The sequence below is a fragment of the Raphanus sativus genome, chromosome 3 (assembly GCF_000801105.2).
Source record: "Raphanus sativus cultivar WK10039 chromosome 3, ASM80110v3, whole genome shotgun sequence".
NCBI lineage: Eukaryota > Viridiplantae > Streptophyta > Magnoliopsida > Brassicales > Brassicaceae > Raphanus > Raphanus sativus.
Window position 1 is genome coordinate 18634110 of NC_079513.1, and position 66729 is coordinate 18700838.

The 66729-nt window shown below is 35.0% G+C and overlaps 15 protein-coding genes, 1 non-coding gene and 1 pseudogene across 16 annotated transcripts in view; 8 read left to right on the plus strand and 9 right to left on the minus strand.

The window, feature by feature from the left end:
- Window positions 1–5516, plus strand: part of LOC108848000 (myosin-10-like) — a 9883-nt gene extending 4367 nt beyond the window's left edge. The window contains 22 exon segments of the mRNA XM_057004800.1: window positions 92–269; window positions 361–773; window positions 837–935; window positions 1017–1229; window positions 1340–1492; window positions 1618–1767; window positions 1861–2022; window positions 2107–2309; window positions 2417–2534; window positions 2622–2642; window positions 2725–2802; window positions 2886–3056; window positions 3154–3306; window positions 3403–3579; window positions 3674–4021; window positions 4100–4170; window positions 4252–4348; window positions 4429–4485; window positions 4586–4642; window positions 4757–4840; window positions 4942–5018; window positions 5106–5516. Of these exon segments, the coding sequence (XP_056860780.1) occupies window positions 92–269; window positions 361–773; window positions 837–935; window positions 1017–1229; window positions 1340–1492; window positions 1618–1767; window positions 1861–2022; window positions 2107–2309; window positions 2417–2534; window positions 2622–2642; window positions 2725–2802; window positions 2886–3056; window positions 3154–3306; window positions 3403–3579; window positions 3674–4021; window positions 4100–4170; window positions 4252–4348; window positions 4429–4485; window positions 4586–4642; window positions 4757–4840; window positions 4942–5018; window positions 5106–5220 (3195 nt within the window). The 3' untranslated portion in view covers window positions 5221–5516.
- Window positions 5517–5671: 155 nt separating this feature from the next.
- On the minus strand, window positions 5672–6998 carry LOC108845949 (NADH dehydrogenase [ubiquinone] 1 alpha subcomplex subunit 13-B). Its single transcript, XM_018619154.2, has 3 exons — window positions 6712–6998; window positions 6076–6147; window positions 5672–5989 (listed from the first exon to the last, which is right to left on the minus strand). The coding sequence occupies exons 1-3, from the start codon at window positions 6924–6926 to the stop codon at window positions 5845–5847; spliced, it is 432 nt and encodes a 143-aa protein (XP_018474656.1). The 5' UTR covers window positions 6927–6998; the 3' UTR covers window positions 5672–5844.
- A 159-nt stretch (window positions 6999–7157) lies between these two features.
- LOC108844474 (chaperonin CPN60, mitochondrial) lies at window positions 7158–10772 on the plus strand. Its single transcript, XM_018617738.2, has 16 exons — window positions 7158–7288; window positions 7390–7414; window positions 7507–7638; window positions 7897–8056; window positions 8153–8424; window positions 8514–8618; window positions 8703–8789; window positions 8888–8977; window positions 9093–9173; window positions 9273–9341; window positions 9428–9505; window positions 9577–9672; window positions 9769–9972; window positions 10044–10149; window positions 10239–10317; window positions 10403–10772. Exons 1-16 carry the CDS (start codon window positions 7251–7253, stop codon window positions 10533–10535), a joined length of 1755 nt encoding a protein of 584 aa, XP_018473240.1. The 5' UTR covers window positions 7158–7250; the 3' UTR covers window positions 10536–10772.
- A 1483-nt stretch (window positions 10773–12255) lies between these two features.
- LOC108846291 (putative F-box protein At2g33200) lies at window positions 12256–13544 on the minus strand. Its single transcript, XM_018619514.2, has one exon. The coding sequence runs from the start codon at window positions 13500–13502 to the stop codon at window positions 12417–12419; it is 1086 nt and encodes a 361-aa protein (XP_018475016.1). The 5' UTR covers window positions 13503–13544; the 3' UTR covers window positions 12256–12416.
- Window positions 13545–13715: 171 nt separating this feature from the next.
- LOC130510057 (chaperonin CPN60, mitochondrial-like) lies at window positions 13716–17326 on the plus strand. Its single transcript, XM_057006405.1, has 14 exons — window positions 13716–13724; window positions 13844–13847; window positions 14707–14978; window positions 15068–15172; window positions 15257–15343; window positions 15442–15531; window positions 15647–15727; window positions 15827–15895; window positions 15982–16059; window positions 16131–16226; window positions 16323–16526; window positions 16598–16703; window positions 16793–16871; window positions 16957–17326. The coding sequence occupies exons 1-14, from the start codon at window positions 13716–13718 to the stop codon at window positions 17087–17089; spliced, it is 1413 nt and encodes a 470-aa protein (XP_056862385.1). The 3' UTR covers window positions 17090–17326.
- Window positions 17327–18809: 1483 nt separating this feature from the next.
- Window positions 18810–20098, minus strand: LOC130509138 (putative F-box protein At2g33200). The gene has a single exon (XM_057004801.1). The coding sequence runs from the start codon at window positions 20054–20056 to the stop codon at window positions 18971–18973; it is 1086 nt and encodes a 361-aa protein (XP_056860781.1). The 5' UTR covers window positions 20057–20098; the 3' UTR covers window positions 18810–18970.
- A 2884-nt stretch (window positions 20099–22982) lies between these two features.
- LOC108846942 (putative F-box protein At4g22180) lies at window positions 22983–24140 on the minus strand. Its single transcript, XM_018620123.2, has one exon. It carries the CDS (start codon window positions 24137–24139, stop codon window positions 23057–23059), a length of 1083 nt encoding a protein of 360 aa, XP_018475625.1. The 5' UTR covers window position 24140; the 3' UTR covers window positions 22983–23056.
- A 423-nt stretch (window positions 24141–24563) lies between these two features.
- LOC108846575 (exopolygalacturonase-like) lies at window positions 24564–26179 on the minus strand. Its single transcript, XM_018619796.2, has 2 exons — window positions 25421–26179; window positions 24564–25185 (listed from the first exon to the last, which is right to left on the minus strand). Exons 1-2 carry the CDS (start codon window positions 26152–26154, stop codon window positions 24696–24698), a joined length of 1224 nt encoding a protein of 407 aa, XP_018475298.1. The 5' UTR covers window positions 26155–26179; the 3' UTR covers window positions 24564–24695.
- Window positions 26180–28195: 2016 nt separating this feature from the next.
- Window positions 28196–29854, minus strand: LOC108846627 (probable FBD-associated F-box protein At1g32375; annotated as a pseudogene).
- A 1380-nt stretch (window positions 29855–31234) lies between these two features.
- On the plus strand, window positions 31235–32603 carry LOC130509140 (very-long-chain aldehyde decarbonylase CER1-like). Its single transcript, XM_057004803.1, has 4 exons — window positions 31235–31613; window positions 31720–31827; window positions 31915–32115; window positions 32298–32603. The coding sequence occupies exons 1-4, from the start codon at window positions 31479–31481 to the stop codon at window positions 32397–32399; spliced, it is 546 nt and encodes a 181-aa protein (XP_056860783.1). The 5' UTR covers window positions 31235–31478; the 3' UTR covers window positions 32400–32603.
- A 230-nt stretch (window positions 32604–32833) lies between these two features.
- LOC108844080 (3-ketoacyl-CoA thiolase 2, peroxisomal) lies at window positions 32834–36053 on the plus strand. Its single transcript, XM_018617282.2, has 14 exons — window positions 32834–33018; window positions 33382–33458; window positions 33564–33648; window positions 33735–33861; window positions 33952–34050; window positions 34127–34194; window positions 34283–34390; window positions 34484–34561; window positions 34655–34787; window positions 34889–34985; window positions 35075–35198; window positions 35298–35406; window positions 35525–35608; window positions 35708–36053. Exons 1-14 carry the CDS (start codon window positions 32923–32925, stop codon window positions 35815–35817), a joined length of 1395 nt encoding a protein of 464 aa, XP_018472784.1. The 5' UTR covers window positions 32834–32922; the 3' UTR covers window positions 35818–36053.
- A 151-nt stretch (window positions 36054–36204) lies between these two features.
- On the plus strand, window positions 36205–36289 carry TRNAM-CAU (transfer RNA methionine (anticodon CAU)). Its single transcript is given in 2 exon segments — window positions 36205–36242; window positions 36254–36289. It is a non-coding gene; the product is annotated as a tRNA-Met (tRNA).
- A 729-nt stretch (window positions 36290–37018) lies between these two features.
- LOC108844756 (vesicle-associated membrane protein 722) lies at window positions 37019–39001 on the plus strand. Its single transcript, XM_018618051.2, has 5 exons — window positions 37019–37350; window positions 38002–38143; window positions 38251–38371; window positions 38442–38504; window positions 38621–39001. Exons 1-5 carry the CDS (start codon window positions 37155–37157, stop codon window positions 38768–38770), a joined length of 672 nt encoding a protein of 223 aa, XP_018473553.1. The 5' UTR covers window positions 37019–37154; the 3' UTR covers window positions 38771–39001.
- A 3981-nt stretch (window positions 39002–42982) lies between these two features.
- On the minus strand, window positions 42983–43552 carry LOC130509141 (uncharacterized). Its single transcript, XM_057004805.1, has one exon. The coding sequence runs from the start codon at window positions 43550–43552 to the stop codon at window positions 43016–43018; it is 537 nt and encodes a 178-aa protein (XP_056860785.1). The 3' UTR covers window positions 42983–43015.
- A 1037-nt stretch (window positions 43553–44589) lies between these two features.
- On the minus strand, window positions 44590–45201 carry LOC108837541 (vesicle-associated membrane protein 723-like). The gene is made up of 3 exons (XM_018610575.2): window positions 45092–45201; window positions 44889–44933; window positions 44590–44757 (listed from the first exon to the last, which is right to left on the minus strand). The coding sequence occupies exons 1-3, from the start codon at window positions 45185–45187 to the stop codon at window positions 44623–44625; spliced, it is 276 nt and encodes a 91-aa protein (XP_018466077.2). The 5' UTR covers window positions 45188–45201; the 3' UTR covers window positions 44590–44622.
- Window positions 45202–45658: 457 nt separating this feature from the next.
- Window positions 45659–54841, minus strand: LOC108837540 (probable inorganic phosphate transporter 1-5). Its single transcript, XM_057004806.1, has 3 exons — window positions 54505–54841; window positions 53828–54300; window positions 45659–46659 (listed from the first exon to the last, which is right to left on the minus strand). Exons 1-3 carry the CDS (start codon window positions 54806–54808, stop codon window positions 45796–45798), a joined length of 1641 nt encoding a protein of 546 aa, XP_056860786.1. The 5' UTR covers window positions 54809–54841; the 3' UTR covers window positions 45659–45795.
- LOC108849286 (uncharacterized) lies at window positions 47105–48317 on the plus strand. The gene is made up of 5 exons (XM_057004807.1): window positions 47105–47325; window positions 47409–47499; window positions 47584–47688; window positions 47773–47838; window positions 47948–48317. Exons 2-5 carry the CDS (start codon window positions 47458–47460, stop codon window positions 48062–48064), a joined length of 330 nt encoding a protein of 109 aa, XP_056860787.1. The 5' UTR covers window positions 47105–47325; window positions 47409–47457; the 3' UTR covers window positions 48065–48317.
- Window positions 54842–66729: the final 11888 nt, after the last annotated feature.

A 66729-nucleotide genomic window follows, 5' to 3' on the forward strand; every position in this document is an offset into this window, starting at 1 on the left:
TGGATATGTTATATGGCCACACTTCACAAGACATCTTATCTGATGAATTGATGAATTATGTCACTGCATTTATCTTTAATTAAAATCACAGATAGGGAAGACAAAGGTGTTTCTTAGGGCAGGTCAGATGGCAGAACTGGATGCTCACCGATCCGAAGTTCTTGGCCATTCAGCGAGGATCATACAAAGGAAAGTGCTAACTTATCAGTCTCGCAAAAAATATTTGGTGTTGCAGTCGGCTTCAAGAGATATCCAAGCCTTTTGTAGAGGTAACACATGTTGTATGAAATTACATGTGGGGGTATATTTTTAGCTTCATAATTTTTCATTTCTCATTAACCTTCTCCCATATGATTGCAGGATACGTCGCACGGCTTCAGTTCGAGTCCATGAGAAGAGAAGCTGCTTCTATAAGAATACAGAAGCAGGCGCGGACTTATATATGCCACAATGCCTATAAAAAGCTGTGTATTTCAGCTGTCTATGTTCAGACTGGGTTGCGTGCAATGGCTGCCCGAGTTGAACTTCAATACAGAAAGAAGAGAAAAGCGGCAATTGTTATCCAAGCAAGTTTTAAAACCTCATTTTGATGACAATAATCTTTCATTCTCTTTTGAGTATCAATAACGTGCAAGTTACTTATTATTCCACAGAGTCAAATCAGAAGATGTTTGTGTCGTCGGCGGTATTTAAGAATGAAGAAAGCAGCAATTACCACTCAGTGTGGCTGGAGAGTAAAAGTTGCACGCCGAGAATTGCGAAAGCTTAAAATGGTATGTCAATAACTTCTCTTTTGATCATATGTGCCTATGTCATAATACTTCTTTGTATTCCAGGCTGCTAAGGAAACAGGAGCCCTCCAAGAAACTAATACTAAATTAGAGAAGGAATTAAAAGAACTCACTTCAATCTTAGAGCTTGAGAAACAGATGAGGGTACATGTCACACTTGACTTCTCACGTGGAATATTTTATTTTCTGTGTGTGTGTGGCATTCTGATCTGGCTACTTATGCAGATGAAGCTTGAGGAAACCAAAAATCAAGAAGTGGCAGAGTTGCAAGCAGCTTTGAATGATATGAAACTTCAGCTCGGGGAAACTCAAGAAACCAAAAGTGAGGAGATCTTGAAGTTGCAGTCAGCTTTACAGGACATGCAATTAGAATTTGAAGAACTTGCTAAGGAACTGGAGATGACGCATGATATTGCCGCAGAAAATGAAAATCTCAAGGCAAGTCCATAAAGGTTTTAGATTATGGTTGAAGGGTTACAGATTTAAAAATAAATAAATATATGATTGTGTGTGCTCTGTTTTACCCTGTAATCCTTATAACTTCTTAGGAGTTGGTGAGCTCATTACAAAGGAAAGTTGATGATCCAGAGACCAAATATGAGGAAACAGGTAGGCTAAGTGAAGAGAGAATAAAAGGGGAGGTTCCTGTCATTGACCATGATGTAATCATCAAACTTGAAGCTGAAAATCAACAACTGAAGGTATGATTTGTTGATAATTGATTCTGAAACACAATCTTGATTGGTGGGAAAAGAGTTTTATTTGAGATTTCAATGTTTTCTCTGGATAATCTAATATCTCATCAAGTACACACACTATTTATTAGGCGTTGGTCAGTTCACTGGAGGAGAAAATAGATGCCTTAGACCGAAAACACGACGAAACAAGCTCAAACATCACAGAGCAGTTGAAGGAGAGTGCTTCATCTGATTATGAAATTGTGAGTGATCTTGCAGCTGAGAATGAACGTCTCAAGGTAAGCTTGTTTTATATGCTCTAATCATATGCTCATTTTAATTTTTTCAGGATTTTTTTTTTTCCGTTGATCTGATGTATGACACTTTTTCAGGCACTGGTGAGTTCGTTAGAGAAGAAAAATAACAAAAAAGATGGGAGTGATTCATCAAACGAGCAAAAGGAGCGTACACACATGATTAAAGAAGAGAGCTCAACAGAGGATACTGATAATGAAATGACCAAAAAACTTGCTGCTGAAAACAAAGAATTATTTGTAAGTTTTTTCAGAAAATTGTATCCTTCACCAGTACAAGTTTGTGGGTTATGTCTCTCTTTAAATTTATTGAAAATTCCACAGGATCTGGTGGATTTGTTGGAAAAGAAAATAGTTGAAACAGAGAAGAAGTATGAGGAAGCAAGTAGACTTTGTGAAGAGAGGCTTCAGCAGGTTGTAGACACAGAGAAGAAGCATGAAGAAGCAAGTAAACTTTGCGAAGAGAGGCTTCAGCAGGTTGTAGAGGCAGAGACAAAACTAATCGAATTAAAAACATTCATGCAGAGGTTGTCTATCTGCATAATCTTTTATGTTTTTACTTTGTTATATATGTTTGCATTCGGAACAGTTACTTACATATATTATGCATTAATTATTCACTTCTTATATTTAGGCTGGAGGAAAAGGTCTCTGACATGGAGACAGAAGACAAGATTCTTCGGCAGCAAGCACTGGCTCATTCAGCTTCCCGGAAAATGTCACCTCAGATGTCATTTACAGGAGGACCCCCGGTAAATAAATGTTTTATCTTTTTATTATAAAGTTTTTTTCAAAGAAATGTCTTGACCTCTTTCTTCTATTCATGTACTTCTTCAAAGCCAATGGAGAACGGACATCATGTAAGTTGTCTACAGTTAAAGAGAGGTTGGATGAACTCTTCTTACATACAATTTATCATCTTTTCTATATATTTTTTTACAGGAATCACTTGCTCCTTTACCATCAAGAAGGTTTGGGACAATATCTTTCAGGCGGTCTCGGATTGAACGACAACCCCATGTAACGTGCCTAACGGAAACATAAACTAACATTGTGATAGTTTTGCATCGGTTAATTAGTTATGTTATGTTTTGATGATTCAGGAATACGTTGACGTGCTTATCAAGTTTGTTTCGCAAAAGGTCGGATTCAGCCATGGAAAGCCTGTTGCGGCGTTTACAATTTACAAATGTCTCATACACTGGAAAGTATTCGAAGCAGAGAAGACCAGTATCTTTGATCGTATGGTTCCTGTTTTTGGTTCCGCTATTGAGGTAACCTGAAGTTTGCATATTTAGTAGTTAACAAACAGCTTTAGACTTGCATTAGATTGAACTTGGCATCATGTTTCTTATTTATGTCCTTTTATAGAATCCGGAAGATAATGATCATTTGACCTATTGGCTAACCAACACATCTACGCTACTATTCTTGCTTCAAAGAAGCTTGAAAACCCATAGCACAAGTAGTGCAAGTCCGAAGTTACCTCCTCAGCCGACTTCATTTTTTGGGAGGATGACACAGGTAAACAAACATCTTATTATGGTCATCATATATAATAAGCTGTAACTTAATAGTTTCTAACGTATCTTGTTGGGGCATGACTGGGTATGTTCTCAGGGTTTCCGTTCAACCTCTTCCGCAAGCCTTTCAGGTGACGTAGTGCAACAGGTAGATGCTAAAGTACCTGCTTTGCTGTTCAAGCAGCAGCTCACAGCCTACGTTGAAACGATATATGGAATAGTGCAAGAGAATGTGAAGAGAGAGTTAGAGCCAGTTCTCTCGTCATGCATTCAGGTAGACCTATCTATAAATGAAAAAGAATCAAATTCTAAGGATCATGAATCTTTGCAAGATGGGATCATCCCACTTACTATCTCTCATGGTTCAGGGACTGAAAGATTCATCACGTGAGCAACCTGAAGAGAATATATCAGCCGAGTCATCTGAACAGAACTCACCAGCAAAGCCATCTGAACAGAACTCACCAGCAAAGCTATCTGAACAGAACTCACCAGAAAAGCCATCTGAACAGAACTCACCAGCAAAGCCATCTGAACAGAACTCACAAGAAAAGCTTAGTTCACCAGAAAAGCCATCTGAAGAGGATCCACATGCAAAGATATCTGAAGAGACTCCACCGGCAAAACCATCATCCGCAGAGAATTCACAAACGGAAACTTGGCAAGGCATCATAGATCTTTTGAATCGGCTTCTCGGCACACTGCAGAAAAATTACGTAAGAACTTTTCTTTATTTGAGGGTATTTTTATTGTAATCTACTTAATGTCCTCTCTGAGAAAATCTCTTGTCACAGGTTCCTCTGTTTCTTGCTCAGAAGATATTCAGCCAAACATTCCAAGGCATCAACGTTCAAGTCTTTAACAGGTAAAAAATTACACTCCCCCCATCAACCCTTATCCACACCCATCAACCGTTAAACTTAAAGCTGTAACATAACTAATGCAGCCTTACACAACAAGAATGCTGTACATTCAACATGGGCAAAAAGGTGAATGCTTTGTTAAATGAACTAGAGGCATGGTGTAGCCTGGCAACTGAAGATGTAAGTTTTCATTTGTCTATCTTAGTAACCAAACATTTCACTCTCTTGATTGATTGCAAATTAAATTCTTCTGAATGCAGTTTGTAGGGTCTTCATGGGATGAACTCAAACACACAAGACAAGCCGTGGTGATCCTGGTCCGTCATTTAAGAACCAAGTTTACAGAAATTTAAATTAACAGTACAATACTCACTCTTCTTTATTTTTCCTGAGTATATCAACTGATTCTTCTTCCAGGTAACAGAACAAAAGTCCACAATTACATATGATGATCTTACCACTAACCTCTGCCCGGTAACTACTCTCTCCTTCTGTGAACTAAAATTTTTACTTCCAAAAGGTGCTTGGAGAATGCTAACATTCATACCCTATTCTGATCTCTCTGTGTCTCGTTCTTTAATTTGTCAGGTTCTTAGTACTCAGCAATTGTATAGAATATGTACTCTCTGCAAAATTGATGACGACAAGGATAAGAAGAATGTATCTCCAGACGTATATTTCATCTCCACATCTCTTAAACCAACCATAATACATTTTTTTCCAAATCTTCTTGTATCATTTCATTATCTGCTTCATGTTTTCTGGCGATGCAGGTGATTTCCAACTTGAAACTTCTAATCACAGATGAAGACGAAGACAGCCGTTCGTTCTTGTTAGACAATGATTCCAGGTATTCAAAAAAAAAATATCAAGAAGACCTTACTTATCTCAGAATTCACCATCATTAACCTCATGAAATTGTCTTTGTGAAACTCAGCATCCCCTTTGCAGCCGATGAAATCTCCAACTGTATGCAAGAAAAAGAATTTACCAATGTAAAGGCAGCGATGGAACTCGCTGACAACCCTAACTTCCAGTTTCTAAAGGACTGAGACTTATTTGGTCCGTTTTTCATCTGACAACTGATTTGATGAGACCAAATTGTACAATAGTCTCTTGCACAGGTTCACGGTATGTAGAAGTCCATAGGATCGTTGGTAGGTTTTTTTTCAGAGGGAAATTTTGAGCTCGGGTGTAGGGCTCCTCTCTTCTGATTCGGTTCTTACAAGTTCATTCTCTTCAGGGCGGTTAGGTTAAAGCCAGCCAATATTTACTTGTAGGGCAAGAAACTTGTCTATGTAAAACATCCATAATATGAATAATTGTGAAAATAAAGCATTTATTGGAAGTTTCTTTTGTTGTAATGAAAATGTGGCTTTCAATTCTTAGACATCAATTTATATTTTGTTTGTATGTGTTTGTTACCATATTTATAAAATGTTTCTTTAATGTGAAAACATATTGAAGTTTCAAAAATTGATAAAAGATCATATGACCATGATCTATGTAGAAATTAATTTTTGCCATTGACAAAGAGACATAAACAAGAATAGGTTCCTCAATACATGAAGTGTGTGTATGTATGTATCATTGTCTCTTATTATATATCAAGTTTCTAACATGCTTACACAATATCCACCAACATCATGAAAAGGAGGCGCATAGATAGATAGATATTACCAAACATCAGGACGAAGCTCTCCGGTGGCTGGTGGCATCCAGCGACCAGAGTTATACACGTTTTCACCAACTTTCCAACCAGGAACATCTTTCATCACATCAGCCTCGTAATCTAGATACTTCTTCCACTCAGACACAAACCTATTTACAAATAAACAACACATGGGAATCAGTTGAACTCTGACTACTCTATACCACAAGAACCATATATAACTTTTTTGCTATACCTTTCATCTTCTTCTGCTTGAAGAATGGGAAGAATTGCTCTACGTGCAGCGTATTTCTCTTCCTTCAACGCCCTATCATCACCAACATCAAATCTTAATTAGAACCTTGGTGGTCACACATTATGCTCATCATTAAGAAATTGAATTCCTGGACCAACCGAGACTAACAGAGGATAAAACTGTGTTTATTGTAAAACTACGTAAATCAATACTAATCAAGCTGATAATTCACAAACTGACCACCTAAAAACCAAAACCCAAGTAACTAGTATCATCACCCTCTTACAATTCTATTACTTACGTCACCAAAAGCTAAAGGGGTCGTTAGTTAGTCATAAAATGATGGGTTGTTCCTAAAACCAACTTAACATTAAGAACACACAAAAAAACCGAAGCTTTGGTGTTGTGTAATGATACTGTATCTATCTCAAGTACACACGAGTAACTAACTAGAATCATCATCATCATCATCGTCTTACAATTCGATTGCTTTCTTCACCAAAGCTTATGGCATCGTTAACTAACCATAAAATAGGTTATTCATAACCAATTTTAAGACAAAAAAAAACTGAAGCTTTTGAGGTTACATGTTCCACATTTAAAAGTGAAATTTTGAGCTAGGAGCTATCTGCTTACCTGCGGATTTTGTTGCCCTGGCCGACTTGGTACATACCCCAAGCAAAGGCACCAGAAACAGCAAGGAAAATAGCCATGGCGCTTGGACCCGTGTTGGAGATCCGACGAGCATACCGAACCGGAGGAAACCCACCCGGTGGTGGACCATCCTGAAGCAAAGGCATATCCTTCACACTCGCCATTCCTGCCTTCTTCCTTATCATCGCCTCCGTCATCTTCAACCCCCCCTTAATCGAAAGATTACTCTCTGATGGATTCTGAACAAGACAATCAGAAAGAAATGTGTAGTGAGTGGAATTATTAGGAACTTCTTTTCTTTTTGAGTTATTTTTTCTGTAAATTAGAAAATGGGCTTCACAAGGCCCATTAACTTGAGCTGGACCCAGATTGGATATTAAAACCCAATTCAATGTGCTTGGAGAAAACGCCAAAAAACCCTAAACCCTAGGCTGCTTCGCTGTACTTTATTTCTTTCTCCTCTTTAGTTCAGTTTACAGTCTCTTTAGTTCGATCTTGACTCTGAGAATCTACCTACCACCATGTATCGTCTTATCACCAGCATTGCTTCAAAAGCTAGGTTTAGATCTATTCTTCTCTGCTTTACTCCATAGAGTATAACTCTAGCTTCTCCCTTTTTATTGAATTTAATTATTATTATTCTTTCCTTGCTTCTGACAGAGTTGCCAGAAACTGTACAACTCAGGTTCGTCTCTTTCTTCATTTCGTATCTATGTATGCTGTTCTATCCAATTGTGGTTATGTATGTATTGATGCGTGTTCTGTGTGTTGTTTTAGATTGGAAGCAGGCTCAGTTCCACTAGGAATTATGCAGCGAAAGACATAAGGTTCGGTGTGGAAGGCCGGGCTTTGATGCTTAGAGGTGTTGAGGAGCTCGCTGATGCTGTCAAAGTCACTATGGGACCAAAGGTATATCAACTTTTTTGTTTCAAATAGGTTCTGTTCAATAGGTTAGTATTGTTTAAGTGAATCTAGTTAGCGAGAAAAGCAGATATGCCGCCCTAGTGACAGTTATCATGTTTCTATTACACTAACACAATAGGTTAATGCTGTAAAGGAATCTAGTTTATGTAACGACCTAGAGACACCACTATCATCAAACATTGTCTGTTTTATTACCCCCACGGTGTCTCAAACCGTTTTTCTGAATTTCCTTTTTCTATTAAGGGTCGTAATGTCATCATCGAACAAAGCTGGGGAGCACCAAAGGTGACAAAGGATGGTGTGACTGTAGCCAAGAGCATTGAGTTCAAGGACAGAGTCAAGAACGTTGGTGCCAGTCTTGTCAAACAGGTTGCTAACGCCACCAATGATGTTGCTGGTGATGGTAAGTGATATCCCCTTCATTGTATTTTCGTAACGTTTTGGGTAGTTATTCTTCTATTATACTCATTAATTGTTGTTTTTTGTAAAAAAAAAACAGGAACAACGTGTGCTACAGTTCTTACAAGAGCTATCTTCGCAGAAGGCTGCAAATCAGTCGCTGCAGGAATGAATGCGATGGACCTAAGACGCGGTATCAAACTGGCCGTTGACACAGTTGTGACGAACTTGAAGAGCCGAGCACGCATGATTAGCACTTCTGAGGAAATTGCTCAAGTTGGAACCATATCAGCTAATGGGGATAGAGAAATCGGTGAACTGATTGCAAAGGCTATGGAAAGTGTTGGCAAAGAGGGAGTGATCACAATCCAAGTGAGTTTGATCTTATCCCCGTTCTGTTAAATTTGTTTTTCTTATTTCTTATGGTGACTAACTTATGCTTTCATATTATCTTGATATAGGATGGTAAGACCTTGTTTAACGAGCTGGAAGTTGTTGAGGGTATGAAGATTGACAGGGGGTACATCTCCCCATACTTCATTACAAACCAGAAAAACCAAAAATGTGTAAGGATCCGGATCCCACTTTGTTGCTTTATCAATCTGTAGAAGTTCGTAATTTGATTTGTTATGCATGGATATTGTTTTCAGGAACTAGAAGATCCTCTCATTCTCATCCACGAGAAGAAAATCTCCAATTTAAACTCTATGGTGAAAGTCTTAGAGCTGGCCCTCAAGGTATAAGTTTGGTTTCTTGAGTGTCAATAACCTCTTCTGGTATTTCATAAAGCTCCCTTGTATCTGAATATTTCTGTTCTCTGTCTTTTTTTTTTCAGAGTCAAAGGTCGCTGCTTATCGTTGCGGAGGATTTGGAGAGTGATGCTCTTGCCGTGCTAATTCTCAACAAGCTCCGTGCTGGAATCAAGGTTTTTCTTTTCAGCCTTTTGTTATATATGCCTTTTTCCTTTTAACTTACTCCTTATTAGAAGTTTAATATGCTTGGACTGATGTAAACATGTAAACACCATCACATTATAATAGGTCTGTGCTGTGAAGGCCCCTGGTTTTGGAGAAAACCGTAAGGCCAACATGCATGATCTAGCTACCCTTACCGGAGCCCAGGCAAGCCAATATTCCTATTTTTACTATCTGTCAAGACACTCATCCCTTGCATTAATTGCCCCAGCTCTAATATTTCTTTGATGGTTTCAATTTTTACAGGTAATAACAGAAGAGTTAGGTATGAATCTTGAGAAAATTGACCTCAGTATGCTTGGAAACTGCAAAAAGGTTCGTTTTCATACGTCTTATTCTCTTTTTTTTTTCATTTACTTTTACATACAGTTTATATAAACATGATTTTAATTTGTGAACAGATAACTGTATCCAAAGACGACACTGTTTTCCTTGATGGGGCTGGTGACAAGAAATTAATTGGGGAGCGATGTGAACAGGTCGGTTTATACTTCTCACATTTATTTTTTCATGTAATTGACTCTGTACTAACTCTAAATGAATCACACAGATACGATCAATGGTTGAAGCGAGCGAGTCTGACTATGACAAGGAGAAGCTACAAGAAAGGTTGGCTAAGCTTTCTGGTGGTGTTGCTGTACTCAAGGTAATGAAACTACTCTCTTAACATCTCTATTGGAGCACTTTAATGGACCCAAGATGCATAGATAATGATGGGAATATATTACTTATGAGATTTTAGATCGGAGGAGCGAGTGAGTCAGAAGTTGGCGAAAAGAAGGATAGAGTCACTGATGCTCTAAATGCCACCAAAGCAGCTGTTGAAGAGGGTATCGTTCCTGGTGGTGGTGTTGCTCTTTTGTACGCGTCAAAAGAACTCGAGAAGCTTTCTACGGCTAACTTTGATCAGAAAATCGGTGTCCAAATCATCCAAAACGCTCTCAAGGTTTTTCTTCTATCCAACTTAAAACAGCTTCTTGAATCTTATACCAAAAATAAAACCTTTCTTTGATGCAGACACCTGTTTACACAATTGCTTCCAACGCTGGAGTCGAGGGTGCAGTCGTTGTAGGCAAGCTTTTGGAATCAGATAATCCTGACCTCGGTTACGATGCTGCTAAAGGTAAACATTACAACAGACTTGCTCTTGGTCCCCCCACCTTGTTGTTTCGTTATGTATTTAAACCACTTTCTGCATTTTTTTGTTTTCAGGAGAATACGTTGATATGGTCAAGTCTGGTATCATCGACCCTGTGAAAGTGATCAGAACCGCATTGGTTGATGCTGCAAGGTACACAGAGTTTGAAAACTTCTCGTTTTAAAGTTTATAGTTTATTGCAATGCCTTCTGCTAATCTTTGTTGTTATATTGGTTAGTGTCTCGTCTTTGTTGACAACAACGGAAGCAGTTGTGACTGAGATTCCAACGAAAGAGGATGCGTCTCCAGCTATGGGCGGTGGTGGCGGCGGCATGGGTGGTATGGGCGGTATGGGAGGAATGGGTTTCTGATGAGAGAACAAGTTTTACTTTGGAGATCGTTGTGAGATGATGATAAGGTTGCTTCATCCACTATACACTAATGGATCCTCCTTTTTTCTGTCATGATTGGAATAGAGATAGACCATAAGATTTTTCCTTTCTGGATTTCATTCACAATCAATCTATAAAATATCTAAATTCTTTGGTCATACAAGTCTTTTTGTGTTATCTTGGAAAATTATATAGAATACTACAGTTCAGGAAATATTCAGTGAGGTTTCGCATGGAGGTTTCTAGTTCTTGCCAACTTTCACCAAATTTAATCTCTTATTAACACACGATAATTACTGTCTACGGGTTTCTTTAATCCTGTGAGTGAAATGGTGGAGTACGAGTAAGAGAGAGAGAGAAATCTTGTGCAACGGATATTTTCAAGCTTTTGTGGGTATACTCTTTATAGTGTGAGTGACCCTATCAGAAAATTCCTGCATTCAAGATCCATTGACGCCGTAGAAATCCGTTAGTCAAACTTGCGACTTCTGTTAATACTATAGTGTGTGAAAGTTTCATTGAAACCATTAGACATCAATGATATCTCAAAACTGTTATATGTAAATCTTTTAAAGTGACTGACCCACCCTGAAAGACTCCGCATCCAAAGCACCGTAGAAACCCGTGGGTTATATGCGATATAATTATTTTTTTTTTTTGAGAGGTTTCAGACTTTCAGTACACTCCCTGATAAAAAGTCGAATTCACAATCTCGGACAATCGTGTATGAGAATCTCATTAAAACCACTAGGACTAGGGGTGGGCACTTTACCCGATATCCGAAATGGCACCCGAACCCGATCCAAAAAACTCGAACCGAAATCCGAACCGAAGTAGCAAAATACCCGAATGGATATTAAGTTAGGAGAGATTGGATATCCGAACCCGAACGGGTAATACCCGAACCCGAATGGATATCCGAAGATAACCGAACATATGTATATTTACCTTTATTTTTCTAGTTTACATCTCTCATTTTATTTAAAATATTTAAATTGATGTTACACATACTTTAAGATCATATAGTATATATATAATTATGAAGAGAATAATTTGATATTCATTTAAAATGCATGTCAAATTTTTTATTTCATGTATTAACAAAAGTTACATCCAAAGTTTAAAAACAATAGCAAAATTAATATTTTTATTTTTGAAATGTTATATCCAAATCTATTAATCACTCAATCTATAAAAAAATAGAATAATCAGTTAAGTGAAATCTATATTTTTAAATACAAGAAACTTTAAAAAATTGAAAATTTTATTTTTATTTCTTCTAAAATTTAAATATCCGAACCCGATACAAAATAATCGAACCCGAACTAAAAATACCCGAACCCGATCCGAAATACAGAAATACCCGAACGGGTTTTATATCCCTATACCGAAATACCCGAAAATCCGAAATACCCGATCCGAACCCGAACGGGTACCCGAACGCCCACCCCTAACTAGGACATCAATAATATCTCAATACTGTTTGACTGACTCCATACCAAAAGACTCTATATCCAAGAAAATCTCATTAGAAACATTTCAGTACTACTCCGCTGATACAAAGTCGTATGTAGTGAGATGTTTAGGTTTAACGTTGTAAACCAAAACTGTTTAAGTGACTATATACATTAATTTCAAGTTTCATCAACAATGTGTTGTTTGACCTTTTTCAAAAAGAAACCAATGACAAACCCGCAAATGTGAAGACGATTCAATATAAGTCTACTAGCGCTCGAACAAACTCGTTACAAGAATCAAAGCCACTAAGTAGCAAAACAAAAGAGAAGCCATTTTTTAGCTGCCGAGTCTTTTTAAAGATTTGACCCTAATTAAGTTGAAGTCATTCTTCAGACCAAGACTTTAAGCATATCCCGGAACAAACCAGAAGCTCTTCAAGACCGAAGCATCCGATGTTTTAGGCCATGTGATTGTACTCGACGCAAGATCGAATACACCGCAAACAATTTTTCTGTTGGGACGAAAATATTCTGCAGCTGGCCAAAGATCATAATCAACGAAACAGATCGAATCACTCCTGATTCCCTCACCGTCAATCTCTTTGATCGGAGATCTCACAGTGACTCCATAACCAAACATCAGCATCTCACCACCAAGAGTATCAACTCTTTCCCAGTTACCACTTTCACCATTCATCTTAAAGATGCAAAACAAACGTTTCTCTTGTAACCCTCTTAAGCTCAGAACAATCAAAACCTCTCCCGAGTTCGTTATCGCTACTTTCTTCCTCCACACAAACTCCCCAGGTTGCGAAACAAACCGAAACCTATGGTTAACGTATGGGTTCCCTTCTTCCTTAGGGGAATCTCCAGATAAATCAAGAATCTTGATGTAATCATCAGATGTTAACACGTAAAGCCTGTTCTTCTTATACGCCATGGATCTACACCGCGTGCCTCTATGCTCACGCCACGTCTCATCACCTTTCTTGTACGAGAACAAGTAATGTTCTTTGTAACTCCAGGCCACAGCATAATCCCCTGTCCTCTCGTCCACCCAAAGACAAGCCGGTATATTCGAAGAGCTCGCGTTGCTATAAAAGCTAGCGTTACCTACAAGCAACGACTTCATCGACGGAAGGTTGATTCTCTCGCAAGTAAACACATTCAGAAGATACGAATCTACACGAACATCGATCATCAGGAGCCAGTTGCTACAGCTGGCGATGACGCAGCTTTCCGAGAAGTCGGTTCCTGGATGTTCGGTTTCGAGAGTTTCGTCTTGTTGTTCGGGATCGAGTAGCAGAGTAGATGACTTGCGGAAGAGGATTCGCCATGGATGCAGAGGTCGCATGCATGTTGTGGAGACAGAGTACCAGCTCGAGCAGACAGTTCTTGCCCGGTGAAAATCTTTTGTGTTTAGGGTTTCGAGGATCGATCTCAGAAGATCGGTACAGAGTTTGGACCAATCGTACCGGACTCTAGACATTTTTGTGTCGTCTCTTCAGATCATTCCCAATTGTTGTCTGAAGCTTTTATTCGTAGTAGTGATGTGAATTAGGGTTTGGTTCTGAATTGAACAGAAAATGTTAATGGGCCGGAAAACATATACGTAAGACTAGGCCCATGATTTGAAAAGCACATGGTTTAAGCGTTCGTAGACTAAAGCACATGGTCATGGTCTTCATATTTATTTAGCTTTATGTACGAGGTTAGTGTAATAGTGTTCAACAAAACATAAACTTCACCGAAGGTTAAAAAATAAATACTTGTTGGCGAACTATGCTAAATCTATTCTATTAATTCTGCAGTTTGCCCTATTAATAATAGTTGGGTCCAATTTAAAATTTTAGTAATACACACTTTTTAATATAAAAGCAACGGAATCTATTTTCTTAATGTAACCACCAATTAAACTGATGCATAATTTTGGCCACTTTTTGTAACTGCATCAAAAAAATCTAATTTAATCAAACATTGAACAGAAGTTAATTTAATATGCGAATAGAAAGGGATAGCTAATAATCTATCTTATTAAAACAGAAACATTCGGTTGGACCTAACATTTATTTTGTAAGTTTTTAAATTAAATACACATTTATACTTTATAGTTAAATCTACATTAGATCACTAATGTTCCTTTCTTTATACTACTATCCATGTTTCCAAACAATATACTTATTTCTTTATACTGCTATCAATGTTTCCAAACAATATATTTTATATACTACTATCAATGTTTCCAAACAATACAATAATTAATCTTAGTTATTTTATATCCATCATTTTCTCTTAAAATTTTGTAAAAACGTCATAATTTCATAAATTACAAAATAATAAACTTTAAAATTTGGATTATAAGATTACAAATTATGAAAATATTACAATTTCATCAAATTAGATTACATATCGGTTATCCATCAGTTCAATCGGTTAGTCTCGGGTTTTAGTGACTTTTTAATATGAATATTTTAAAAAACTAAATTGAATTGTTAGATCTCCGGATTAACCGGTATAATCACAATCGGGTTGAATTTAAAAACACGGATTTAAATACAAAAATATTTTAAATACACACTCTTTAAAAGTTAACAAAATATTTGTTACGTTATTAGTAAAATTTTCCTTCGTAAAATATTCCGCACTTTCAAAGCGCGGATCATTAATTGTTGTTTTTTGTAAAAAAAAAACAGGAACAACGTGTGCTACAGTTCTTACAAGAGCTATCTTCGCAGAAGGCTGCAAATCAGTCGCTGCAGGAATGAATGCGATGGACCTAAGACGCGGTATCAAACTGGCCGTTGACACAGTTGTGACGAACTTGAAGAGCCGAGCACGCATGATTAGCACTTCTGAGGAAATTGCTCAAGTTGGAACCATATCAGCTAATGGGGATAGAGAAATCGGTGAACTGATTGCAAAGGCTATGGAAAGTGTTGGCAAAGAGGGAGTGATCACAATCCAAGTGAGTTTGATCTTATCCCCGTTCTGTTAAATTTGTTTTTCTTATTTCTTATGGTGACTAACTTATGCTTTCATATTATCTTGATATAGGATGGTAAGACCTTGTTTAACGAGCTGGAAGTTGTTGAGGGTATGAAGATTGACAGGGGGTACATCTCCCCATACTTCATTACAAACCAGAAAAACCAAAAATGTGTAAGGATCCGGATCCCACTTTGTTGCTTTATCAATCTGTAGAAGTTCGTAATTTGATTTGTTATGCATGGATATTGTTTTCAGGAACTAGAAGATCCTCTCATTCTCATCCACGAGAAGAAAATCTCCAATTTAAACTCTATGGTGAAAGTCTTAGAGCTGGCCCTCAAGGTATAAGTTTGGTTTCTTGAGTGTCAATAACCTCTTCTGGTATTTCATAAAGCTCCCTTGTATCTGAATATTTCTGTTCTCTGTCTTTTTTTTTTCAGAGTCAAAGGTCGCTGCTTATCGTTGCGGAGGATTTGGAGAGTGATGCTCTTGCCGTGCTAATTCTCAACAAGCTCCGTGCTGGAATCAAGGTTTTTCTTTTCAGCCTTTTGTTATATATGCCTTTTTCCTTTTAACTTACTCCTTATTAGAAGTTTAATATGCTTGGACTGATGTAAACATGTAAACACCATCACATTATAATAGGTCTGTGCTGTGAAGGCCCCTGGTTTTGGAGAAAACCGTAAGGCCAACATGCATGATCTAGCTACCCTTACCGGAGCCCAGGCAAGCCAATATTCCTATTTTTACTATCTGTCAAGACACTCATCCCTTGCATTAATTGCCCCAGCTCTAATATTTCTTTGATGGTTTCAATTTTTACAGGTAATAACAGAAGAGTTAGGTATGAATCTTGAGAAAATTGACCTCAGTATGCTTGGAAACTGCAAAAAGGTTCGTTTTCATACGTCTTATTCTCTTTTTTTTTTCATTTACTTTTACATACAGTTTATATAAACATGATTTTAATTTGTGAACAGATAACTGTATCCAAAGACGACACTGTTTTCCTTGATGGGGCTGGTGACAAGAAATTAATTGGGGAGCGATGTGAACAGGTCGGTTTATACTTCTCACATTTATTTTTTCATGTAATTGACTCTGTACTAACTCTAAATGAATCACACAGATACGATCAATGGTTGAAGCGAGCGAGTCTGACTATGACAAGGAGAAGCTACAAGAAAGGTTGGCTAAGCTTTCTGGTGGTGTTGCTGTACTCAAGGTAATGAAACTACTCTCTTAACATCTCTATTGGAGCACTTTAATGGACCCAAGATGCATAGATAATGATGGGAATATATTACTTATGAGATTTTAGATCGGAGGAGCGAGTGAGTCAGAAGTTGGCGAAAAGAAGGATAGAGTCACTGATGCTCTAAATGCCACCAAAGCAGCTGTTGAAGAGGGTATCGTTCCTGGTGGTGGTGTTGCTCTTTTGTACGCGTCAAAAGAACTCGAGAAGCTTTCTACGGCTAACTTTGATCAGAAAATCGGTGTCCAAATCATCCAAAACGCTCTCAAGGTTTTTCTTCTATCCAACTTAAAACAGCTTCTTGAATCTTATACCAAAAATAAAACCTTTCTTTGATGCAGACACCTGTTTACACAATTGCTTCCAACGCTGGAGTCGAGGGTGCAGTCGTTGTAGGCAAGCTTTTGGAATCAGATAATCCTGACCTCGGTTACGATGCTGCTAAAGGTAAACATTACAACAGACTTGCTCTTGGTCCCCCCACCTTGTTGTTTCGTTATGTATTTAAACCACTTTCTGCATTTTTTTGTTTTCAGGAGAATACGTTGATATGGTCAAGTCTGGTATCATCGACCCTGTGAAAGTGATCAGAACCGCATTGGTTGATGCTGCAAGGTACACAGAGTTTGAAAACTTCTCGTTTTAAAGTTTATAGTTTATTGCAATGCCTTCTGCTAATCTTTGTTGTTATATTGGTTAGTGTCTCGTCTTTGTTGACAACAACGGAAGCAGTTGTGACTGAGATTCCAACGAAAGAGGATGCGTCTCCAGCTATGGGCGGTGGTGGCGGCGGCATGGGTGGTATGGGCGGTATGGGAGGAATGGGTTTCTGATGAGAGAACAAGTTTTACTTTGGAGATCGTTGTGAGATGATGATAAGGTTGCTTCATCCACTATACACTAATGGATCCTCCTTTTTTCTGTCATGATTGGAATAGAGATAGACCATAAGATTTTTCCTTTCTGGATTTCATTCACAATCAATCTATAAAATATCTAAATTCTTTGGTCATACAAGTCTTTTTGTGTTATCTTGGAAAATTATATAGAATACTACAGTTCAGGAAATATTCAGTGAGGTTTCGCATGGAGGTTTCTAGTTCTTGCCAACTTTCACCAAATTTAATCTCTTATTAACACACGATAATTACTGTCTACGGGTTTCTTTAATCCTGTGAGTGAAATGGTGGAGTACGAGTAAGAGAGAGAGAGAAATCTTGTGCAACGGATATTTTCAAGCTTTTGTGGGTATACTCTTTATAGTGTGAGTGACCCTATCAGAAAATTCCTGCATTCAAGATCCATTGACGCCGTAGAAATCCGTTAGTCAAACTTGCGACTTCTGTTAATACTATAGTGTGTGAAAGTTTCATTGAAACCATTAGACATCAATGATATCTCAAAACTGTTATATGTAAATCTTTTAAAGTGACTGACCCACCCTGAAAGACTCCGCATCCAAAGCACCGTAGAAACCCGTGGGTTATATGCGATATAATTATTTTTTTTTTTTGAGAGGTTTCAGACTTTCAGTACACTCCCTGATAAAAAGTCGAATTCACAATCTCGGACAATCGTGTATGAGAATCTCATTAAAACCACTAGGACTAGGGGTGGGCACTTTACCCGATATCCGAAATGGCACCCGAACCCGATCCAAAAAACTCGAACCGAAATCCGAACCGAAGTAGCAAAATACCCGAATGGATATTAAGTTAGGAGAGATTGGATATCCGAACCCGAACGGGTAATACCCGAACCCGAATGGATATCCGAAGATAACCGAACATATGTATATTTACCTTTATTTTTCTAGTTTACATCTCTCATTTTATTTAAAATATTTAAATTGATGTTACACATACTTTAAGATCATATAGTATATATATAATTATGAAGAGAATAATTTGATATTCATTTAAAATGCATGTCAAATTTTTTATTTCATGTATTAACAAAAGTTACATCCAAAGTTTAAAAACAATAGCAAAATTAATATTTTTATTTTTGAAATGTTATATCCAAATCTATTAATCACTCAATCTATAAAAAAATAGAATAATCAGTTAAGTGAAATCTATATTTTTAAATACAAGAAACTTTAAAAAATTGAAAATTTTATTTTTATTTCTTCTAAAATTTAAATATCCGAACCCGATACAAAATAATCGAACCCGAACTAAAAATACCCGAACCCGATCCGAAATACAGAAATACCCGAACGGGTTTTATATCCCTATACCGAAATACCCGAAAATCCGAAATACCCGATCCGAACCCGAACGGGTACCCGAACGCCCACCCCTAACTAGGACATCAATAATATCTCAATACTGTTTGACTGACTCCATACCAAAAGACTCTATATCCAAGAAAATCTCATTAGAAACATTTCAGTACTACTCCGCTGATACAAAGTCGTATGTAGTGAGATGTTTAGGTTTAACGTTGTAAACCAAAACTGTTTAAGTGACTATATACATTAATTTCAAGTTTCATCAACAATGTGTTGTTTGACCTTTTTCAAAAAGAAACCAATGACAAACCCGCAAATGTGAAGACGATTCAATATAAGTCTACTAGCGCTCGAACAAACTCGTTACAAGAATCAAAGCCACTAAGTAGCAAAACAAAAGAGAAGCCATTTTTTAGCTGCCGAGTCTTTTTAAAGATTTGACCCTAATTAAGTTGAAGTCATTCTTCAGACCAAGACTTTAAGCATATCCCGGAACAAACCAGAAGCTCTTCAAGACCGAAGCATCCGATGTTTTAGGCCATGTGATTGTACTCGACGCAAGATCGAATACACCGCAAACAATTTTTCTGTTGGGACGAAAATATTCTGCAGCTGGCCAAAGATCATAATCAACGAAACAGATCGAATCACTCCTGATTCCCTCACCGTCAATCTCTTTGATCGGAGATCTCACAGTGACTCCATAACCAAACATCAGCATCTCACCACCAAGAGTATCAACTCTTTCCCAGTTACCACTTTCACCATTCATCTTAAAGATGCAAAACAAACGTTTCTCTTGTAACCCTCTTAAGCTCAGAACAATCAAAACCTCTCCCGAGTTCGTTATCGCTACTTTCTTCCTCCACACAAACTCCCCAGGTTGCGAAACAAACCGAAACCTATGGTTAACGTATGGGTTCCCTTCTTCCTTAGGGGAATCTCCAGATAAATCAAGAATCTTGATGTAATCATCAGATGTTAACACGTAAAGCCTGTTCTTCTTATACGCCATGGATCTACACCGCGTGCCTCTATGCTCACGCCACGTCTCATCACCTTTCTTGTACGAGAACAAGTAATGTTCTTTGTAACTCCAGGCCACAGCATAATCCCCTGTCCTCTCGTCCACCCAAAGACAAGCCGGTATATTCGAAGAGCTCGCGTTGCTATAAAAGCTAGCGTTACCTACAAGCAACGACTTCATCGACGGAAGGTTGATTCTCTCGCAAGTAAACACATTCAGAAGATACGAATCTACACGAACATCGATCATCAGGAGCCAGTTGCTACAGCTGGCGATGACGCAGCTTTCCGAGAAGTCGGTTCCTGGATGTTCGGTTTCGAGAGTTTCGTCTTGTTGTTCGGGATCGAGTAGCAGAGTAGATGACTTGCGGAAGAGGATTCGCCATGGATGCAGAGGTCGCATGCATGTTGTGGAGACAGAGTACCAGCTCGAGCAGACAGTTCTTGCCCGGTGAAAATCTTTTGTGTTTAGGGTTTCGAGGATCGATCTCAGAAGATCGGTACAGAGTTTGGACCAATCGTACCGGACTCTAGACATTTTTGTGTCGTCTCTTCAGATCATTCCCAATTGTTGTCTGAAGCTTTTATTCGTAGTAGTGATGTGAATTAGGGTTTGGTTCTGAATTGAACAGAAAATGTTAATGGGCCGGAAAACATATACGTAAGACTAGGCCCATGATTTGAAAAGCACATGGTTTAAGCGTTCGTAGACTAAAGCACATGGTCATGGTCTTCATATTTATTTAGCTTTATGTACGAGGTTAGTGTAATAGTGTTCAACAAAACATAAACTTCACCGAAGGTTAAAAAATAAATACTTGTTGGCGAACTATGCTAAATCTATTCTATTAATTCTGCAGTTTGCCCTATTAATAATAGTTGGGTCCAATTTAAAATTTTAGTAATACACACTTTTTAATATAAAAGCAACGGAATCTATTTTCTTAATGTAACCACCAATTAAACTGATGCATAATTTTGGCCACTTTTTGTAACTGCATCAAAAAAATCTAATTTAATCAAACATTGAACAGAAGTTAATTTAATATGCGAATAGAAAGGGATAGCTAATAATCTATCTTATTAAAACAGAAACATTCGGTTGGACCTAACATTTATTTTGTAAGTTTTTAAATTAAATACACATTTATACTTTATAGTTAAATCTACATTAGATCACTAATGTTCCTTTCTTTATACTACTATCCATGTTTCCAAACAATATACTTATTTCTTTAACTGCTATCAATGTTTCCAAACAATATATTTTATATACTACTATCAATGTTTCCAAACAATACAATAATTAATCTTAGTTATTTTATATCCATCATTTCTCTTAAAATTTTGTAAAAAACGTCATAATTTCATAAATTACAAAATAATAAACTTTAAAATTTGGATTATAAGATTACAAATTATGAAAATATTACAATTTCATCAATTAGATTATATCGGTTATCCATCAGTTCAATCGGTTAGTCTCGGTTTTAGTGACTTTTAATATGAATATTTTAAAAAACTAAATGAATTGTTAGATCTCCGGATTAACCGGTATAATCACAATCGGGTTGAATTTAAAAACACGGATTTAAATACAAAAATATTTTAAATACACACTCTTTAAAAGTTAACAAAATATTTGTTACGTTATTAGTAAAATTTTCCTTCGTAAAATATTCCGCACTTTCAAAGCGCGGATCAAGATCTAGTTTCCTATTATAATGTATTAATGTGTGGTGTTCCTCTAGACCACCCAATTTTTTTATTGTTTGTGTATTTCAGTGATTATTATGTGTTATATGACTGTTTGATGTTAAGTGCATGCTTAATTAAATAGTATAGGTTTAAATGAATTAACACTGTTCAATTAATCATGCTATGAATATTTTTTTTGTCATCAACAAAACAGACTCAATTAAGTATGTTTAAAACGGAAGGTATAGCCTATATTACTCTATTCAAATTATAGATATACAAATTCGGATTCGATTCTGATTATTCAGATATTGATTTTTAGATGAAATATTAAAATATGAAATTGCTATGGCACATGTATATAGTTATGTAACATCACTAATTTAATATAATAATCGAAATTCTTAGTAATGATTAAAAAAATATTTTACACATATATGATTATAAAGAAAAATAAAATATGCTTATAAAAAATACAAATATAATTACAAAGAAAGACACAAATATGAAAATTAAATATTTTTAAAAATATGTAAAATAAAAAGTATTGAGTGCGGGTCAAATTTAAATAGCATTTAAAATATACCAAAGCGGGTCATATTTTCTAACCAAAACAAAATTGAAAACCCGCGGGTTGGCGGGTCAGCGGGGTGAATTTGACTCGCAATCCAGCCTTAACCGTGAGTATACCATATCAATTTTAAATTGTTATTACTTAATAAATATATATATATTTTATTAAAATTTATACACAAATATGATTAAAAACATACAAATATAATCAGAAAAAACAAATATCAAAAATTAAATTTAAAACAAAAAAATATATCCGCCCTTTTAAGGTCGGATCAAAATCTAGTATGTAATGTAAAGCCAGAGAAAGCCTCAGTCACAGCACCGACTAGTTTAAACATATAAATCCGGAATACACCATTAAGTTTTCAAGTATCCACTCCACACTACTAGCATTTCATTAGGAATCCAACTTGTTGGTTGCTTTGTATTCTGAATTTAAATTACCTTTCGTACAGAATGTTAGTATTTTACAGATTCATTTTTTAAAAGTATTGATTTCGGGCTTATGGAACATTTTGGGCATAAAGTATGGAATTTCTATGGTTACAAAAGAAAAAAACTCTTTTAAATTCTGAACGATCAAAAGTCAAAACCTCTTCTGAGTTTGCGATTATCTCTTCTTATATAACGCATTTATAAAGGGAAAATGATGATAAATATAAGGGTTTATTTCGATGGTTTCTTTAAGAAATCTCCAAACAAGTCAAGAATGTTCAGAGCACTTTCATTGACAAGTTCCCATGAGAGTAACAACGCCAAGTGTAGTATTTGATTGATAGAATTTTTTAAAAAACCTTAATATAATATTTGCTTAGATACGAAGTTAAAGAAACCCCCTACTAATGATGATCGTATGTAATGATCAAAGGTATAGACATAAAGCTTGTTATCTTTATAAGCCATAATCCATATCTTCACACTGTGTGCATGTAATACTCCATCGCTCATCACCATCACCGTCGTTTGATACTTTCTTGTCTGAGAAGATAACAGAATTGTTTGATAGCCAAAGCAACGACAGAAATCCACTAAACAGCTGTCTTTTGAGAACCTGAACTCGTCCGAAGTCACAAAAAAACTTGGTGCCTTAGAGCTCAAGGAAGTATTCCAATTGGTCTTTCCGTATATTTTATTGACATAGATGAATTAAAAAAATATATATATAAATCTCAATTTTTTTTTGACATCACTATAAATCTCAATTAACAAACACTAATCAAGAAATACATAAACAAAAAGCAACACAAAAATTCATTTGATCTGATTATAACTCACGAAGACTAGGAATAAACCACCTCGCGTGACCATTCTTGTCAACATCTAGGATCATCCCCAACACTTGAGTCGAAAGATCACCACGATAGATAGACTTATATCTGTAATAAATCGAGTTTGGCACAGTCCCATCAACTGCTGGTACAGTCACACCAAGATCAGTGATCCAAGCTTCTCCCTCTAATGATTCCACCTCATCCCAACTTGTCCCTTCTGAGTTCATCTTTAAAATGTTGAAAACCTGATTTAACTGGTTATTCACCATCAAAACCTCACCAGAGACGGTAACACCGATCTTACCTCGCCTTATTTGATCATCCCTAAACGGATCATCATCAACGTTATCTAGTAACGCTCTAGGGAGTTCTTGAGAGCAATCCAAGATTCTGATTCGGTCTAGACTTGTAAAAATGTAAAGCTTGTTGTCTTTGTAGACAATATCTTGACATCCATGGAGATTCTCAGGACCTTCTTTTGTAGGTATCTCTCTCCAGAAATCGAATCCATTCTTAGTGTACATTATATAAGATAGACCTATCGACCATACAACTATGTAACCATTGGTTTTCTCGTCGACCCATAAAACCGCTTTTGTCCGGTTTAGAACGTTTCTTGCCGGTACTGATGATTGATTGATCATGAAGTTGAACGTGTTGTTTTGTAATCTATGAACTTGTAGCCTCCCTTGGTGTGACTCTAACGTTGGAAGTTCGATTCTCTCGCGTGTGAAGACATTCAAAACATATAGATTTGATCGTAGGTCGAACATTAAAAGCCAGCTTCCAGAAGTTGCGATACAATGGTGTGTAGAGAAGTCGTTGCCAAGATTTCTCAGTGTGTAAGATTTACCTTCTTGGGGATTGAACACTTGACATGTAGAGCTCTTTGGTCTTCTACGAGGGAAGATTATTATCCATGGAAACTTGTCTTGTATTGAAGAGATTTGTTTGCAAACTACGCGCCAATTCTTGCAAACGGATCGAGCTTTTAGATAATTAATGATGCTCAAACGTTCAAGGATTGATTGCAGAACATCAGCGTTAAGCTCCGACCACTTGACCTTGTTCGACATATTGAGAATTGAGACTTGTACCTCATACGAGTTGTAAAGTCTTGTTTATGTAATGGTTCTAATTAAACTTCCCTTTCCAACTAGGAATAGGAAAAGTTTTTCCTAGTCAAACTATGTCAGTGCATCGTAATCATCATCCGTGTTGTATTAGTATTACTTAGTTCTAAAAAATAATTTTGGAAGTTGAAAGTTGCATCGTTTTCAAATAATCATTCGTACTGGAAAACTATGCATCTGTTTGTTTTGGAATTTTGTAATAAGACGAATGATGATTATAATAGACGAATAAAATTGTAAAATATAATATATGAAAAAAAACTGTTTCTAAATTTGAAAAAAGGTCGGTCAAGATAAAATTAGACCAACTCTTTTTTCATTATTCTAGAACGATGCAAGGAGCTGCAGACACCTTTCACATCCCAAATTTATAATAGATTTGGATGTTTTATTAGGTTGTATCGTAGCTACATTATCGCATCGAGGACAACCAACTAAAACTCTAGTCCTATAATCTTACTAAGAAGTCCAAAACAAACATATACTTAATCTTAAATCATCAAATATGACAACCAGCAGGTACAATCTTCCCACGAACCGAACCACCAACATTCTCACACAAGGCCATGGCCGAACCGTCCCCCCCATTGTACATCAAGTTGATGTTTGAGAGCTCAACGCCTTGACAAGGAAACGTTTTACTACACTGCATGTTCAAAGCCGCTTGGCTCGTCGAAGTTCCCCATATTTTGTTGTACGTCACGTCTCTGATCTGAACATGAGACTCATACTTTCCAGGACTGTCGCATTGTCCATTTGGACAATACTGTTGGTCGATGACGATAGGGTTTCTAACGTTGACCATTTGGATATTATCGTACAAGAAGTTCGAAACTGAAATGGCCGAGACCGACTTAGCATATGTTTTGATCCGTAAACCGTCGGTTGTACCGTTGATAATAGAGTTTCTCACGGTTAAGCCCTCAACGTTCTTCTCATCTTTATACCTCCCGAGGCTTCCGACACTAATACCGTGCCCTGGTCCGCACCTGATGCAGGGAGATATCGCAAGATCAATTTACTGAATATTATTATAACACATAAAAACATTGGAGATCAAATATATATAAAGATTTTTTTGCCTAAACAAAAAAAGAAATAAATCAGAGAATATTATCATCTATCTTATGGTTTACGATACTTTACATATTTTACGGTAAGGAGTTTGCTAGATTTCCGCTAGTCAAATTTGAGTTTAAGCTAAACTGAGGCTAATTAATATACCTGACATCAGAGATATCCAAATTGGTAGTTCCGTCAAGTATTGCGATGCAATCGTCACCGGTTGCAATAGTGACGTTGTATAGATGCATATCCTTGGATCTACCAATCTTGATACCGTCGGTATTAGGGCTATCTCCAGGAGCCGTGATAGTCACGCCGGTAATGTTAAAATCCTCGACCGCGAATAAGTTGAAGTGACCCATTTTGCTGTTGATCGAATTTAGACCGTTGATCCTCGACGATCGAACGAACGCAAACCCTATGTTGATAGCTAGTGTACGACACTTAGGGTTTTTGTTACAATCGTTGAGGGACCAAGAGTAATCACCTTGACCATCAAGCAACCCTCCTCCTGTAACGGTGAGATTGTCTACGTACCGGAACTCGATCCATGCTTCTTGTTTGATGACGTCAGGATCCCGAGGAGCCGTCAAGGTTCCGGTGATTATAAAAGTGATATAACTTTTGCAAGGGCCAGCGAACGTTACTTGACTGAGATAGAATGTTCCGAGAGGTATATAGACCGTTGAGCTTCCACCACTCCATTGACAAGCATCGTTCCAGGCCTTTGAAATCGCAATAGCGTTGTCGGTTTTACCGTCGCCGCGAGCACCGTAGTTTCTGACGTCGAAGACGTTATCTCCTTTGTAATATTCACTCGTGGGAGCACTTGAGACGGCGAGTAAGAAGAAGAAGAGAGACAAGACAGACAAGATCAGAAACCTAGACGCCATCTCGATGGATCTCACTTTTTCTTTCTTAACCTTTTGGTTTAGTTGATGCAAAGTCAAGCGTTTGAGCTTCTTTATTTATAGGGTGATAAGATCAGAATATATATGACATTAAATCTTTAATAGACATATAAGGGAAACACAATCTGTTACTACCATACATATGGAAAATAATTAGTGTCATGATATTAAGAAATAATCTTATCAAGATGTAATAAGATTTATGTGTAATTTGTAACTCAATCAATATATGTAGATTCTTCCGTTTTCTATTCTTTTTTTAATTTATTTCCTTTTTGACAAAAGTTAAATTATACTACCAAAAGTAAAAATGTTGTTACATTTCTTAGGTTAGCATACTACACATCTCTGGCAAAAACAATTAAAACCGAAAGATGGAAAAGAACAAGAGCTTGTAAATTCTTAATGTATGAATTATTCAATTTAAATGTCACATTAAGATAAAGGGGGTGTTAATGGGAAGTATACTTTTAATGATTTTAAGAATATATAAAGTCTAGTGTTATTGGTATGGTAATTATACAATTCTTTACAAATCTTTTATTATTGGTATAATGATTTTATAATTCTCTTCAAATCTTTGTTATTCAAAATGTTTAGATTTTAATGATTCCATAAATCTAGTAAAATTAGTGTTATTGAGAATTATATTCTTAACCATTTAACTAACGAAACAAAATTTGGAGAATACTACATATTTACCTTAGATTTTAAAATCATTACAATAATTTATTTTTACATATTTTCATAATATACAAAACTCTCTACAACTCTTTCTAAATTTAACAAATCTATCAACTTTTAAAATCAATAAATTCTATAACCGGATGTTGTATCTGTCTAATATGAGATTTTCTTATCTAACAAAATTTGAGTTACCAAAAAAAATACAAATCTATATAGTCACTAAATGTTAACATTTGACTAAACCGTTTTTAGTAGATATACATGATTTGCTGTAATAAGGAAATGATCAATTATAGATATAATTCTCATTGTTACGGGGTGTAATAAGGAAAGGATTAAAATAAAATGGAAAACTAATTGATATGATCGGATTTTTTGCTTAATTTTGTGAACATTTAAGCTAAACCTTTTTTAGTAGATACATATGATCTGCTGTAATAAGGAAATGATCAATTATTGATATAACTCCCATTGTTACGGGTGTAATAAGGATTAAAATAAAATGGAAAACTAATTGAGATGATCGAATTTTCTTGCTTAATTTGGTGCATTTATACTGTATTTAGATGTGGCAAAACCATTCAAATAGAAATTATCTACTCATACATAGCTCTAGTGACATTTAGTAATGTTTCCCGAAGGCATGAGGAGGCCCCACTACGTTCAGCAGGCCCAAGTCCAGTGTAAGTGAAGCAATCAGCTTAGTAGATGGGTTAGGAAAGCCCAATACGTATCTGGGTTGTTGTACTCATTCGAGAATAGAAGCAGAAGGTCACCATGTGAACTTATACCAGATTATTTACATGGACGCAGAAGGTCACCATGACAAAATGTAGACGAACTTCAGGCTAAATAAACACGAAGAAACAAAGGACAAGTTTTACGTCAAAATGGTAATGCACGATCAAAAGGTTATATACGTTGAATTGGTAGGTGGAGGTCCTCTACCACCACAACTTTTATTTTCTATGGAATATGGATACGATTGTTTATAGAAGAATCACCATTAATAGCACTTCTTTCCAAGAAGGGGTCCCCATTTCATCTGCAAAAAGCCTGTACTAGGAGGAGAAACAATCTTTTTGGTCAACGAGAAACAATCTTATTATTATCATTTCAACAAGGTTTATGCAAAAGAGACCACTTGATTTGTTTTATTATTTTAACTCTAGGAGCAGTCGATTCATAGACATGCATTGACTTCCCACACTGATCGGTTGATTTTGTAAACGGTAAATCTATCACTCGACCAACATGACAAACTAAATAATTTACAAGAGAAAACACAAGATCTAGTTAAGGTTTTTTTTTTACATTTGTAAGACATGGGATCAAACATAGCCCAACTTTGACTTTTGAGTGCAACTTCAGTCGAAAGCAAGCTGACATGTGGGTGAACGCCTGAAGGACAAGGACAAGTCCTTGAGCATCTCAAGTTTCTTGTCAGAGTCAGTGGATTTAGAGGAGATAGTCACTTTCTTCAAACATCTTCCGCTTCTTAATATGAATGCTGCTACTTCTTTCTCTTCTTTTCTTCCTTCATATCCTATCCATTCAAAAGCTTCTAGACTCGATGACAGACATTCTGGAACTGAGCTCGGGTCATTCCAACAGGGGCGCATGTGTTCACCATTATGGCACTGCAATAAATCGACATTATAAGGACTGGAAAATACTATGGTCGCATACAATGAATGAATTGTATTGACGTGTGTGTGTGTGTGTATCTTACCTGTTGAAGTTTGAGGGAACGTAAATTAGGTGAATCGTTTAGCAAACGCATAAGTAGATTCAACCACTCTGTTTCACATGTGCATATTTTCAAGTGTACAAGACGGTGAAAGACAGTACCAAAAGAATATGCATCCTGCAATACAATACAATGCAATACATAACTTAAGAACAAGTACAATGTATTTCTTCAGTAATACTTGATTTTGAAAAAGAAAATAAATATGGGATGCACAAGGTCAGAGATTACAAATAACAGAATGTATATTTAGGCAGATTTATTTATTTATTATTATTATTTTATCTAGGCAGATACTATTAAGAACATGTGCAATATGTTAGTGGTAAGGTAAAAGATTACAAATATTATTACCTTTGAGTATGGCAAACATGTAAAGAGACGCTTGGCTGAAGTAACAGGACTCAGAGTCACCCCAGGAGAACTATGAGCGGCAACAACCTATGCCTTAACGATATTAGGCATTTCATTCTCAATGACACAAAACCCAACCGGATCAAAAGAAATCCCCAAGTGCTCCAAAGAAGGAGCATCTATCACAAACCCATCTTCACCTTCTATACTTAGTCTGGCTGCTTTATACAAAGTTGCACTCTTGAGAGAAGGAACCTTAACTGTGAAAACGGTCACATTGTCATTGATACGTTGTTCCACTACCAAATCTTCAAGAACATGACAACTGGACAAAAGCCTCCTCGCAAACTCTTCACCTGGGTACTTGACAGATACAAGGCTCAGAGTCTTAAGGGTCGGGAAAGAAGAAGGCAAGGTAGAAGAAACATCCGTAAGAGTCACACTCTTTAGTTTCAAGGAAACGAGCATTCTAGAGCCTGTGTATAATAAACTCCTTGGAAGTATGACTGGAGGAGCAGCTGTACCGGAAGAAGAACAGTCGATATCGATACTCAGGTCACGCACATGATGGTACTTAAGAGCGATGGTGATCCATACTCCAATATCAACAACAAGAGACGTTTGAGTAAGTTTGAAATGCAGAGTTTCCACTGGCGCCTCGTGCAGAATCAAAGACCTGTCTATAAAGCGGGAAAACCTTCCGATATCATTATTCTGATGGGTATCGTCGTACACAAGTTTCGGGACTGACTTCCAAAGACGCTCCCATCGTTTTGACAAAACCATTGTGGTCAAAACATCTTTGGTAGTAGGCAGTTTTGACAGTATTCTCAAGAGTAGCGCTTCAGGCAAATGACTTATCCTATCCATATGAGCCATCTTCAAACCAGACACTAAAACCTAAAGCATAGAAGAAAAAAAAAAAGAAAAAAGTCATAAGAAACGAGACAAGGTGAAAAGCTAACCCTAGCGTAAGAAAATAGTTATGTAGGTTCAAAGACAAATAACAGAGTATACAAACACCTAACTGCATCTTATGCTGAACTTATATTTTCAAGAAACATATAGTTAGCGCTAAGACAAAGAGTTCGCTATAAACCAAACCTGAAGTAGTGAATTAACGATTACCTTTATACTCTTAAATTTATACGACGATTCTTGGGAGATATCAGCTCAGTTCTCCAGTAAATCCACCGCTTGGAAAAACTGTAATCTGAAGAACATAATCTAGAAGACATGTGGAGGGAGGCATAGGAAAGTAGTTAATTTAGTATGTGAAATAGAAAATGAATATAACTTCGGCCCATGAGCTCAATTTTGTAACTTCGGCCCAAATGTTATTCGGCTATGGAGCATATAGGTCCATAACTTTGCTTGGATATTAGTTTTTTTTTTTTTGATCAAACGTTGGATATTAGATTAAGTTCTTACCACTTGATGGTTAAAATGTTTTTGTATGAAAGATTTCTGGAGGGAAGCTCGGATCTTGGCGAAGGTTTAACATCTAAACATGGTACGGCCATCGTTCACAGAGATTTTATTATTGATTGGTTCCGGTCAATCAATGTCAGCTGCCTTGCATGACAAGCGACGAACCTAAGCCGTCCGATGAATTAAAAAAATAGGAAGAATCATTTGTAAATCTGTAAAAGTAAAGGGTGTAATTTGTAAATTAATATTTATACATATACACACACGTGGGCAATATTTGGTTGGACTAACGCACTTGTATCCCATAATATAAACGTCGAATGCGTGATAATTTTGAACGTGGCCGGTGACAACATTTTTGGCTTCCGTGAAATGCGTTTCTCCATCATCTAGAAAGGAAAGAAGAGTTTGCTTCTAAAAGCAAAACATTCATGAGATATTTGTCAAATATCAATCGAAATCTGAAGTGTTTGTTTTCCATCGGTAAAAGAAAAAGGGAGTATACTAATAAATAACAAGTTTGAGGCGTAAAGAGAGTCAGCGGAAAAACTTGGGGGTCATCGTATAAATTCTGCAAAGGTTAAGATCCAGAAGATGCAAAAGAATATACGGCACGCAATTCAAAGAGCCCCAAACGGGCGGGGGCACACGTCACAGCCTAATCTTCTTATCTGCTTGTCTTTTTTTTTTTTTTGTAAAAAAATCTGCTTGTCTTTTTTCTCAGTTTATTTATCATCAAATCCTTTTTCTTATTGGACATATTAACCAACCAACACAACTTTTGTTATTGAAAAACGCATAGATTTAAGCCTTTAAGAGCATGTTTATAGGCGTTTCTTACAAAGGTTGCTTAAGTTAATTATGATTTAAAAAATAATAAAAACACTTTTTGATAGAAGATACGTTCCTTAATTAAGCGACGGAAGAGGCGTCTCTTAGGGACACGCGTCGCACATTCATCCCTACCCCTCTCTCTCTCTCTCATCTCTACTTCTCTCTCGACGGCGAAATCAATCGGTTTCGATGCTGAAACTCCGTGATCGATCTCTCCGTATCCGGATGAATCAGGCGTCGATTCCGGTTCATGCGCCTTTTGTGGCCTTTCACATATCTCTCCATGCTCTTCACTCTCTTCTACGCCAGCGTCTTTGTCGCTGAGAGAAACTCTTTTGAGAAGCTCAACTTGCAGTCTTGGATCATACCCAGATATAATCTGCAGGTCCTCATCATCTTCAGCTTAATTTCTTTTGACTCTTTTGCCAATTTATTAGCGGTATACGTAGTATAGGTTGGTTTACTGATGCACTGAGACCTGATTCATGCAGTACTTGTTAAAATGGAGGAAAGAGGCGATCAATAACATGATTGAGAAAGCAATACTAGAGGCAAACAAAAAAGGAGTGAAGGTGCTTAGCCTGGGTCTCATGAACCAAGTACAGAAACAAGCTTCCACTGTTTTGGTTTTACTTTGATGAAATGTCATGTCAGCATAATATTAAAACTGTGGTGGGCTGGAACAGGGGGAGGAGCTAAACAGGAATGGAGAGGTGTATATTAACAAGCATCCAGAAATGAAAGTAAGAATGGTGGATGGCAGTAGATTATCAGCAGCCGTTGTGATCAATAGTCTACCCAAATCAACGACAAAAAGATTGATGACAGGCAATCTCACAAAGGTGGCATACACCATCGCCTCTGCTCTTTGCCAGAGAGGTGTTCAGGTTGTGTTTTTCTCCTTCGTTTTCCTTTTTTTTTTTTTTGCTTGTGATTGCTTAAAGTAAAAGACAACTGGGTTGAATTCTTATGTCCATAGGAGAAAGCTTAAGTCCGCACCTTCACCTATCCAAGCTTTTTTTAAGTTGTATCATAATTCATTACATTTTCTTGCTAATGTTATCTGCAGGTATCGACTCTATTACCAGAAGAGTATGAGAAACTACAATCATTTGTTCCACAAGAAACCAGAGACAAAGAACAACGCTCCTCCTGTTGCTTCTTCTTCTGATGTGAATCTAAAGAGCAACAACAATGGAGTCTTCACTCCATTGTTGTTGCATTACCAAGTTTCAAAGACGTCCCCAACAATGGAGTCTTCACTCATTATCTTCTTTCATAATCTCAATCAATTTCTCATAAGATACTACCAATAAACCATTATAGTTAAGTGTTTCTTAACAAAGTCTCTTATCTTAATTTTATTAGTTAAAAATTCACTATACCCCACTTAAGAACCACTCAAGGGTTTTACCTATAAACATGCTCTAAGAACAAAGCTAATAGTGTCTGATTTTGTAGAATGCTACCGACAAGGATAAGAATTTGTGTCCAAATAATAATAATTCGCATTATGTAAATAAATATTTAGAAGCAAAAATGATTTACTGAAAGATTTTATAAACGGATAAAGCGGTGGAGCTATCTAGTCTTGCTTATAAATTGATCAAACCCGACCACTGTGTAGTTTCGTGTTAACAACCAAATCCTTTCCCCGAAAATAAAAAACAGATCCGAGTTTGAGTCGGCAAAAAATGGAGAAAGCGATCGAGAGACAAAGAGTTCTTCTTGAACATCTCCGCCCTTCTTCTTCTTCTTCTTCCTCCCACACTTTCGAGGGCTCTCTCTCTGTAAGCTTTTGTTTGTCCTCTCTCTGTCTCTCTCTAGGCTTCGCTTTTCCGGGTTGTTCTCGATCTTGATTTATTTTACTGAATTTTTGATTTTGATGTTGAATCATAATTTGATTCGATCCACGCTGAAAAAGCTCTAGTTTGAGATCGAATTAGATTTTGTTTTGGTTTACTTGATTTGAGTTAGATTAGATATCTTCCTTTTAGTTGTTTGGTTCTTGCTCTAATGGTTTGAATCATCAGTGTTGTGGTGATGATGTGCTTTTATTTTCACCATTTTCATTCATCTCTTAAAAAAAAGTCAAAGCCTTCGAGTACTAGGTCATCATCGTTTCTTTAACGTGTATCCTTACAACTTATCAGGCTTCTGCTTGTTTGGCTGGGGACAGTGCTGCTTATCAGAGGACCTCTCTCTATGGTGATGATGTTGTCATTGTCGCGTAAAGTCCTTGTCTTTTTGCTTTTCAAAGGAATTTTATGATTTGTGTCTCTCTCTCTGTAAGATTCTTGTGATGGAAACTCACGCGTTTTGATCCATTTGGCAGGGCACATAGGACTGCACTTTGCAAGTCCAAACGTGGCAACTTCAAGGATACTTATCCTGATGATCTCCTTGCACCTGTTCTTAGGGTCTGCCTACTGTCTCTTGTTTTTTTTTTTTTTTTTTTTTTACTTTCTACTTGTAATTATATATGGTCTTTATCTTCTTGGTGCAGGCACTGATAGAGAAGACAAATCTAGACCCAAGTGAAGTTGGTGACATTGTTGTCGGTACCGTTTTGGCACCGGGGTCCCAGAGAGCCAGTGAGTGCAGGATGTCTGCTTTCTATGCTGGTTTCCCTGGTATGCTTTTTTTTTTCTTTTTCGTTTTATTTACAGCGATTTGCAAATCTTTGTTTCTGTTTACTGATGTTGTTATGTCCTTTGTTGCAGAAACCGTGGCTGTGAGGACTGTGAATAGACAGTGCTCCTCTGGGCTTCAGGCTGTTGCTGACGTTGCCGCTGCCATCAAAGCTGGATTTTATGATATTGGTTAGAACACAACCCTCTTTGATTGCATTAACTGATGTGTTTGTTCTCGTATAGCTGACGATGATGTTGGATGCAGGTATTGGGGCTGGATTGGAGTCCATGACTACTAATCCTATGGCATGGGAAGGGTCAGTGAATCCAGCGGTACTATCTCTTTATCCTTTCCTCTATGGATTCTCAACTGTCTCTGTTTAGTTTGTGGCACACTATAAAACGTATTATGGTATTGCAGGTGAAGAAGTTTGAGCAAGCACAGAACTGTCTTCTCCCTATGGGTGTTACTTCAGAAAATGTAGCACAACGCTTTGGTGTCTCAAGGCAGGAGCAAGATCAAGCTGCTGTAAGTCAACTGAACTTTCTCACTGTGCTTGTACTTTTAGATAAACCAATTTATTTGATCTCATGATGCTAAGCTATCGAGTCATATTGCTAGGTTGACTCGCACAGAAAGGCAGCTGCTGCTACTGCTGCTGGTAAATTCAAGGATGAGATCATTCCGGTTAAAACCAAGGTATTCTTCAGATACTTCGTACAATAAATGTTAACATTTAAGACTTCTCCTGATGCATTACTTACTGAACTTCATTGTGTTTTTGTGTTTCAGCTTGTTGACCCAAAGACAGGTGATGAGACACCCATTACAGTTTCTGTTGATGATGGGATCCGACCAAGCACAACCCTTGCTACTCTTGGGAAGCTGAAGCCAGTGTTTAAAAAGGATGGCACCACAACTGCTGGTACTTTCCCCCCGAACCGATTTGTCCGATTGTACAGAAAACAGTTCTTTATTATCACAACTTTGGAATCCATTGCTTCGTTTGTTTTCTATCTCAAACAGGAAACTCCAGCCAAGTAAGTGATGGTGCAGGAGCGGTTCTCCTCATGAGGAGAAGTGTTGCTACGCAAAAAGGACTTCCCGTTCTTGGTGTGTTCAGGTGGGTGATAATTTCTGATAAAACTATAACAGTATATATGTCTGCACATACTGGTGATGTCCATTTCACTATTGGGAAAAAAATTGCAGGACATTTGCTGCAGTTGGTGTTGATCCAGCAATCATGGGTGTCGGTCCAGCAGTTGCCATTCCGGCTGCAGTTAAGGCTGCTGGTTTAGAACTCGATGATATCGACTTGTTTGAGATCAACGAGGTAAATAAGCAAACACTCTCAGGATCTTCTTACCACATATCTTTTTTCCCAAACCTTGTGATGATAACTGTGTGTTTGAATTATTTTGTGTGGTTTCAGGCATTTGCATCTCAGTTTGTTTATTGCCGTAACAAATTGGGACTAGACGCAGAGAAAATCAATGTCAACGGTGGCGCAATGGCCATAGGACATCCTTTAGGCGCTACAGGTATATAAGGACACAGCTGCTCTAGTCAGTCTGCTACATTCAGTCCTAGGCTAGATACAATAGACCTCTATAGCTAAGAGACGCAAGATTAGCTAATACTTGTTTAAATGTCTCACAGGAGCACGTTGCGTTGCTACTTTGTTGCACGAGATGAAACGCCGTGGAAAAGACTGTCGTTTTGGGGTAGTGTCGATGTGCATTGGTATGCTTCTCTCTCTCTCACTCACTCTATAATCTCACTCATACAATCTTTAAATTGGTGTCTGAAAATGTTATTGTTGGTTGGGAAAAAATCTGGCAGGGACGGGGATGGGTGCAGCGGCTGTGTTTGAGAGAGGAGATGGAGTTGATGAGCTTCGCAACGCAAGGAAAGTTGACGCTCAAGGCTATTTGTCCAAGGACGCTCGTTAGAGATAGATGGATTGTGTACAAGCATCAAACACACATTTCAATCTCCAAATATTACATCTTTTTTTCTTCTTCAGTTTATCACAGTTATTTGAATAAAGCATCGCAACCAATGTTTGCCTGAGTCTTGTATTCTTCTTGACCAGGTCATGTTTTTTCTTAGTATATTGTTTTTACATGACGGGGAATCTTCTATGAAATCTTTATATGTATGGATGGATAATATTGTTCTTCTCGAATTTCAGTTGCATCTAGATATTATAGAAATTTCTGCTGGCAGCAACTTTTTTAGATTTCAATGGATATGTGTGAAATGTTCCACTAGTCCAAGTTTTCACTTTGATGTTCTTTAATTAATATGAGAAACTATTATATTATTGAATATCAAATGGGGTGGTGGCGCAGTTGGTTAGCGCGTAGGTCTCATAGCTATTGAGTGATCCTGAGGTCGAGAGTTCGAGCCTCTCTCACCCCATTAATTTTTTTCGCCTTTCTAGAAGATCATGTATTATAATAGTAACTAATGAGCATAGTCACGTTGACGAAAACAATTAAATAAACATGCAAATACAACTCAGGATAATACTTGAATAGATAGGAGCAGACATGGGTGCATGTAGAATGACTACGACATTTTAAACTCAAGTTTTTTTTTTAACTCAAGTTACAAATTAAAAAAAACTTGCTCGTAAGCCTTTAAATATCCTTCATATCATTCCCTAAATTACTATAATCATTCAAATACACGTAAATTTCAATAAATACCAAAACTTTCAAACTTATTAGTTATTTTATTACCATACCCACTGGTATTAAGTTTGGTGATAGATAAACACTTGTTTTTTCTGTTTTGATCCAAACAGAAGAGGATATAAACACTAGTAATAAATTATAGTACTACTATTTAAGATATTGTTTTCAAACATATTTAAATTTCAACTACGTTGAAAAAGTTGAAAGCATCAAATACCAACATCACCAACTTTAATGAGGCGCACAAGTTGAAATATCATAAAACAATTTCATAATTTATTATTTAGTCCTTCTTTTCAAGGTTTTGATTTACACATAGTTAGCCATAGTTTTCCGAATTTACTTCTTTAGTCATTAATTTCAAGGGTTTGAATTTATTTTATTTTTCTTCTCCATTTCAATTAAACGTCACTTAGTCCTCCTCTTTTTTTTTTTTGGTAAAATACGCCCTCCTCTTTTCTCTCTCTCTCACTAAGTCCTCGATTCTCTCTCTCTCTACGCGTTTCAGCGTTAGTCTTCTTCTCTAGATCTCTGCTTTCCTCCTACACGCCGTTATAATAAATCTCCGATTAAAAAAAAAAGAAGAAATGGCGCAACAACAATCGTCGTTGATCTACAGTTTCGTGGCTCGGGGCACAGTAATCCTCGTGGAGTTCACCGATTTCAAAGGAAACTTCACATCAATCGCCGCACAGTGCCTCCAAAAGCTCCCTTCCTCGAACAACAAGTTCACCTACAACTGCGATGGTCATACCTTCAATTACCTCGTCGAGAATGGATTCAGTAAGTCCTCAGTTAACTCTCTTCCCGTCTTGATCTGGTGATTGCACCATAGCTCTCTGTTTGGTATATGTATTTAGGTTTAATTCATGTTAGATCTGATTTTGTGATGGTTTTGATTTGATGTTCTGGATCTATGATTCTGCCTTCTTTGCTTGATAGAATATACTTTTAAGATATTTTCAATTAGTTTATAACAAAGTAATTGAGATTATTATTTTTTTTTTTTTTTAGTAATTGAGATTATTATCATTGCCTTTGGCTTAATTGTTTGAAGTGTTTTCAGTTTCATGGGTGGTTTGATTGTCATCTAAGTACGGTTATAAATAGTTGGTAGAGACATTGTCACTGATAATATATGTCGTCAAATGTTGTTCGTTTGTCTGTCGGCAGAGCATCATCTTCCAATTAATTTCAGAACGCATAATTTTTTTAAAACATAAAATGTGGAAAAATTTTCAGCGGTATGAAATAACGATTTGTAAAAAAAAAAAAACATAAAGTCGCACGACCACTTGTGGTTGTGGTCGCGGTCGGAGGGTGCAACGATACGCATGTTTTCTTATTAAAATGTGCCAACTACTCCTGTTTTATTTCTCTCAGTATGGTCTTAAAAGTTTTAACCCTTTATTTTTTTTGGTTCTCGTGGTGCAGCTTATTGTGTTGTTGCAGTCGATTCTGCTGGGAGGCAGATTCCTATGGCCTTCTTGGAACGAGTGAAGGAGGATTTCAACAAGAGATACGGTGGTGGAAAGGCTGCTACCGCTCAAGCTAACAGCTTGAATAAAGAGTTTGGGTACTTACTTATAATAATACATCTCTTTGATTGGTTATTGAAATTTTTTCAGTTATATGATTGTCAGTCTCGACTGATTCCTTTTTTCTTGGGTGCTCTAAAAAAAGGTCGAAACTGAAAGAGCACATGCAGTATTGTATGGATCATCCTGATGAGATTAGCAAGCTTGCTAAGGTGAAGGCTCAGGTGTCTGAAGTTAAAGGTGTCATGATGGAAAACATTGAAAAGGTTCGATTCCAATAGAGTTTGTTCAACCATTTATTTATACAATTGTGGAACTTACTCATTCATTTGCCAGGTTCTTGACCGTGGTGAGAAAATTGAACTTTTGGTGGACAAAACTGAAAACCTTCGCTCGCAGGTTTGTTCTCTCTCTTACGCAAAAAGATATATGTTTTGAGTTGCAGCTCTCTCTCTCTCTCTCTTTTGTCTTGGGTTTATGAAGTTTTAATTGTAACTGAAAACTGTGTTTAACAGGCGCAAGATTTCAGAACACAAGGAACACAGATGAGAAGAAAGATGTGGTTTCAGAACATGAAGATAAAACTCATTGTTCTTGCAATTATCATCGCCTTGATCCTCATCATCGTCCTCTCAGTCTGCGGTGGTTTCAACTGTGGCAAATGAGTCTGGGAACATTTCTTCCTCAGCTGTGATTTTCCGTCAACATCCTCCTTATTCACTTCGTCGTGCTGCTTCTTTTTTGTGGTTTTTAAATTCTCATGCTCTATGTTTCTCTGCTTAGATTGTATTTCTTGAAATTGGTTTTGTATAGGCCATAATATATATGTATGAATGTTCGACATTTTGCCAACATTTGCTATTGGTGGTGGTTTCAACACTGATTCTTGCGAACCACTATGCTGACCTGATTCTTTTAATTTCTTATATTTTTCCAAAAAATCAGCTTTGTCAAAGAATATGGGTTCGTTCTGTTTGTTGCTGAAGAAACCAAACGATCCAAAAAAACAGAACATTTCATTATCATTATTGTAATGGATACAAGTGTCGACCTGAAAAGACTTTAAATTTAAAATTCTCTTCCTAAAGGTGGACATCAACTACACCGCTTCTCAAGCCTCCTAAACCAGATAACCAACCTGCTAGCTCCTCCTGCTCCACTTCCGAGTCAAAACCCGATGCAATGAGGGAATAAGCTGGAGAAGAGATTTTCTGTCATGAAATCGAATAACAAATCAACGTTGGTGAGGAATAAGTCAGACAGACTAAATCAATGTTAGTTAGTCCATTCTGTACGCGTTTCAGCGTTGATAAATCTCAGATCTCTCGGTAAATTGCCGTGTTTTCCTTGCAAGAATATGGCGCAACAACGATCCTCGTTGATATGCAGCTTCGTGGCTCGAGGCACAGTAATCCTCGTGGAGTTCACCGATTCCAAAGGCGAGTTCACATCCATCGCTGAACAGTATCTTCAAAAGCTTCCTTCCTCAAACAACAAGCTCACCTACAACTGTGATGGTCATAACTTCACTTACCTCGTTGAAAATGGTTTCAGTAAGTCGTAATATTGCTTCCTTATAGCTTTGGTTTAAGTTACTTTCTCTTGGGGCAAGTTCTTATGTTTGGTATGTATTATAGCTTTAATTGATGTTAGATCAAATCTGAGATAGGTTTGGTGGATCTTTAAATGGAATAACTAGGCTTGATCTCCGTCCGATTCTGCCTTCTTTACTGTTTTCTCTGATTTGCTTGGCTTGTTTGTATGGTTCCGACGTTGTTTGTAGCCCTGCGGATTTGAGCGAACCGAACCAGCCGTTCCGTTCGTTTTGGGTTTTGAATTTTGTTTAGTTCTGAAAGCTTTTGAGAAACCAAATTTAGCTGAAAACCAAAATTAACCAATATTATCCAAGTCTTAAAAATAATAATTTAAACCAACATTTAACGGAAACAAAAAACGGTTCGATTTGTTGAAATTTGAGAAACCAAAATTAACCAGAAACCAAACCAACCTTCTGTTCTATTTGTGAGATTGTGGCCTACCCGAATTAACTGAAACCAAAAATACCAAACCCTAAATTCTTCGGGAGATATTCATCAGAATTATTACCAGCTATTTCTTTAGTTTCGGATTAATTGTCATTCTCGACTTTATAATTTATCTTATTTTAATTTTTTTTATGTTTCAATATATTTACAAATTTTTTTAGCTTATTAGTTAACATAATCAAATAAAATATACTCTTTTGTATCATTTTAAATAGTGTTTAAAGATTTTTATGTTGTTTCATAATAATTGATGTTCTCACAACTCTAGATATAATTTATTATTATTTGAAAATTTTGACCAATCACAAAATATTACATTTTTTTTTGTTGGTTGAGTTAGTTTAATTTAATGCATAAAAATTTGTATTTTTTAATCTTTGCCCAAAAAACTTAAACACATGTTAAAGTGATATGAAAGGAGTACTAATTAGGAAAAAATGAAATATAATTATTTTTTAAAACAACAATTAATATGTCTTAAAGCCCAGAACTAAATTAATTGGCCCAACATTTGTCCATGGTCTTATTAAAGTTTCCCGAGTACAAGATAGCAAATTTCAAACCCCTTCTTATTTTTAAGCACTAGTTTTCGTGTTTTAACCCTAGCTAGTTTTACAACCGTGCAGCTATGGATTCCCAAGTGGAACAACGACGGAAGAAGAAGAAGAAGAAGACGAATCCATCTCCTTCGCTTTTGTCACTTCCACATGACATCATCGTGAATTGCATAGCCCGCATATCAAGATCGTACTACCCCAAACTTTCCTTAGTATGCAAGACCTTTTGCTCTCTAGTCGCATCCAAAGAGGTCTCTAGGGCGCGATCTCACCTCGGAACCAATGAATACTTCTTTCATATCTGCATACAGTTTTGCCGTCAAAAACATCCTTCCTGGTTCACTCTCTGGATAAAACCAGATAAAACCCTAACCAATGGTACTGGTCACTTGGAGAAGGACAAAAAGTCTACCACAAATATATCGGTTGGTTCCAATACCATCTTCTTGCTATTATCCTCGTGTACCCTCTTTGATCGTTAGGGTCGGCCAAGAATGCTATGCATTCAGGCAAAAAAGGCCTGCTTCCTCTATCATTCGGTTCCGTAAGAAAGGGGTTGGCTTATGGCGTAAAACCCACATGCCTGTAGCTCGAGGGAGTCCATTTGCAGGCGTCGTCAATGAAAAATATATATGTAATGGGAGGAGGCGTCCCAAGTGACTACCCGAATTGGGCCGAGTCTTTCGATCCAAAGACTCAAACTTGGGAACCTTTACCTGACCCTGGCGCCGACCTCCGCTCCTCGAAAATTAAAAAGCTAGAGGTGATCGATGGAAAGCTTTACATTACAAACAACACAATATTGACGGACTATGTTTATGATCCCAAAGAAGGTAAATGGAATATTGTTTCACCAAAAGCATTCATCAAGTGGGTATCAATAGATAAGACACGGTATACATATCTTGGAATAAATTGCTTAATTATTGTATATCACAAAGGGTAAAAAGTGGAAAGCGGTTAGAGGTTTGGATATGAATCCTCCTCCTGGTGGAATGATCGAAATGGTTAACTACGGTGGAAAACTATTAATGTTGTGGGAGAGCGAGTTCTCAAATAATCGTCACAGTATTTATTGTGAGATGATTGCGTTTGAAAGACGCAATGGCGATGAAGTTTGGGGAAACGTTGAGTGGGCTAATGTTGTGCTTACGTCTCGGCGTTCTATTGATTTCGTGCGTACTCAAGTGAGCAAAATTTGATCAACTGTAGTATTTTATTTTGACTATTGCCTTCATTGTTTTTTTTTTAATTATAAATTAGCCTTTTTGGGATATATTGGTTCTTTTACTTGGTTTTAACGTGTATCGATAGTCAATTTGCCAAAAAGTAACAGAGCAACGACATAAAATTAAAGGAGCCAGCGTTCATCTAAGTAGGTGGTTTTCAGAATGACGTTTTGATCAACAAGTGCGTGTTTAAAGAAAATGTTAAAAACGGTGGAGAGTATGGTCTTTCACTGATTCATCATTCTAACGCCTCTTCCAGCTTCACAATGGCATATTATATCACCATTCACAAATCATGTCCTTGTGCATATTTATTCAATCCAAATGACATTTTAGACCGCAGATTTTTCGAGGTCTTTGTGTTTTGTAAGATAGGAAAGCTTCTTCTCCATGATCCTCTTAGTTTTTGGAGCTGTTGAGCTGATTCGGAAGTCGATGAGTAAAGAGAGAGTGTCTAGGCAGATCGATGTCTCTTTCGTAGACAGGAGAATCCCCTTTGCACTAGCCACATGTGCAGATTTCTTAGCTATTTCAAACAGCTCCGACATCTCTGTTGAGTTCTTCTTCGAGACTGCAATCTAACGAAACAAAACATCAAACTGATCTCTAAGAGTCTGAAGATACTGTAACTCCGCTGGCCAGTCAGCAGACTCCTCGATCATCTTTACAAGGTCCACACAAATATGTTTTGTTCTGTTTATTTACCACAAATAAGTACCTCTGTCAAATCTAAAGTCTGAGGTCTATAAATGTCCATTCTATTCTCTTAAACAGATTATCCTTTGAGTTTATGTCAGATAAACATCAAGAAAACTTTCTCAAGAATTGATATACAAGTAAAAACAAATTTACATATCAAAATCTAATGTCATTGGAACACATGAACAGAAGACCAAAACAAAAGTACGTGGTACTTTAACAACAACAAAAATATAGATTGAGAAAGCATTCTTTACTATTAGCTTTTGAGCAGTCGAAAATTTAAAGTCTGTCGACTACACCAACTCTAATTTGCCAAGACGAATAAAAACGACCAGTCTTTGGTGTGTTGTTGTCCTTGAGAGTCTTAGAGGGGCATCTTAGTGTTGTTGATCTCTGATGCTCTGACTCCAATGTTGAAAAAGAGTCGATGCGGAATTGCAGATTTTACGATCTTTGTGCCTTGTGAGGTGCCCAAGCCTCTCCATGATCCTCCTCGTTTCAGGAGCTGTTGCGCTGATTGGCAAACTGATGAGCAAAGAGAGAGTATCCACACAGATTGACGTCTCTGCTTTAGCCGCCAGAAGTCCCTTGGCGTTGGCCACATCCGCTGATTTCTTGGCTATGTCGAACAGCTCCAACGTCTCCTTGTCGTTCTTCTTCACGGCTGCAACAGCTTTAGGGTTTGTTCCAGAAACTTGCGGAATAGACCGCTTCATCTTCTTCGTCACCTCTAGAGGCCTTGTTGAAACAGAGTTGCAAGGCTTCTTCAGTTTTATCCTAATCACAGATTTAGGGTTTTGAGAAAGTTTCACCGATTGCTTCTTCGCCTGGACAGGCCTCGCTGCGAAAGATTTGCAACCGCCATCACCAGCCCTAGCCTTCTCTGTTTCAGTCGCAATTTTCTTCGTCGTCATCATGTTTCTTTCCTTTGTTGATTTACAGAAGAGATTGAATTTGTTAAAGAAAAAAAAAAGGCAAGTGTAGCAGCTAGGGTTTCACTCTCGAAGTCAAGTATGGAAATAGAGAGAGAGAGATAGAATAGTGAATCATATTATATAGAGCGTCAAGAAAACGAAAAATGGAAAATAGGATTTAGCTTGGATCCCAAGTGTCCATAGCATACATAATTTCCTTTTTTCTCTTCGATGGAGGGTGAATGCGTCAGATCAATGTTTCAACGTTAACAATTTACTTAATCAGATATTTGGGTCATATTTTATTATTTAATACTTCCGTGGGGTCCATTTATAGAGCGAAAACAAAAAAATGGAAAAAGAAAAGAAATAACTTGGATACCAAGCTTCCAAGACTCTCGCTCAGCCTCGTCGAACAAAGTATAATCTTCAAAACGACGTCTTGTTTAGCAGGTCGTTGATAATACATAATTTCATATTTTTTCTTCGGAGGGTAAATGCGTCAGATCAATATTTCAACGTTAACAAAATCACGATCAAATAATGTAACAACAATAATATCCTCAGTCCAAAAATAGTATCCCCTTTTTTTTCAACATCTTATCCTCTGTTGTGTGTTTCCAATTCCATCTCTTAATCCAAAGCTATTTGAATGAAGACATTACAATAGAACCATCACAGCTTTGAGAAAAGTAGACATCGAAACACATGAGCCCAATATGGCTACAACCTACAAAGCAACCCAAGACTTACTTAACAGGGTTTTAAGAAACTATCCAGAGACTTTGCTAAACCAGTCAGACCAGATTAAGATTAAGACCAGGCAGACTATGCTATACCGTCATCATAGCAATTTGCAAAGCTCGAGTAAGACCAAAGCAAACATTAAGGTTCAAATCAAGTCCAAATAAATGGTTGCCAAGAATCAGTGTCGGTGGTACCAACAATAGCAAATGTTGGCAAAATCTTGAACATATATATATGTATATACAAAACCAATTTCAAGACGTAAAATCTAAGCAGAGAAACACAGCAGAAGCAGCACAACGAGGAAGAAAATGTTCCCAGACTCATTTGCCACAGTTGAAGCCACCGCAGACTGAGAGGATGATGATGAGGATCAAGGCGATGATGATTGCAAGAACAATGAGTTTCATGTTCTGAAACGGAATCTTTCTTCTCCTTGGTCTTATGAAAACCTGTGGCTGTAAACAGTTTTTACTTCAGTTAAAACTTAGAGAAGAGAAGAAAAGTAAACAGTAGGAGAGAGAAATCTGCAACTCAAAGCATGTCTGTTTGTGTATGGACATTGAACCATTTGCATAAGAGAACTAACCTCTGAGCTGCAACTCAAACTACAAGATATCCCACGGCTAAGAATCTGCAAATGAATGAGTTCCACAAAATCTTTGAATGGCTGAACAGCAGATTCCCTTCTATTTTTAAAGCTTTATGAACCAAAACATCCTGGAACTTAAGTCATCATACTAGCTAAAACTCTATTGGAACCAGGTTAACAAAAGAGGGTCAGATTTGAACCTTTTCAATTTCTTTCCTCATGTCATCTTTAGCTTGTTGAGCTTTCATCTTAGCAAGCTCGATAATCTCATCAGGATGGTCCATACAATACTGCATGTGCTCTTTGAGTTTCGACCATTTTAGACCAGCCAAAAAAAGGAATCAGTCGACAATGCCCATGAAGATAGTTGAATCTTTTTTCAATAGCAATCAAAAAAGAGTTGATCAAATATAAGTACCCAAATTCTTTATTTAAGCTGTTTGCTTGAGCAATAGCAGCCTTTCCACCACCATATCTTTTATTGAAATCCTCCTTAACTCGTTCCAAAAAGGCCATAGGAATCTGCCTCCCAGCAGATTCAACTGCAACAACACAATAGGCTGCACAAGTATAACAAAAAAAATAATTGGAACTTTAAGACAATACTGAGGGATAAGGCAGAAAAAAAAAAGTCCACCATCAACAACACCACATGAAACCCCAATCAGGTATAGTAAAACAGAGCAGCATAATGAATACTCCAAATCCAATGCAATTGCTCAAAGGTTATATTCCCAACTCTGTCAACTAGCCCTGCGTTTTCAGCTCAGACACTTAAAATTGGTAAAAAGGATAAGTTTTGCTACTATGAACAGGACGGATCGGGTTCATATTAAGCACCTTATTCATTCGTATATATCCAGTAATTACAACAAACGGTTGACACAAAACCGGAAAACCAAAATCAAACCGGGACTGTTCTACCGGAATTCGCTACATCCATCATCTCCGTCGCATCACCTCCACCTCCACCTCCACTGCCGCCTTCCTCATCCTCTCTCGAAAGCTCTTCCAAAGACTTCCCTTTCGACTCCGGAACCAACAAAGTGAAAACAATCCCCAAGAAGTTAACACCACCAAGCATCAACAACGAGTTCCTCACTCCTATCCCCGGCGGATAACCAGCATCAGTCTTCTTCGGATCAGTACTCTGCGCCGCGTAAAGAAACCCAAAAGCTCCAACAATAGCTCCCGCCTTCCCACAGGCCGCCGATATCCCATGACAAGTGGACCTAAGCCTCGCGGGAAAAATCTCCGCCGGAACAACGAACGTCGTCGCGTTAGGACCAAAGTTGGCAAAGAACATAGTCAACGAGTACATGACCAAGAAACCAATCCTGTTCTCTCTATGTCTCCAATGATCATACGGTATGGCCAGCGCGAACATGAAGACGGTCATGAAGATGAAACCCATCAGCTGTATGAAGAAGCGACCGAGGTAGTCGATGAGCGCGACGGTGAACCAGTAGCCAGGTACGGTGCCACAGAGAGCGATGAGAGTTTGAGCTCTGGAGACAGTGTAGACTTCGTGGACTGCGTTCATTGTCTCTGCGGCGGGAATCCATCCTATGGCGCTGTATATGTCTTTTTGGAAGAGGTTGCTGCTGTAATAGGCGATGTCGAGGAGGAACCATGTCGTGGTTGTGCCGACGAGGTGGAGGCCGTGACGGCGGGCGAATTCTTTGGAGAATAGGCCGAAGGAGTTTGGGTTTGATGAAGATGAGTTTGTCTGTGGGTCTTCTTCTGCTATTAGATCAACTTGAAGTACCTGTTTTGTCAAATAACAAGAAGTTTTCAGTTTTCATATTTTACATATATAGTTAAAGAAAGAGAAAATGATTCAAATAGCACTAATCCAACTTTTTGTCCCCAAAATAGCATTCAGGGCCAAAAGTCACAAAAATAGGTTTCATTAAGTGTGTCATTTACCCTTATGCCCTCTCTTTTAATTCTTTTGATTGATTAAATTAAAAAAAAAATTGAGATTCCCGATTTGAAATATCTTTGTCGTGTCTCCTTCTCTGCCGTCGTCGTCATCTCATCTCCGTCGTCGTCCTCGTCGTCTCCTCTCCGTCGTCGTCGTCGTCGTCTCCTCTCCGTCGTCGTCGTCGTGACGGGGTCGCCGACATGTATCTAGACTTGTGTTCGGTGGGATGTTTGGTGCTGGAGATCTACACGGGTGTGCGTCTGTGGAAAGGTGTTCATCTCAATCTTAGCTACTCGTCTTCGTTGTGGTGAAGCTGTGTCTGTGGAATGTGTGAACATATGCAATCTAACGAAAGGAGACGGGAATGTAAGAAGTGATTGCAGTGTTCTCTCCTGTGCTTGGAAAGCTCCTAGAGCCTTAACTGGGTTTCTAGCTAGCACTGCTCATCCGCCTGTGTGTTCTTTGTATCTATGTGGCCGAATTGGAAGAAAGAGTAGAGTAAAATCTGTAAGTATTGTTTTTTCTTTTTGCTTTGTTTCAGTCTTCTAGTTATTCTTAAGGTTTTTTTATTTTGATTTGCCTCATTTCAGAAGCATGCTCGTTCTGAAAAACTAATGAAGGAATAAAAGTTTAGAACCAATGATGATGATGAAGTTGATGATCCAGAGAAGCCATCTCAGGGTTTTTTTGTGCATTTGACTATTTGAGAGCATGCCAACGAGTTCTTCTGATGAGTCCTAATAAAATTACCGGCTTTAATGTTAGGAGAAGCAGATAAAAGGGAACAGAAGATCACAAAGAAAGGATAAGAGATCACAAAAACAAGGAATGCTCAGAACCCAAGTGGATAACCCAGACACTCCATCTCAGGTTTGGGTTTTATTGAGAAAATGCAAACAAGTGCGTTTCACTTCTTCTTCAGATGAGAGTGCTTACCAAAACTCTTGAATGTAGGAGAAGCAGATAAAGGAAAACAGAAAATCACGAAGACAGGGTATGAGATCACAAAAACAGAAAAAGGTAAGAGTAGCTGGTTCATTTACTGTAACTTTGTGACCAATCCTTAGTCTCTCAAAAGCCTTACCGGTTCATTTTTATTATATGAACATCCGGGATTCGTCTATTACAGATGGAGGTAAAGCAGACGCGACGCCAGAATCTAGAAAGAAAATGCGTCAAACTAAGGATTGAGACTATTGTGTATCTCTCCTTTCAATATGAAAGATTCATTTTCATATTTTCTTGAGGAAAAATAGTAGGAGAGTGGGTTGGATATGCGTCAGTTTTTTACTTATCTACAAAATATTTTGCTTGTAACTGATATATGGTTTTGATTAATTCAGATTTGAGTTATATACAATTTTTGTGTGTTTCTTTTTTTTTATGCAATTTGGATCTTGTCTAGACTTGATGTTATTACGTTCTTTTGAACCTCTTACTCTTTTATCTCCTGATTCCAATTAACTTTTGACTGAAACCTTCCAATGCATAACCAATTAATTTTTCTGGAAGCCTTTCCTAAATATGTTACTTGCTTTCTAAATATGATATATATGTAACCGAGACTAGTCTCTTACCTTTAAAAAAATTCTAGAAACTCATCCTGAATATTTTATATGCTATCATAAATATGTGATATGTATTTTTGTAAATATATACATTCAAGTTTCGGTTTTGAATAATATTTCATCGTAGTTTAGAGGCTAAATCACTATTCTTACTATATCCAGAATCCAATATGTTCTGCGTTCGTTTTCCTTTGGAATCCAAACATTTTTCATTTTTAACTAAATGTTAATTTTTCTGGAAGTCCTTCCTAAATATGTTACTTGCTTTCCTAAATATAACATATATGTAACCGAGACTAGTCTCTTACTTTTAAAAATTTTCTGGAAACCCATCCTGAATATTTTATATGCTATCATAAATATGTGATATGTATTTTTGTAAATATATACATTCAAGTTTCGGTTTTGAATAATATTTCATTGTAGTTTAGAGGCTAAATCACTATTCTTACTATATCCAGAATCCAATATGTTCTGCGTTCGTTTTCCTTTGGAATCCAAACATTTTTCATTTTTAACTAAATGTTAATTTTTCTGGAAGCCCTTCCTAAATATGTTACTTGCTTTCGTAAATATAACATATATGTAACTGAGACTAGTCTTTTACTTTTCAAAATTTTCTGGAAACACATCCTAAATATTTTATATGCTATCATAAATATGTGATATGTATTTTTGTAAATATATAAATTCAAGTTTCGGTTTTGAATAATATTTCATCGTAGTTTAGAGGCTAAATCACTATTCTTACTATATCCAGAATCCAATATGTTATGCGTTCGTTTTCTTTTGGAATCCAAACATTTTTCATTTTTAACTAAATGTTAATTTTTCTGGAAGTCCTTCCTAAATATGTTACTTGCTTTCCTAAATATAACATATATGTAATCGAGACTAGTCTCTTACTTTTCAAAATTTTCTAGAAACACATCCTGAATATTTTATATGCTATCATAAATATGTGATATGTATTTTACTTGTTATCCTAATATTTTTTTTTAATTTTTAAACTTTCAGGAAGACTTTCCTAAATATTTTACTTGCTATCTTAACATTTTATTTTAATTAAATATTAAATTTTCAAGAAGCACTTCCTAAATATTTTACTTGCTATTTTATTTTTAATTAAATATTATTATTTTTAAAGTCCTTCCTAAATATTTTACTTGCTATCTTAACATTTTATTTTAATTAAATATTAAATTTTCAAGAAGCATTTCACTTGCTATCCTAACATTTTATTTTAGTTAAATATTAAATTTTCAAGAAGCACTTTATAAATTTTTTACTTGTTATCCTAACATTTTATTTTTAGTTAAATATTAAATTTTCAGGAAGTTCTTCCTAAATATTTTATTTGCTATCCTAACATTTTATTTTTATTAAACATTACATTTTCAGGAATCCCTTCCTAAATATTTTACTTGCTATCCTAACATTTTATTTTTTATTAAACATTACATTTTCAGGAATCCCTTCCTAAACAATTTACTTGCTATCCTAACATTTTTCTTTTTAATTAAATATTAAATTTTCAGGAAAACTTTACTAAAACTTTTACTTGCTATCCTAACATTTATTCTTTTTAATTAAATATTAATTTTCAGGAATCCCTTTCTAAATACTTTATTTGCTATCCTAACATTTTATTTTTTTATTAAACATTACATTTTCAGGAAGCCCTTCCTAAATATTTTATTTGCTATCTTAACATTTTATTTTTTATTAAACATTACATTTTCAGGAAGCTCTTCCTAAATATTTTACTTGTTATCCTAACATTTTCTCTTTAGTTAAATATTTTTGAAAATACTTCAAGTTATCCTATTTTAATGTTCTCTATTTGATATGTGTTCTCTATTTTTGTAAACAATGAACTTTATTCGGTGATTTTTATAGCTAGTGAATTTTTTTATAGATTTTGACTATATATAAATATTTTTTTTGGAAGATTAAGTTCCAATTCAGGATAGCCATCCAGAACAAGAATTGTCTAACATTCCTTAGACGCTTTTTGATTCTCTTCAAAAACAGATTTTTCGAAAATAAATTTATATAATAAAACACTCATTTTTTTCTGGAAACCCATCGTAAAAAGGCTTTCTTTATAGAATTACTGAAAAAACTTTAGGATAGCCATCCAGAAAATCACACGAATGACATATTAACAATATGACAAAGTTATAAACTTTCAATTCACTCTCCAGAGCTAAGGCTTGAGACTTTGGCATCAAGAAGCGAACCTGCTGATATCAAATTTGTCCTTGTAGCACCATAAGACACTAGGATTGGACCTAATCACAGCCTTTGACAACATGTGGTGAAGGTTCACAATCTGTTAGAGAATAAACACACACGCACACACATAGATTAGTAGGGATGTGAGTGAAAAGTAGAGAGCTTTGCCGCCAGAAGAAACTTCCCCATCCACTAGTGAAAAGTCAAGTGATATAATGTACTCAGTGTAAGCTCCGGTCTTGAACCTTCTTGCCGCCAGAAGAAACTTCCCCTTATCAGTGAATGCTGGTGAACAAAAACAAAATTAATAAAAGTATGCATTCAACTTTGACGATACAGAAGTTGATTATTTCCTATATTACTACTATTAAGATTGCAGAGCAAGAAGCTTCTTCGTTATTACCCAAGTGAACAACATAGTCAACTCATCTTATGGGTGGGTGAGAGTCTCTTTCACTGACCACTAAAGGCATCATTCTCGTGAGAAACTTAGACAAATTTAAATTACACGCCTAGAAAGTCACTAACTCGATCGTTTTCACACTTGGAAAAAAACAAACGTAGACAGATTTTTTGATAGAAGTCATATCTTTTTTTTTTTGACTTCAGAAGTCATATCTTTCCACCCAAGATTTGACATAATCAAAGCAAGTCAAAATAAGAGAAAAAAAGCTTTTGGAATTTGCTTACATGGAGTGAGGGTGAGATACAAGTAGAAGGTTGATGTCCTCTTGTTTCTCTTTATCAGGCACTGATTTGAAAACTACCGTGGTCCTTGCTGCATCCATCCCACAGAAAACTCAGAATTTTCAGCAACAAATCTCACACCATTTTCAATTGAAAGCCAAGGCAAAGTTTAGGGGAAACACTAGACCTGGTCACGAGACTTGTCACCATCCTCTTCAGCCTTATCTCCTCCAGCCATGTGTACGACGTCGACATCGCCTCTATCCACGAATACACGTACCCTCCCCATCCCTCCGGCACCAGATTAAAGTCTGCGAAGTGCGGTTTCCCCTAAGCTCCACAGATCTCAGTTTCAGGAACCTCCTTATCACCTTCGCGGGGCTGACGGAAGCAGTTCCCGATGAAGACTCTCCTCCTGCACCACCGCTGGATTACCTTCGGCGATCGAAATCGGAGAGCGTCGCCGCCGTCGCTTCCCGTCGAAGAGATCGAGATCGACGTCGCGTGAGAGAGAGATGCATTTCTGATTTTTTTTTTCTTTTTTTATGTTTGTTTAATTAATTTTAAAACAAGGGTATTATGGATATTTTAACCCTTTAATGAATGCTATTTTGTGACTTTTCCTCCTTGGTGTCATTTTTGGGATAAAAACTTCAAATGTGCTATTTTAGACAATTGCCCTTAAAGAAAACTTCTAATTTGAATATTATTGTTTTTCATGACTGAAAGTTATGAATGGGTGATTGATACCAATTCATTTTATTCAGTTTTTGATTTTTTGTTACATTGATACAATAATTATTCAGTTATTTCTAAATTTATTTCAGTTTCAGTTCAGTTATTTTAATTTGTGGTTCATTTCGGATAACAAGGTTATGAACACGCTAATATCTGATAAAATGTTGAGTCCAGATAGATTTTGATTTTTCAAATAATTTTGGCTTATTTTACATAAAAATTCAGATTTTTTGGTTTTCGATTAAATATCAGATAAATCAGATGAATTTAAATATTACCACGCTTCTTGGAGCTATCGACATGGTAGTATATGCAAATGCATAAGCAGTCATAAAATAGTCACAATATTTTGCCACTGCATAATCAGTTGCAACATACATTCGATAATTTCATGTTTTCTTGTAGTGATAGTTAAAAAAAAATTCTAATTTGAATATTTTATTTTCATGACTGAAAGTTATGCATGGGTGATCGGTTTTTGATTCGATACCAGTTCATTTAAACAGTTTTTGATTTTCTTGGTTACAGAGATACAATAACCATTCAGTTATTTATAAATTTATATCAGTTCCAGTTAGGTTATTTTAATTTCTCGCGGATAAAAAAGTTATTAACATGCTAATATCTGATAAAATTTTGAGTCCAATTAGGTTGTTCTTTTCAAATAACTTTGGCTACTTTTACATAAAAATTCAGTTTTTTTTTTGTTTTCAGAATAAATATGAGGTAAATCGGATGAATTTAAATATTTAAGTGAAATAATTGAGCAATTTGAGTTTTTGGTTAATTTTAAATATTTCAGGTAAAAATATTTGGGTAATTCACCTTTTTGGGTATTTTAGATGTTTAGATAACTATTCCATTCTCAGTTTGGTTGATCTTAATTTTCTAGTTCCTCAAATATAGAAAGCGTTCGGATATTTGCGCAGTGGTTTGATTTCCATTTCTGGTTTATATGCCCATAACTATTTAAAATTTTGGGCATCCAATTTTTTCAAACAGGGTTTTACATTTGTAGGTTAAATATTTGATTCTATTATCTTTTGGATTTTTATATTCATTTCGTTTCAGTTAATGATATTTCAGATTTAGGTAAATTCAATAGTATTATTTTTAAAAAGGTCCCGTAGTTTAGATTCATTAATAATACTTTACATTCAGATATTTACATATCAAAACAAAGTTTAAAATATCTATTTAAATTTAGATAATCATTTGCATACTAATTGTTATATTTAAGGGGGTGTATTAAATCTGAAATTTGAAATGATTTGATTTTTAATGAGTTTTGAGATGATTGCGAGAGAATTAAAGAATTTGATGTGATTTTTGTTAAAAACACTCTAAAATCTCATCTAAAATAGTGGGAATTTGGGAATTTGATGTGAGTTTTGTCAAATGATTTCAACTACTCTGAAATTTAAGAAAAAATCACACCCAAATCTTTTTTTTCTTTTTTTTAAAATCCCACTTATGTAACTGAGATTTAGTCCAAATCTCTTCAAACTCCAATATTTTCTCAAATCCATCCAAACTTTTAAAATCCATGATTCAATACACCCCCTTAAATACTCTAAAATCTTCAATTTAAATTTTGTTCAATAATAACAGTGGATTTTAGAGTATTTTATAAAATATCAAGTTCAATAATACTAGATTTTTTAAAAATGTTTTTTAAAATACACGTTTAAATAACAGTAGATTTTTCATTTTAATACAAATCACTTAAAACTGAATACACCCCCTTAGATTTTGAGAATGATTAGTTTAGAACATACCTTAGACATATCGGCGGCGGCTTGTTTGGTATTCCGAGCAACCAGAGCGGTGTACCTAGCAGTTTCCGGCATCTTCATCCGCCAATAATAAGTTAGTAACGCCGGAATAGCTCCAAACATGAGCACAATCCGCCACACGTAATCAGCCTGCGGTACGGTTGATCCCACCGGATCAACGGCATAGGTCGGCGCATCAAACGCTTGGTCAAACGCACTCGAGACGATGAGAGACACGATTCCTCCGGCCAAGATTCCGAAGCCTTGCATGGCAAAAACGGCTGCTATGAATGCGCCACGTGTCTTCTTGTTGGCGTATTCGGACATGATGGTGGCCGAGAGAGGGTAGTCGCCGCCTATGCCGAAACCGAGCCAGAACCGGAAGAAACAGAGTGTGGCCATCACTCCGTTTGATGAGTGACCGAATGATAGACCCGACCCGAGCGAACATAGTACCATGACCATCAAAGTAATACCTATGTATTTGAATAATTAATACAAAAAAATTAAAAAAAATTTCATTAGGACATGAAAGTTTTGTCTATAACTTTTTGAACATTCATATGTATACATTTTTGAGAAAAAAACTAATATTTATATAACTAATATGTAATACTTTTTTGGTAAAATAATATGTAATACTTTATCGGTCATTTGTATATCGTTTTGATAAAGCTTACCGTACACTTTCTTGCGGCCAAGCTTGTCTCCAAGCCAGCCAAAGAATAGCTGCCCAGCGAGGGTACCACAGAAGGCAACGCCATTAACAGCGGCAGCAACGTTTGGAGGGAGCGTTCCAGGCTTCTTGGAGCCATCGACATGGTAGTATATGCGGCCAAGGAGCTTCGTGACTAGAGAGATGCTAAAGAGATCGTAAGCATCAGTGAAAAATCCCATACCCGCGATTACAATCGCTGTGAAATGGTACATCTGCGTTTTGGCCGCATCTAAAGCGTTCAACACTTCTTTCCCTTTCCTCGCCATTTTTTTCTTTTTCTTTTTTTGTTCTTCTCTGTTGTTAACTTACCTGAGAGATAAACGTAACACACACTACTATACTGTGTATATATTGTGAAACATATGCATGTGATAATAAATGCAGTTATCTATGCAAACATAAATGCAGTTTATAAGCGATTTGTCAAAGGTTGAAAAAGTCAAGATAAGTATGTGTGAGGCCAAGAAATTGAGATACCTTTTTTAAAGGTGAGTAATCAATCCTACTTGATTAAGCTTGGTTCTGTTATTATTCTTAGTCTAATTTTTTCACTCCAAGTTAAACAAAAGTGGATTGTTTCATTATAGAATATATATATATATATATATATATATATATATATATATATATATATATATATAAGTTAAGCCAAATAAAAAAAGAACGCAGATATAAATATACTTGTTTTGAGTAAAAAAAAATATAAATATACTGACACACACATGCATGAAAATGGAGAGAGGAAAACCTTACAAGGAACAAGCCGAAATGGAAAGGGTAACATTTAGAAGATAAGACATAAGAGTAACACTATTAGAAGAAAAGAGTAACATTTAGAAGAATATACAAGAATATACCTTACAAAAGTATAAACTAAATTTGTTTTTGTAGAATCATAATAATAACGTGAAACTCCATAAATATGATTCATTTTATGTGGCCAGTTGCTTCACTAACTTTTCTTCTACATTTGAATTTAATTATTTTCATAGGTCTGGGAAAGCGAGAGAATTCATTGTTTTCTCATTAATTAATTATTATGTACGATTAGTCTCGAATCAGTGACCAAGTTTCCATCAAATTTGCTGTTTAAAAAAAGTTGGATGTTTTTATTTATCATTATTGTTGAAACTATACATGATGATGATTGATGCAGATTCATAAAATCAAATCTAGTTTTGACCGACCAAAAGAATGGATTATAATAAAGGGAGTATGCTCTTCAAACTAGTGTTATTTAAGTTGTGGTAACATCTTTTATTTATAGGGAAAATCTCATAAAAAACCCTCAAGGTGGCAGTCACTTATACTTTAAACCCTTAAAATATTTCACAAGCACTTTAAACACTCAAGTTGACAAATTTAGTATATTAAACCTTCAATCTGGCTTACTTGTATATCAAGTCAAAATTGTAACCGGTACTGTTCAAAAACTGATGACGTGTCGGTTTTTTTATAAATTATTTTAATAATAAATAAATATAAAAATACAGAAAAATATAAAAAATTCATAAAAATTCATTAAAAATTCAAAAAAATCATAAAAATTTTACAAAAAACCACAACAATAAGTATTTTATTAATAAAATAAATAAAAAATATAATAATAATAAAAACTTGAAAAAATCATAAAAATCTCAAAAATCAAAAAAATTCATAAAATTCAAAATAAAATAAAAATTAAATTAAATAAAATAAATATAAATTCAAGATAATGAAAATTTATATTTTTCTACAAAAAATGAGAAAACAGTGTATTTTGGTGTTTATAAGTCGTGTATTTTCTGAATCATAAAAAATCATGAATCTTCAAATGATTCTCTTGAACCAAATCAAAGCAGACAAATTAAAGGGTCCAAATCTTTTAGAAGCTATTCAAAAGCAAACACTTGGATTTTAATTTGTTCGTGTAGTGCTTTGGTGATGAGAATCAATTCTGGTTAACTTAAACCACGACTGGTTATGTCAAGATTGAAGAGGATGGTTATTCTGGTTCAGCAAGGTGGTTAACTCATGGTTTACGGTTTAGAATATCGACTTAGTATGTGTCCTGAACTCGTAAAACTCGTGTATCATTTAATTTGTTTGCTTTGATTTGGTTTACGAGAATCATTTGAAGATAATTACTTTTTTCTGATTCAGAAAACCCCGACCCATAAACATCAAAATATAGTTTATTCTTGAATTTATATTTATTTTATCTATTATTATTATATTTATTTTAAATTGAAGTTTTGATTTTATTTTGATTTTTTATGAATTTTCTGATTTTTGTGGATTTATATGATTTCTTTCAAGTTTTTATTATCTTTTATATATTTATTTTATATTTATTTTATTAATAAAATAATTATTTTGTGATTTTTGTAATTGATTCTACTGATTCTCGTATATTCTAATAAAATAAAAATCATTATCTTGAATTTATATTTATTTTTATTTATTTATTTATTTATTTTTATTTTTATGTATTTTTTTATTTTTTGTGATTTTTTTGACTTTTTAGTTTTTATTATTATTATATTTTTATTTTTATTTATTTTATTAATAAAATAAAATAATTATTGTTTTTTTTTAAATTTCTATGATTTTTTAATTTTATTTTGAATATTTATGAATTTTTAATGATTTTTTTCTATTTTCTGTATTTTTCTATTATTAATTATTAATTTTTTTTTTTTTAAACCGACACATCATCAATTTTGAAACAGTACCGGTTACGAATTTGACTTGATGTACAAGTAAGCCAGATTGGAGGTTTAATATGCTAAATTTGCCAACTTGAATATTTAAAGTGCTTGTAAAATACTCTAAGGGTTTAAAGTGTAAGTGACTGCCACCTTGAGGGTTTTTTATGCGATTTTCCCTTTATTTATATGTTATTAAGATTTTAACGACTGGAAAATTTTCTTTTAAAATGTTGGATTGAGTCAAGCACGTATGTACGTTTTTTTTTTTTTGTCGGCTACCCATCTATACTAGATCAAGTGGTGTCAGACGTACCGATTTTCCGGGGAGCATCTTCGTCTGACCGGGTCTGATTGAGTCAAGCACGTATGTACGTTGAAGTCAACATTTCCGACAAATTAATGTCACAAATATGTACTGGAGAAGGTGCATTTTCTTCTCACTGTCGTGTATAGGAGAAAGAAACAAAACGTTTTCGTTCGTACCACAAATATTCCTTTTTTACTATTACCATGTTACATCTTATTCACATAGCAAAGACGCTAAAAATATAAGATACGATAAGCAATGTTACAAAGGTGTTCAGACACGTTTACCCAAAGTGTTTAGACACGTACGTTAAGCATCGACACATTTATTCTCAACACTCTTTTAGAATCTGATTTACCAAAATGAAAAATTTGAGTAACAAGCACGAAAAGAATACCAACGTCATTTATAGACTTGTGAATGCGTAAAGAACCATCAATCTTCAAAACAAGACAAAACTGTTTTTTTTTTTTGAAACATTTTTTCAATTTACTTTCACCACAGTCATATCCTTACAAGACAAAACTGTTTAGATGTTGCTTTTGTTGTGTTGACTCTGCAACTCATGCTATTGGTCCACGAAGTTTAACATAGAATTGTTTTTAATTCGATATCTTTAAAAACAATTCAATTGTATGTGTCAAGAAAAAAAAAAACAATTCAATTGTATAACTGACCCAACATAATTGAAGGGTTAATACAAAAAAACCAAGATCATGCCATACGTGATTTTATATTTTGGAAACTAATTAAACTATCATCTATATTTTGATTTTATTTTAAATCAAGAACAAGTTTGTTCATTCATCAAATCAACAACTCCCATATGCGAGGGTACATCTTTTTAATATATTAACAGATATAAATTTAATATATATATATATATATATATATATATACACATATATCTTTTTTTGTCAAAACATATATACATATATCTAAATGTATCTTATTAAAACTAAAATATAAAATAGAATTAACCATTGTTTTAACACTTTTCACAATTGTTGCCATTCATTTATGGGTTTTTTTTTTATAAAAATGATTCAAAATTCAAAATCAAACAAAAAATCAATCCATAATTTTTCTGGTATTTTCATTTGTTCTATTCATCAAAAATTCGGATTATTCGAGGAAATGCCATTTATATTAATAACATGCTCAAAATTTATTTTTTAAACAACAAAATCTACGAATACAAATTATTTAAGAAACAAATACTATAAACTTAAATTACAAGAAAGAGAAGAAGATCTAGTTATAAAACATCTGTTTTGAAAATTACATGAGCAACCCAACTATAAATAAAAAAACAGAGAAATTTACAAAATGTTAACCTCACACAACACAGGGAGATCTAACATAACTTTTAACACAACAAGTTATATTCTGTAACACCAATCTGGTTGAAAAATGATGTAGAGGCTGATATGTCTATGGAGTTTGTTTCAGTTGGTTAATAGAAACTTTGAGTTGAGTTAAAAAAAACAAAAAAAAAACATAACTTTTAACCTTTCCTCATCTTATGAAAAGAGTTTTTGTGAAAACATAATTTAAAGATATATTATTGTGAATAAAATAATAATTTAAATCAAAATAATTAAAATATTGTACATTTATTGCCACTTAACTTTTCACTCCATATAATTATTTTACTTGATAAAAAAACACTTTCTAATTGACTTAATTTAGCCAAACACATAGAAAGAGTTTATAAAATCAGTTAGACATAAATATTATCTATCCTTTTTTTTTGAAACAAAGTCCCACTTGAATATTATAAACATATGTGTGAATTTTGTTTGTCATTCTGGATCTAGATAAATTCGGTTCTAATGTATAAGAACCTAAAATATATATATAACTAATAAATCTAAAAAAGGTTCAGATATTTGTAACAAAAATAACCATATAACCTGATTCGGTCCAGATATTTTGAATATCGTTAGTTATATTATGATACATTTATAATATATAACACTAATTATAAAAAACAAATATCGATATATAAAAATGTACGAACCAATATCAGCGCGGATACACGGATCAATCTCTAGTATATATTTATATTCCAATATAATTACCACACAATAGTTTGATAATTTCTATAAACAACTTAATAAGAAAAAAGGAGTTGAAATACAACATGATAACCACACAATACTTAGAAAAAATACAAATCAAACAAATCTAACCAACTTTTAAGGATTACCGTGCAACACATGCATTACTAGTTACATTATTCTATCTATATAAACTATTCTCCATCTTAAATAGAAACTTCAACAATCAAACAAATAAACCTAAAAAAATTAAAAAAATCTACTAAACGTGTCTTTATCGTAAGAATATCAACGATATTAAGTTACAAAAAAAAAAGAATATCAACGGTATGTCTTCGTCACAGCTCACTATATTTTGCATCATCCTGACTGTTTTATTTTCTATTCATAAATGTATGTGTTTATAATAAGTTCCGTTTGTTCATCATCTATCTTATTAAAGCTGAAGTACAATTTCGGTGTGTTTTGGATACTTGGATAAGAGTTTTAAAAAAAATTTAGTGTGTTTGGAAACATGAATTGTAGTCTTTTAAAAAAAATTAATGTTGTTTGGAAACAAATATAGTAGTATTAAACAGAAAAATTAATGGGCTTAAGTTATTAAGTCCATTATAAAAGAATGTTGTCAATATATATAAGAAAAATACAATACAAAGCCCAATTTGAAATACCAACTCAAATTATGGTTTTTATATTTCATATTAAGTTTTTTAAAATATAATATATGTAATTATTTATATGATGATACGTATTAAATACTATTAATTATATGATTACATATATGATGGTACATATAAAATACGATTAATTATATGATGAAATTATACGATATATAATAATGATTAAGGATGGGTTTTCAGACATCCATACGGGTTTGGTTCTGATCGGTTTGCGTTTCGGGTTTTCATGGTCAAAGATTTCAGTCCTATTAGGATGTTTCTAAATTTTTTGTTTGAGTTTGATTCGGATCTTTGTGGGTTTGGTTTGGGTTTGGATAACCTATTTAAATTATTTTTAAAAGTTTTAAATCACTATATATTTTAAATTTCTCAAATCTATAAATAAAGTAATATATTACCTATAAATTTAAATAACATATGTCAGAATACCTAAGCTTAACATATCAATTGGTTTTGATTTAAAATTTTGGATACGGAATCAATAATTATTTTAAGTATTTTGGTGATTTGAGTATACTTTAACTATTTCAGATATTTGTTTTTGACTATCAATATATATTTTCAAGTATTTTAAACCAATTTAAAAGTATCATTCTTGATGTTTTATATACGTTAAATATAAAAATAATTAATATATAAGTATATAAATCTATTTTTAGATAAATTCAGGTACACGAATACTTCGGTTCGGATCTGATTCGGTTCTCTAACTAACAAAATTTTGAATAATTTGAATATTTAATCAATTTATGTTAACAATAAGCCAAATAAATATGTTGATTGAAGAGCGAATAAAACAAAACTAGAGAAATACATAGTTTATCAGAGACACTTTATGTGTCGAATTTATTATAAAGAAAATTTTTAAAATAAATAAATTCAATAATTACAAATAAATAATATATTTTATAAAAGTGAAAAAATAATACCCGCGCTTTCGAAGCGCGGGTCAAAATCTAGTCTATCTTATTAAAGCTGAAGTACAAATTCGGTGTGTTTGGATACTTGGATAAGAGTATTAAAAAAAATTGGTGTGTTTGGAAACATGGATTGTAGTCTTTTAAAAAAAAAATTGTTTGAAAACAAAGATAGTAGTATTAAATAAAAAAAGTAATGGGTTTAAGTTATTAAGTCCATTATAAAAGAATATTATCAATATATATAAGAAAAATACAATACAAAGCCCAATTTGAAATACCAACTCAAATTATGGTTTTTATATTTCATATTAAAATTTTAAAATATAATATATGTAATTATTTATATGATGATGCATATTAAATACTATTAATTATATGATTAGTTATATGATGGTACATATAAAATATGATTAATTATATGATGAAATTATACGATATATAATAATGACTAAGGATGGGTTTTCAGACATCTATACGGGTTTGGTTCTGATCAGTTTGCGTTTCGAGTTTTCGAGGTCAAAGATTTCAGTCCTATTAGGATGTTTCTAAATTTTTGTTTGAGTTTGATTCGGATCTTTACGGGTTTGGTTTGGGCTTGGATAACATATTTAAATTATTTTTAAAGTTTTAAATCACTATATATTTAAAATTTCTCAAAATCTATAAATAAAGTAATATATTACCTATAAATTTAAGTAACATATGTCAGAATACCTAAGCTTAACATATCAATTGGTTTGATTTAAAAATTTGGATACGAAATCAATAATTATTTTAAGTATTTTTGGTGATTTGAATATACTTTAACTATTTCAGATATTTGTTTTTGACTATCTATATATATTTTTAAGTATTTTAAACCAATTTAAAGGTATCATTCTTGATGTTTTATATACGTTAAATATAAAAATAATTAATATATAAATATATAAATCTATTTTTAGATAAATTCAGGTACACGAATACTTCGGTTCGGATCCGATTCGGTTCTCTAACTAACAATTTTGAATAATTCGAATATTTAATCAATTTATGTTCAGGTTTGGTACTATATTTACTGATTGGTATAGTTCTGTTCTTCGGATTCATTTTGCCAAACCCTTATAATTACATGAAAAACAAATATCATCATATTCTTTAAAATATACATCCGCGGAGGTGCAGAGATCAAAGTCTATAATCATTTATTTTAACAACAAGCCAAATAAATATGTTGATTGAAGAGCGAATAAAAAAACTAGAGAAATATATAGTTTATTAGAGACACTCTATGTGTCGAAATTATTATAAAGAAAATTTTATTAAAATAAATAAATTCAATAATTACAAACAAATAATATATTTCATAAAAGTGAAAATAATATCCGCGCTTTCGAAGCGCGGGTCAAAATCTAGTATATTTTTATTATCATTGCAATCACATCATGATATCTAAGTGATATTGTTGTTTTTTTTTCCGTCTAATATATTTTATTATATTATATTACAGGACTGGGCCCAACAAAACCCAGCCCAACCTGAAAAACAGAGAGGCCAACCATGCCGAATACAAAGCTTAAGCCCGATATGAAGGGCAAACTGATACAGGCCCAAAGCCCAAAACCGAGACCACTTGTCTCCACCAAAACCACGCGTCCAGATTTCTTCTCCAGTCCACCATGTGCTACAACCACCGCTCGCACGGGCCACGCGTCAGCCATTCACCTCGTCGTCATCCACAGGTCGGAATTTTCGCCGGAGAAAACGAAACGACTGATATTTCGCCGGAACTCGCCGTCGACAAATCACCGCACCCAACATCACCACCGGATCTCCTGTCAGCCGGAGAGCGTCATCGGTACTGTCCGAGATCTCAAACCGGCGCCTTCAGATTCATCTTCTTCCTCCCTTGGCTTCCTTCATCGGAGAGCTTCACCACACAGCGGGGATTTCATCCTGAAGCAGAGCCGCTACACCATCGGGATATATCATCCCCGAAACGACAAAACGAGAACCAAAGCCGGCGGTCAGAGCATAGAGAGCCTCTGTCCCCGGAGTCAAAGCCGACGGTGACAGCTGGAGAAGCCTCCCATCCCGGAGTCAAAACAAACCGAGAGTATATATCTCCCGTTTAACTACAAACAAACCGTAAAAAAAGAAAAACAGAAGGGGCAAGAACCGGACCGACGGTGGCTGTGGTAGCCCACCCTGTCGGCCGGAAAACACTAATCACGCCGGAGTTCTTCTTAGAGAGAAGACAGAGGAGTTAATTTTTTGTAAATATAGTTGTCGATGCGGGTTTTGGATGGGACGCGGACTTTAGAGCTAGCGCAAGGCGCAGTCCAGTACCCGATTGCAACGCTAAAGACAAAAATAGCCGTTGTATTGGCTGTTACAATGTCTCAAAATATCCACGTAGTTTCAAGACCATGGAAGAATGTAAAGCTGTGTGCAGGAGGAGGGGTTAACTTATCTCGGGATGTGCTGCAAATAGTACTGAATAAACGTTTTTTGTTAATCCATTTCATTTTATTAAGGCTATAACAGAAGTACAATAATACTCACTCTGTTTCTAAATAAGTGTCACTTTGACACTTTGCACAAAAATTAAGAAAATTATATAATAGACTAATATATCCTTATTTAATGTATGTTTAATTAAATAAAAATGATTTAAATAAAAAACTATTGGTTATTCAAAAGGGTAAAAACATATACAAAAATACGTTAGAATTGTAAAATGATACTTTTTGAAACAAAATAAAAATGCTAAAATGACACTTATTATAAAACAGAGGGAGTAGTACTAAATAAACGTTTTTTCTTAATGCATTTAAACCGTGATAAAATCACAAACCGTGATAAAGTCACATTTACGATGACAATTCAAGATATTATTCTTGATGATATTGAACAAGGGAGGGTTAGTTTAATCATATAGCCAAAGGATCATCATGTTCATGCGACTCTAAAGTGAAGCCACAAAGACGTTTATTTATCATTTTTGATGATTCTGGTATCTGGAACCTCGAGAAAATCCGACTAGCACCAATGACCGTCCAGCGGAGCATAGCCGGGGAGCCCGCCGAAGCATATTTATCATATTGCATATGAATATCAGGGATATATTGGTCATTTCAAGGTTCTCATATATGAAATCTTGAACTCTCAGAATTTCATAAATTATAACAGAATAACAAAATTCAGCATTTTATAAAACAAACACAACCAAAAAGAACATCACTTTCTTCTCTCTTTCAGGAAGCAACCAAAACTAAATTCACCTGAAAGATTACTTGTTTTTCCTCTTTCATTGGTGAAAATAATTCATCCTACCAGTTCACGGTTGGACCACGGAGATGATAAGTGATTCGTCTGTTTCAATTTATAACTAGATTTTGACCCGCGCTTAAAAATGGCGGATTTTTCATTTCAATTATTGACCCAAAATTGATTTACATGTTACCATTATTTTTGTTTCAAATCACAATAATTGAGTTGTTATGTTATTTCAAAATAAAAATAAATATAACAAATATTTTCAAGAGTAATTTGGAAGAATTTATAACTTTTTATTAGAGAACATATAATTTTAAATTTTTTTTAAAATCATGTTTGAGTTTTAAAAAATGTTTTCATATCCGACTCAGATCGGTGGTTGAACCGGTAGACATATACCTTATAGACAATCTGGTCCGTATTCAATGAAAAATTCATTAATTAAATGTCCATAGAAACCAGTAAAAACCCAAAAACTCGTTATTAACATGTGATTCGATACTAAAGATCCGTGAAAAATACAAAATATCTGATAATATTTTAAGATTTTTTTATTTATTTTATCATATAATTTTTAATATTACATAAACTTGTGATTTTTAAACTTTGATATTTTTATCATGTCGTCCAAATAAAAATAATAATAAAAAAATATTGATATGACAATATTAGTTTATTTTTGTTTCTAATAACCTATTATAATTTTTGTATTTTTTATTTTAGATTTTGAAATTTAATTTTATGATACATAGATTTAAGAAAATAATATTAGATGTAATTAGATTAATTTATTTGTATAATATGTAGGTCTAATATTTAAAGTTAAGATATCTATCTTATTAAAGTAGAAATACTTTTTAGAAATGTTTGGAAACAAGGATAGTAGTAGAAAAAATATAATGTTGTTTGGAAAGATAGATACCACTATATTAAATAAAAAAGGATGGGCTTATTATGAATCATATATTATTATAGCCCAAAGTACAATTAATATTTAGTCTTGGGTTTTGTATGATTGTTATTAATTTGTTAAGAAAAATTATTAGAATTATTTATAGTTTCATTTTAAGGGGGTTTTGAATAAATAAAGAACGTAATATAATCTCTATAATATATATTTTGTATTGTTGCATTCTGTTTTTGTATATTTTAAATACTTTTCTTAAAATTTCTTGATATATAATTTAATAAATACAATATAACTATATTGTGATCCATCTCATGAGTTATTCTGTATATTTAAGAATAATACATTATTATTAAGTTACAAAATTATTAAATTACAAAAATTATATATATTTGTAAAATTCTTACTACGATGCTTACGGTTCACAATATTTTACGGACTCTATTACACAACATAATAATGAAATATATAGTTTAAACAATAAACAAAAGTAGTGAAACTGAAGGCGTAAAATTTTAACTTTCTAAAGTTTGTATATACTAAGTATATACTGTAAAACATGCATCCGCACAGTTGTACGGGTCAAGATCTAGTTTATATTAAATAAAATTAATACTCCCTCCGTTTCATATTACTTGTCGTTCTAAGCTTATGCACACAGATTAAGAAAACATTTAATTTTACATATTTCGAAAATAAAAACACTATTACCAATACACCTAACCATATATCAACCAATTGAAAAATAGAATAGAGAATATTATCAATAAATTTTGCATTGAAAACCGAAAACGACACTTTTTTGAAACAGAAAATTTCCTCTAGAACGACAAATAATTCGAAACAGAGGGAGTATATCTTATAAGTATGTGTAAGTCTATTATTTATTGATCCATTTAAAATATAATATGTATGCCCAAAATCAAAAGACTCAAAAGCCATTAATGAATTTTATTAATTATTTGCAAAATAGAGATATTTTTAGAAAAATTGTAATTTTCGTTAAGGGTATAAAATGAGAATAAATGATATTGATACGTTTTGGAATAATAAGTCTAGAAAATGAATGACGTTTTAAATTGCAGTAACAAGTGGAAGCCTCATTGGTCCAGTGGTTTGACTAAGGGTTCAATTGCTCTACACCTGGAGGTCTGGGATTCAAACCCCAGAAAATATCAAATTATGCAGATTGTGGAGAAACATGTTACATGAGATCTTCAGTTTGGCACATGGCGTACCATCGAACATGAATCTCATAGGACGGCTCAGAGTGGTCCAGTCAAGCGTGTATTCTCACAGGATGGTAGAATTGTCGACTGTAGAATCGTCTTTGTAATATTCTCATCGTTGTAATAACATAAT

Bases quoted from the DNA above. Each gene is read 5' to 3' on its own strand.
- LOC108844474 (XM_018617738.2), top strand. From the start codon at position 7,251: ATGTATCGTCTTATCACCAGCATTGCTTCAAAAGCTAG. The intron at 8,978-9,092 runs GTTTTTCTTTTC...ACATTATAATAG, and splicing joins AGCTCCGTGCTGGAATCAAG to GTCTGTGCTGTGAAGGCCCC. The intron at 9,174-9,272 runs GCAAGCCAATAT...CAATTTTTACAG, and splicing joins CTACCCTTACCGGAGCCCAG to GTAATAACAGAAGAGTTAGG.
- LOC108846942 (XM_018620123.2), bottom strand. From the start codon at position 24,139: ATGTCGAACAAGGTCAAGTGGTCGGAGCTTAACGCTGATGTTCTGCAA.
- LOC130509141 (XM_057004805.1), bottom strand. From the start codon at position 43,552: ATGACGACGAAGAAAATTGCGACTGAAACAGAGAAGGCTAGGGCTGGT.
- LOC108837540 (XM_057004806.1), bottom strand. From the start codon at position 54,808: ATGGCGAGGAAAGGGAAAGAAGTGTTGAACGCTTTAGATGCGGCCAAA. The intron at 54,301-54,504 runs GTAAGCTTTATC...TCAAATACATAG, and splicing joins TGGCCGCAAGAAAGTGTACG to GTATTACTTTGATGGTCATG. The intron at 46,660-53,827 runs GTATGTTCTAAA...TTGACAAAACAG, and splicing joins CCGCCGCCGATATGTCTAAG to GTACTTCAAGTTGATCTAAT.
- LOC108849286 (XM_057004807.1), top strand. From the start codon at position 47,458: ATGATGATGATGAAGTTGATGATCCAGAGAAGCCATCTCAGG. The intron at 47,500-47,583 runs GTTTTTTTGTGC...CTTTAATGTTAG, and splicing joins TCCAGAGAAGCCATCTCAGG to GAGAAGCAGATAAAAGGGAA. The intron at 47,689-47,772 runs GTTTGGGTTTTA...TCTTGAATGTAG, and splicing joins ACCCAGACACTCCATCTCAG to GAGAAGCAGATAAAGGAAAA.
- LOC130509140 (XM_057004803.1), top strand. From the start codon at position 31,479: ATGCGCCTTTTGTGGCCTTTCACATATCTCTCCATGCTCTTCACTCTC. The intron at 31,828-31,914 runs GTACAGAAACAA...GGGCTGGAACAG, and splicing joins GCCTGGGTCTCATGAACCAA to GGGGAGGAGCTAAACAGGAA. The intron at 32,116-32,297 runs GTTGTGTTTTTC...TGTTATCTGCAG, and splicing joins TTTGCCAGAGAGGTGTTCAG to GTATCGACTCTATTACCAGA.
- LOC108846575 (XM_018619796.2), bottom strand. From the start codon at position 26,154: ATGGCGTCTAGGTTTCTGATCTTGTCTGTCTTGTCTCTCTTCTTCTTC. The intron at 25,186-25,420 runs GTATATTAATTA...TCCCTGCATCAG, and splicing joins TTGGATATCTCTGATGTCAG to GTGCGGACCAGGGCACGGTA.
- LOC130509138 (XM_057004801.1), bottom strand. From the start codon at position 20,056: ATGTCTAGAGTCCGGTACGATTGGTCCAAACTCTGTACCGATCTTCTG.
- LOC108845949 (XM_018619154.2), bottom strand. From the start codon at position 6,926: ATGACGGAGGCGATGATAAGGAAGAAGGCAGGAATGGCGAGTGTGAAG. The intron at 6,148-6,711 runs GTAAGCAGATAG...TGGTGATGATAG, and splicing joins CAGGGCAACAAAATCCGCAG to GGCGTTGAAGGAAGAGAAAT. The intron at 5,990-6,075 runs GTATAGCAAAAA...ATTTGTAAATAG, and splicing joins CAAGCAGAAGAAGATGAAAG to GTTTGTGTCTGAGTGGAAGA.
- LOC108846291 (XM_018619514.2), bottom strand. From the start codon at position 13,502: ATGTCTAGAGTCCGGTACGATTGGTCCAAACTCTGTACCGATCTTCTG.
- LOC108844756 (XM_018618051.2), top strand. From the start codon at position 37,155: ATGGCGCAACAACAATCGTCGTTGATCTACAGTTTCGTGGCTCGGGGC. The intron at 37,351-38,001 runs GTAAGTCCTCAG...CTCGTGGTGCAG, and splicing joins CCTCGTCGAGAATGGATTCA to CTTATTGTGTTGTTGCAGTC. The intron at 38,144-38,250 runs GTACTTACTTAT...CTCTAAAAAAAG, and splicing joins AGCTTGAATAAAGAGTTTGG to GTCGAAACTGAAAGAGCACA.
- LOC130510057 (XM_057006405.1), top strand. The intron at 15,532-15,646 runs GTTTTTCTTTTC...ACATTATAATAG, and splicing joins AGCTCCGTGCTGGAATCAAG to GTCTGTGCTGTGAAGGCCCC. The intron at 15,728-15,826 runs GCAAGCCAATAT...CAATTTTTACAG, and splicing joins CTACCCTTACCGGAGCCCAG to GTAATAACAGAAGAGTTAGG.
- LOC108837541 (XM_018610575.2), bottom strand. From the start codon at position 45,187: ATGCAGTATTGTATGGACCATCCTGATGAGATTATCGAGCTTGCTAAG. The intron at 44,934-45,091 runs GTTCAAATCTGA...ATTCATTTGCAG, and splicing joins TGAGGAAAGAAATTGAAAAG to ATTCTTAGCCGTGGGATATC. The intron at 44,758-44,888 runs GTTAGTTCTCTT...AACTGTTTACAG, and splicing joins GTTTGAGTTGCAGCTCAGAG to CCACAGGTTTTCATAAGACC.
- LOC108844080 (XM_018617282.2), top strand. From the start codon at position 32,923: ATGGAGAAAGCGATCGAGAGACAAAGAGTTCTTCTTGAACATCTCCGC. The intron at 33,019-33,381 runs GTAAGCTTTTGT...ACAACTTATCAG, and splicing joins CTTTCGAGGGCTCTCTCTCT to GCTTCTGCTTGTTTGGCTGG. The intron at 34,788-34,888 runs GTACTTTCCCCC...TATCTCAAACAG, and splicing joins GGATGGCACCACAACTGCTG to GAAACTCCAGCCAAGTAAGT.